Source organism: Cavia porcellus, unplaced genomic scaffold (genome assembly GCF_034190915.1).
Source record: "Cavia porcellus strain 051 isolate PalLab524CR breed Dunkin Hartley unplaced genomic scaffold, mCavPor4.1 scaffold_2, whole genome shotgun sequence".
Taxonomy (NCBI): Eukaryota; Metazoa; Chordata; class Mammalia; order Rodentia; family Caviidae; genus Cavia; species Cavia porcellus.
Genome location: NW_026947485.1, coordinates 131,321,743 through 131,393,831, shown reverse-complemented (window position 1 = coordinate 131,393,831; position 72,089 = coordinate 131,321,743). Strand labels below are relative to the sequence as shown.

Sequence of the window (72,089 nt, the reverse complement as noted above, 5' to 3'; positions counted from 1 at the left end):
TTCTTATTACTTTGTTTTGAAATCTTGTGTCACTTACACTGGTTTGTTTTGATTGGCTTTGTTCTGTTTTATTTTGCTTGGTTTAAAAATAAAAGAAACTGCTCAAAGGGAAAATTTATTGTTTGATCAGTCTAGCACGCCTATATCTGGTATCTTGGGCAGTTATTTGAGGATAACAATATGCACTATAACAACCTTTGTTAAATTCCTATCATCTTGTTTTGAAATCCTATATTGCCATTTTGCTGGTGGTGTTGTTATTGTTGTTGTCATCATCATTTTGCTTTTTCTGTTGTTATTTATTTATTTTGCTTCTTGATTTTTCTGGCTTTGAAAAAAAAAGCAGAATACCCCACTTCTCACTTTCAAACATGAGGTTGGCCACATGGCTTATGTTTGACCAGTGAGAATACTCTAATATCCTAGCTACAGTGACTGGTCAGAGTAAAGATACTGCCAAAGTCTAGCACTTAGAGTTTTTCTTGGGACTAATATTGAATTTTCCTTGGGGACTAATGGAAAGGAAGACCTCTTTTTCTCCAACGATAAACTGGAAAACTATAAAATATCAGTGGTCACAGATTGTTAAAAGTCACATATAGTAGAAGTCTGAAAAAAAATAAGAGCTACCAAGGTACAGAATCGGTAAAGTGGGGAGAGGAAAGAGAGAGAGAGAGAGAGAGAGAGAGAGAGAGAGAGAGAGAGAGAGAAACCAGTAATGTTATTTAAGTCTGTGCCTGTGGTTTAAATACATGAGGCAATAAATTCCCTTTTTCTTGTTTAAGCTCATTTCAGTTACAATATAGCTCTTTTTATTTTGCAATTAAAACAATTTTGATTCATTCAACATACCTTTGTTTTGATAGAACAAATGTTATATAACAAAAGATACTATTTATACTGCAAATTCTTTTTTTTAAATTTTATTTAAAAGGAAAAAGAGAAAAAACAAAACAAAGCAGTGTAAAGGTACAAGTAATACAGAACTACAAAAAAAAAAGTAAGAAATCACCAGTTAATAGATTACATATTATCATCTTCGAGATAGTTGCTCAAGTCACAGTATCAAAGCATACAAAGTGAACATTCAAACAGTGAGACTGCAAACAGTTGTGTTCAATGATCCAACCAAAAACATTAATACGGTCAGCTATTTAACACCCCTAAACACACTTGCTGTTGTATCCTTTAGAGCACTTTTTTTCCCTCTCTTTTTTACAACAAAATTTACACAGGGTTTTTCCCTCTCTTTTTTACAACAAAATTTACACAGGGTTTTATTACTCCTTAATTCTTATTACTTTTTTGCGGGGAGAGAATAAAGTCAAATATGGCAAAACAAAGCTGTCAGTCAAAACCAAGAATAGACATAGTACATGATGTAAGAACAGAGTACAAGGTTATCAACAATGGTTACCATAATGTCTCCTGTTTCCTTAAAAAGAATTGTCTATCTCATTAGGTATTATAAAGTTGAACAAAACAGTAGAGAACAAGACCAATAAAACTTAAGCATTGTAAACATTACAGGACTTCCAAAGGAGACAATAGTCAAACCAGAATGGGCATCTTAGTGAATCTTACTGCCTTCAAAGTAGTTGCCTATACCCTCAAACTTGATACTATCATACAGAATGGAACAGAGTCTAATCAGTCAAAACAAGATAGTGGGAGTATTACAGGACTTCAAAACAAGTCAATAGGAAATCAAAAAAAGTTATTATTATATATCCTGCTAAGTTTTTTAATTTTTCCCCTTAATTAAAAAAACCATAAAAAATAACTAAATAATTTTTTAATGAATAAGGGAGAGATTGAGATAAAAGAGGACATAACAATATAGCAATACAGGTCAAAGCATGACCATTTCAGCAACCTAGTGTTTCACCACCAAATAACCCGACTTAATAGTAGTTACTATAGTGTCTGTCTTTTTCCTTGAAATATTTGAATAAAACTTCATATACTATAGCTTCAAATATTTCCATATCAAGAAGCCCAGAATAAAGCCTTTCTAATTAATAAGTGAAAACTTTATAAGGCTTCAAGGCCACATAATGGGGAATCATGATTACCACATATTTTTATATATTTGAATCATTACTTACATTAGGGAAACTATTCGGTATTCACACATGCGAGATTGATTTATTTCACTTATGAGTATGGTCTCAAGCTGCACCCATTTATTGATAAATATCTCAATGTGATCCTTCTTTATAGCTGAGTAATACTCCATTGTATAGAAATACCAGAAACTGATTCTAGAGAAGGGGACAGGTAATATGGGTAAGATTCATTATAATAGTAAATTTATTCTAAAAATTACTGCATGATGACTTTCAGAAACCACAGGAATATTAGAAGACAGTAAGGATTAGTGCTCAAAAGCTGAGATGGTTAGATATGAGCAATTCAGAAAATGAAAAGATGGTAAATTCCATGATAGACCAAGTTCAGAGCACATTATTAAAAGTTTAGTCTGTAATTAACATGACATAAAAAAATCATTCCAAATGTAAATTGCTGGGTCAGGGATATAGCTTAGCAGCACACTGCCTGCCTGGTAAGCCTGGGGTCATAAATTTCACCCTTGGTACCAAAAAAGAAAAGAAAAAAAAGGAAATTGTTAAATGGCTAACTAATAGTGCAATAATTTTTATCTACTTGTGCAAAAATATTTATTGACAGTAGATATCAAAAATTTGATCAGCACAGGAATTTTGACCTGTTCTCTTTCTGATCTGGGTCTGTTCACCGCTCCTTAGGCAATCTGGTGGTTGCCAAACTTACTGCAGACTCCTGATAGGCATAGTGTACTGTAGCCCCAAACCCCCTCAAGTGATTCTCCCATCTCTGCCTGCTGAGCAGCTGGGACTACAGGGTAAATCACTGGTGATATCAAATTTTGAAAAGATCGTTTTTCATTAACATGTATTGATCAGAAATTACATATAAGCTTTCAAGCATAAAACCCAAGATAAAGCGTAATATTGATAGAAGCACATTTGTATGTCTCAAATTGAAGTTCTCTATCTTCATTTTTAATATATTATTCAAAATGGTTAAAATAATTGTATAATATAAAACAAAAATGGCTTCACCAAGGCCCACAGACTCAGTCCCCAAATTAATCTTAGTGTGCTATATAAATGTTATTAGTTTTCATGTTGGGAAACATGAGTACAGGTAATTTTTCTTTTATATATATTTTGTTACAAACTATCTTCTAGTTTAATTGCAGACTAATCGATTACATGTTTGGCATAATTGGTAGTTGCTACTGTCCATTTCAAAGCAAGCTGCTAAATCTATGTGACAACAAGAAAATGTTAAAAAGAAGTCATGTATTTTTATTTTTATTACAATGTAACACACAATGATTACATTCTTCCTGGGGAGGTGGTGCATATATGTGTATCTTAATTCCTATAATACCACCATCCCCTACCATGAATCTACTCCATCTCCATCTCTTGATATCCTTCCCATTTGCAAAAGACTTGTCACCCTGTATTTTTTATTATCTTAACTTTTATTTTTCTCTTTATAGTTTGGGTTTCTCATATACAACAAACCGTGCAATATTTAAATGTGTGTCTGATGCATTTCAATCAACATTATGATCTAAGGTGCACACTTCTTTTAAAGTATTCTTACCCTGTTGCTCACACTGGCCTCAAACTCCTGAACTCAAGGGATCCTCTGGTTTCAACCTTCCAAGTAGTGGGGACTACAGGAACATGCCACCCTGCCAAGCTCTCACCCCTCTTAATCCGACTTAAAACCTTGGGGGATATTATCGTATAGAGCTAAAGATCTTCTTTTTCTGCACCTGAATGTTTACAAATTCATTTTGCAGTAAGTCATTAAGTACATTATTTGTTGTATGTGCAGGTACATATTTTGTTTCACAGTAATAAAGGATTTAAAGTTTTGGGTTTTCAGGGCCGAAAATTTAAGTCAGTGTTAAAGTGCTTGCCCAGCATATATAAGACCCTGAGTTCAACCCTCAGTATCACAGCTTTTTTCTAAGGCCGAAAAAATGGCACTTTATAGAAACATATAGTCTTACCTTGCTTGTGTTACATGTGCTCTTATTACTCACCAAAAAAGTCTCACACATCATTAGCTTCATTGTTAGGCAATTGAGATCAGTAATGGAGGGCATTAGATCTGTTTAAAAATTCAGACTGGCGAGAGAAAGGCCCTCCCTTTCACAGCTGCTGTGATCCAGGGGAACTACGCTGGAAGGCAGAGAATGGGGCTCCTCCCCTTGCAGCTGCCACAACTAAAGTGGAACATGGGGGAGGCCTGGGGACCAGCAGGATTGCCGGTGATACTGTAGCATCCTGAGTAGGGTGCACAGGATGTGCAGGTGGGACTAGCGGACTAGCAGGCGGAAAAGTCCAAAGCAACAATAACAATATGACCCAAGAGCCAACAGGTGGTGAGTTAGGTGAGTCAGTTTTGTGCATGGGGACAGAGACACATGGAATAGAAGCAAGGAGGTGAGGATGCCCCTTTTCACTTTTGTTTTTCTCAATTTTTTCCATGTTTCTTCTTTTTTCTTATCTTTTTGTTTTGTTTTCTAAATGGCAGGGGAGAACTTCAGCCACAAAAACTATTCCTGTCCCCCAAACCCAGAGACTAAGTTCAGATAATCCCTGTTTACTCCTTAATTCTTTTCCTTCTGTCTTCTTCTTTAGTTTCCTGATGCTTGCATGATCAACTTTTGCCCTCCAACCTTGTTTCTACTTTCTTTTCAGTTATCTTTTTTTCATCTACTATCGTCTAAATTTCTCCACAACAGGGTAAAACCACTTATGAAGAGGAAACATGGTGCACACAAACTTCCCATTTGTGACTAGATCTATTAAATAATTGCAGATTTTGCTCCTAGAGTTTAAAGCACAAAATTAATAGTTAGCATAGGCTGTCCATCTCTAAACTGTGCTTGATGCTGTTGTTAGTGCCAATTATACTTTCTAGCTAGAATTCACATCTGTAGTGATCAGTTATTCTCCTATTTGTAACAATACTAGGAAGCTCTGGGATAATAACATCACCATGGCCCAGCACCAAACAACTGGGGACTGAACCAAACAGATACTAACATCTCACTCTTAATTAACTGGGAAGGTAGGAGCTTAAGACAGAAACAAACGAAAAACTTCCTACACAGAAGATATCCCTGAAGAACAGACATTTCCTATACAGGACTTGCTACTAGTGATACAGGTGCCTACTGCAAAAACTCACAATGATAGAGCCAGATAACAAAATAAAAAAATTTTAAATAGAAGATGGTAAAACACAGAAGTAAAATACAAACTCAGACCTCAAAGCCACATAGAACAAGTTCACGAGAAAACAAGATGGATGAAAATAAAAGGTATGCACCTAAAATTTCTGAAATGACAACAACTGAAGTATAGAAACAAATCCATGAGGCTGTGGAGGAAATCAGATCATAAATAATCTCTCAGGTTAAAAAAGGGATGACAAAAATCATAAGGAATTTCTCAGCAAATCTAGAGATAGATTAAAAACATAGAGAACAACAGGAAAATGAAGGAAGCAGTGAAAGATCAATGTAGGAAAGAAATAGAATGCATGAAACATTCAAACAGATATTCAGGAAATTTAAAATTCTATTGAAAGCTGGCAAAATCACCTGAATTAAACTGAAGATAAACTTTCAGACCTTGAAGACAAGATTGTAGCTAGTGATCATGAAAGGAAAAATCTCTTAAAAATAGCAAGGGATTAAAAAGTAACAATTCAACAACTGCAAGATGATGCAAAGAAAAACAATATAATCATTATAAATGTCAATGAAAAACTAGAAGTCAACACAAATGACATAAAAAGACTATTTGTAAAAACAGAAAATTTCCCAAACATGGGAACACAATCTGTCATACAAATAAGTGATGCATATAAAGCTCAATTAGATGTGCTCAAAATAAATCCACACCAAGGCAAATAATAAGCAAGATCTCAGAAAATCAGTGCAAGAACATAATATTAAAAGTTGTAAGAGAAAATTAACAGATCACCTGCAAAGAAAACCCATGAAAATTATGGAAGACCTCTCAACACAAACTCTCAAGGCCTGAAGAGTTTGGAGTAAAGTATTTCAAGTCTTGAAAGAAAACAAATTCCAAACCAGACTGATGTACCCTGCAAAGCTATTTTTCATAATTGTTGAAGATATAAGATACTTCCATGACAAAGAATAACTAAAGAAATTCATGACCACCAAGTCAACCCTACAAAGAGTACTGGAAGATATTCTAAATAAAGATAAAAATGATCTAAATTCCAAGAACAACAGATAGTACAAAGGAGGGCAAACAATTAAACAGAAGGGAAAGCAGGGAGCCTACAGCTGTAAAATAATGTGACAAAGATAAACCAATATCTATCAGTTATAGCCATCAATGTGAATGGCCTCAATTCACCAAGCAAAGGAAACAAACTGGAAGAGTAGATCAAGAAATATGATCCAACAATGTGCTATATACAAGGAACATATTTAACTCAAAATGGAATGGATAGAGTAAAAGTCAAAGAAGAAAAGGCAATATTCCATGCAATAAGAATCCAGAAAAAAAAGGGCTATTTTGTTTGCATACAATATGAACTTCAAACCAACAATGATAAAACAGGAGATAAAGAAGGTCCCTACATACTTGTAGGGGAAAACTTCAAGAAGAAGAGATAAAAATCATATATATATGCATGAAATATGGGTGCTCCCAACTATATAAAATGAATTATTAATAGACATAAAAATCAAATAAGAAGTAATATAATTTTAACAGTGGACCATAATTTTCCCTCATCATAAAAAGATCAATTAGATAAGAGTCAGTAAGGAAATTTAGACCTGAACCAAACCCATGAAAGATGTTTACCCAGTGATCAGAATACACATCAGAATACACATTCTTCTCAGATGCACATGGGATGTTCTTTAAAATAGACCACATATTACTAGTCCACAGAACATGCTTAAATAAATGCAAATGAATTGAAATTATCCTACACATATGATCTGAACATAGTACAATGAAATTGGAAATTAATGGCAAAAGAAACCCTAAAAACACTATAAACACATGGAAATTAAATAGCATTCTCCTAAACAACCAATGGTTCACAGATGTACTTAAAGAAGAAATTAAACAATACCTACAATTAAATGAAACATAATGGAATAAAACATAATGGAATCTGTGGGATGCAATGAAAACAATCTTAAGAGGGAATTTTATAGCACTGTAGTCTCACAACAGGAAAACAGAGTGGGAACAAATAAACAACCTAATGCTGCACATCAAGCTTCTAGAACAAGAAGAGCAAATCAAGCCCAAAACTCATACAATGGAGAAAATTACAAAGATCAGAGCAAAATTAATGCAACAGAGACTAAGAACCCAAAGAAGCAATGAATCAAAGAGTTGCTTCTTTGAAAGAATAAGCACAGTTGATAAACCTTTAGCCAATCTTAAACAAATTTTAAAAAAAGACTTAAATTCATGCATTGAGGAATGAAAAGGATAAAACCACTACAGAGACTCTGGAAATTCAGAAGCTCATCAATACCTACGTTGAAAATCTTTGCTCTTATAGGATGGAAAAACAGAAGAAATGAACAGATTCCTAGATAAATATGAATTACCAAACCTGAATCGAAAAATTCTGAAGAACCCAATATCAATTAATGAGATTGAATATTTAATTAATTTAATTATTTAATTTAAAACTTACAACAAAGAAAAGCCAAGGACCTGATGAACTTGCAGCTGAATTCTACAAGAAACTTAGAAAAGATTTTATGCCAATGTTTCTCAGAATCTTTAATGAAATTGAAAGGGAAGAAATACTCTACTCTCTAACTCATTCCTGGAGGCAAATATTACCCTGATACCAAAACCAGAGAAAGACTCAACCAAAAAGAAAATTATAGACGAATCTTCCTAATGAAAATAGATGCAAAAATCCTGAATAAGATATTACCAAGAAGAATGTCATAAATTATTAGAAAGATTATGCACCATAACCAAGTGGGATTCATCCCAGGAATACAGAGGTGGTTCAAAACAAGCAAATCAATAAATGTAATACACCGTATCAACAGAGCCAAAGGAAAAAATGACATGATCATCTCAATAGATGCAGAAAAAGCTTTTGACAAAGTCCTACACACATCCATGATAAAAAGAAAAACTCTACAAAAAGTTGAAATACATGATCTTTATCTCAATCTGATAAAAGCCAACTATGATAAACCAACAGCCAACATGATACTAAATAGATGAGAACTGAAAGCCTTCACTCTAAAATCAGGTACAAAGATGTGCATTTTCACTGCTCCTATTCAATATAGTTCTGGAAACCTTAGCCAAAGCAGTTAAATAAGAGACAGAAGTAAAATAATTAAGCATAGGAAAGGAAAATGTTAAATTATCATTATTCAGAGATGACATAATAATTTATCAAGAAGGCCCCAAAAATTCCATCAGAAGATTTCTAGAGCTAATTATCCAATTCACTAGGGAGGCTGGATACAAAACCAGTACTCAAAAATCAAGTGCATTCCTATATAAAAATAACAAACACACAGAGAGAGAAAATAGGGAAACCACACCATTCACAATAGCATCCAAAAAATGAAATATTTAGTAATAAATCTAACAAAGGAAGTAGACGATCCATACATTGAAAATTATGAAGAGGATATCAGAAAATGGAAAGATATCCCTTGCTCACGGATAGTAAAAACTAACATAGTGAAAATGGCTGTACTCCAAAAATTTTTATACTGATTTAATACAATTTCAATCAAAATACATTAACATCCCTCACAGAACTAAAGAAAATATTTGCAAAATTTATTTGGAACTAGAAGAGACCTATAATATCAAAAGCAATCCTGGGCAACAAAGGCAAGGCAGGAGGCATCACAATCCCCAACATTAAATTATACTACAAAGCTACTGGATAAAATCAGCACGGTTCTGCCAAAACAACAGACCTGAAGATCAATGGAACAGAATAAAAATTGCAGGCAGAACTATAAACATATTCAGCCACTTATCTTTGTCAAAGGGGTCAAACATGATCACTGCAAGAAGTCTCTTCAATAAATGGTGATGGAAAAACTGACTTTTTACATTCAAAAAATAAAACTAGACCCATGTCTACCACTAAAATGCATTAAAGTCAAAATGCATCGAAGATCTAAATATTAAAACAGAAACACTAAATCTACTAGAAGAGAAAGTAGAAATCCTGAAGACACAGGGGTAGGCAGAGAGTTCAGGAATAAAACCCAAACTGCATGATTCCAAAGATTCAATAACTGGGATCTCATCTTATTACAAAGCTTTTGCACACCAAAAAAATCACCAACAGAGTGAAAAGACAATCCACAGAATGGGAAATAAATTTAGCCAATCAGCTCTCAGATAAAGGACTTCTATGTAAAATATAAAGAATTTTTAAAAACCCAAATTCAAAGACCCAATCCAAAAATGAGCATTGAAGATAGATGCAAACTTATTAGATGAAGAAATACAAATGGAAAATAAATATATGAAAAAATGTTCAACCTCATTGGTCATTTGAGAGATGCAAATTAAAACAACACTGAGATTCTATTTCACTCCAGAAAGAATGGTTATCATCAAGAAATCAACCAATAACAGATGATAGAGGGTAAAAAGGAACCTTTCCCCACTGTTGATAGGAGTGTAGACTGGTACAGCCACTGTAGAAATCAGTGTAGAGATTCTTCAGAAAACTAAGACCAGAAGGGTCATTCAACCCAGCTAGTTCCCTTCTGAGTACTTTCCCAGAAGAATTAAAAGCATCATATCACAGTGATATATGTACAACAATGCTTACAGCAACATAATTTGCAATAGCAAATTTCTGGAAGCAATCCAAATGCCCATCAATTTAAGAATGGATAAAAATGATGTGATATTTTTATACAGTGGAGTACTACTCAGTCATAAAGAAAGATAAACTTGAGAATTTTACAGATAAATGAATATAACTTGAGACCATACTCATTAATGAAACAAGTCAGACTCAAATATATAAACATTATATTATATCCATTTTGTGGGAAATTGAAAGAGTAAGTAAGGTCTAAAATGTATAATGTATTGTGAAGTGGGAAGAAATTGTTTAAAAGGAAAAATCAAAGTGGTTGGGGGAAAAGGGAAAGAAAGAAAGGGAAAAGGGAGAAAAATGCAAGTTAGTTATAATATTAGTGTCTCTTAGATCATACAAAAGGAAGGTTTGTGCTACTATCATCCGAATGATTTTTTATTCCTATATCTTATACTCTGATTAATGACTTTAAAGGTAATAATATGCAATGTATTAACTATTGTTATTCTCATATTATTTTGTCATGAAATTGTGTTTTACTTTTTTTCCATAAAAAAATAACTCATAGTAGAAACACAATCCTGTCTGATTTCTGGATTATCTTTGTGTTTTATATAAATTACTCAGGTCCAAGAAACTAGTAATACTGATTTAGGGATAATTCATTGGTGTTTCTAATGCACACTGTAAAATATATGGATAGACCTATTTGCCAACTTTTGCATCCCTGGAACACAATACTGGACACCCACTTTTTTTTTTTTTTTTTTGTACCATGGATCAAACTCACAATCTCACACATGCCAGGCCAGTGCTTGTGCTGCTGAGCTAAATCCCCAGCTCCTGGACACCCAAAATTTAAAAAAAAATGAGAGGTTTATGAGTTCAGGGAATTCAGTCCAGTCAGTGGTTGGCTTGCTCCAAGGAATAAACATTATGGCATTAGGGTATGGTGTAACTAAGATGCTTAGTTCATGGTGACCAGGAAGCAATACAATGTAATATTTTGAGACAAGAAAGGATGAGGGACCAGATATAATTTCCAAGGAAAAGCCTCCAAGGCCCACCTAGATACTCCCAGAAGTGTTTACTAATCTCCTGAGTGGCTCCTAAGCCAACTTTGTTGACACAATCAAGTTTAACAACCACAATTGTGAGGATAGATTTAGCCATTGATATGAAAAAGTTAGGATAAATTCTAAATATTTTTATACTCTTATCCTGGACAAAATTCATTTCATCTGCATCTCAGAAGTTGTGTCGAATTAGGCACAACTGATGCCATTTTCAAATACACTGAGTATTTATTGTGTGGATAAGGATATTTTATTCTTTCTGTGAGAATTTAATTTACCCTATTATCAGATTAATGTTTATTTGAGGTTTGTATGTAGCTCCATTTAAGACAAATGTTTCCTTAGCAGGATGCTGACTTTATTGCCCACCCATCGCTAAGCTGTTTTAATGGAACAATAAGAAGAAATGGACAAATACATTCCTGCTCTGGCCATGTCTACTACTATTAACCATTTGCCACAGGTTCCCCTTTGCCTTGCTAGCCCAAAATTAGCATCTGTCTACTGTTAGAATGAAATACCGTGGAGAACTTGAGGCCACAGCTCAGAGTGAGGCATGAAGAATAAAAAGAAGACAACTCACCCATCCATGCACACTCACACGTAGATTTACAGAGCAGACAACAGAGCCATCCATCTGGGCCCACTCCACCACGTCTCATGTGAGCATAACATCATTGCACAGCACTTATCCGCATCAGATGTCTTATTAAATTTGGCATTTGTTTGTGTGTAAAGAGGCTTTATGCTGAAAGATATTACCAGACCAATTCACGTTTCTGCAAACACGAAGGCAAATGAAGAATTAGCACTTGGGAGCCTCACGCTCCACCAAATCCTGTCTCATTGGCTCTTCCTAAACAAGTCCCTTACTTCCTTTCCCCCCCCAACTGTCCTCAAGCCTTCTTTTCCAATCTGCTCCCTCTTCTGTTTCTCTAGACTACATTGCACCCCCCTGCGGTTGAGAGTTTTAAAAAAAAGAGAAGAGAGAGAGAAATCTCAGAAGCAACACACTGGGTCATTTTTTCCCCCTGAAATTTCACTTTTGGGTTTATTTAGACCGACGCGTTCCCGTGGGCAACGCGCAAGTAGTCACCCTCGGGAACCTAACGCACACTCCCTTTGGTCAGTTTCCTACTGCTGTTCAAAGGAGGAGAAAGGAACACGGCAAAAGGCAAGCAGCTGGGAGCCGGCCAACTTCAGAGCGGCGGCGATCTTTGGGGATCTGAAGGGAAGGCAGCTGCTGCCGCGGGGGCGCGCGTCGCTGTCCAGACCTCGGTGCTGAATATTAGATACTGCGGTATCTCTTGCCGAGAAAATACCTCAGGTTCTGAAAAGGTTCCGCCCTGTTTGACTCAACTCATTTCTCTCAGGTAGAGTGGACAGTACAAGCAGATGTTCGCGTGCTCTCCTTCCACGGGAAAGCATTCTTCCAGGAAGACACGTTGTGCCTTTCGTGGAAAAGTAGTGGCGTGGCTTTAGTGCAGCACTCAAGTGAAGCGCTAATGTGGGAATTGTGGAAAATTCAGGGTTAATCAAGCCTGCTATTTCCCTCCTTGAGTCAGTAGAACAGCATGGGGAGCCCACGACAACTTTGTTGATAAATTTAAAAATAATGTTCTGCTTTTAAAAATCATGGGACTGTTTTTTTTTTTTTTTTTTTTTTTTTTTTTTTTTTTTTTTTTATTAAGCATTGTAGTGCTGGTGGTGCCCTGTCTGGACAATTTTAGACACTGTTTTATCGGGGTTTAGCTATAGGATACCAGGAAGTAAACTTACAAACTAAGGTGGTTTGAGTGGTTAGTAACTCATCTTCAACAGTATTGCTTTCAAACTGTCTTGGAAATGGGCTCATTTTCTTAGGTGATTTAGAGCAGAATTTGGGCAGCTCCCCCCATCTCTGATCAGTTTGAAGGATCTGAGAGCTCTGTTTTTCATAGCAGGTTTTGATACCCAAAGGGTGTTATCAGAATCGCCCTCCCCCCACTTTCCACCCGACCCCCAGCCCATGCATACACACGGGATAATAAAATAAATGCAAAGAAAATAGATGGCAGAGAGGGGATGTGTGCCTTTGGCTCTTGGTAGTTACATTCAAATGGGGCACTTCTCTTGGAGAAGTGAAGATGTTTCTCCCAGCTGCAGACAGGGAGCAGAATGAACTGATCCCAGCAAACTGTTTCTTCCTTTCCTTAATCCTTTCGCAGCTTATTTTAGTCTCTTCTCCACCCCGCCGGGAATACCATACAGATCTTAGTCCAGGTAGATCTGACGTCAAGAGATGGCTTTCGTCGATTTGACGTGTAAACACTCATTTCCATTCTGGCTGGGAAGGGCTGGGGCTCCTCTCAGCCGGGAGACCGAGCGCTTCACTGAGCACTCGCCGCCGCCCGGCCTCTGCTCCCGCGCCTCCCAGCTCTTCCAGAGCCACGGGGACCAGGAGTGATTCTGAGCGCGAGGAGGAGAAAGATCGAGGTGGCTGGCTTTCTCCTATATTGCTTCTTTTCTCTCTCTCCTTCCCACTTGTGTATGAGTGAGTGTGCGAGAGCCATGGAGAGGAGAGCCTGGAGTCTGCAGTGCACTGCTTTTGCTCTCTTTTGCGCTTGGTGTGCACTGAACAGTGTAAAAGCCAAGAGGCAGTTTGTCAATGAATGGGCGGCGGAGGTGCCGGGGGGCCTGGAAGCTGCTTCAGCCATCGCGGAGGAGCTGGGCTATGACCTTTTGGGTCAGGTAAGAGTTCATACTTTCAAGAAACTTTCTGGGCTCAAGGGAGATGGTGGGACTGGAGCGTGGTCTCCCAAGGGGGTGCCCCACGTTGCATTCTGCTGTGCTCACTGGGACCAGGAGCGAGGAGCTGCTCCAGCTCTCGCCCCGGGCGTGCTTGAAGAGCGGAGAAGGCTTGCATTATTTACTGTTTGGGCTGGGCGCAGTCAGGCAGAGGATGCCTCTGCAGCTGGGTAGAGCTGCTTGCTGTTGTCCGCTTTCGTGCTGAAATCTGTTCCCGCGCAGTTTGGAAGAAAAATCCTTCCACGCTTGTTCAGGGAACTTGAGATGCACACAAGCTCCCACCAGCCGAGCGTCCCTGGGAGAAGCAGTGCGCTCAGTCTCCGGGGACTCAGGCGGGCTGCGTCAGGAGCCGGCCCTTTTGGTCCTTTCAATATGGCAGCATCAAATCCAAGTCCTGGCGGAGCAGGCTTGGTGATGTTCGCCCGCAGCGTTTGGGGGCGCGCCCGGAGTGTTGGAAGAGCGCCAGCCGCCAGTACGAGCGCATTGGAGGTTGGGGGGCCACAGAGTGGCCTGAGAAGCTGGCGGGCGACAAGGTAGGTGAAAGAGGCGGGAGGATCTCTTTGCTTTTCCGGGCAGCCTCGGGTTTTCACTGGGATCTTGTAAAGTCCAAGCTTCATAACTTTGCTGGGCCAGAACCCCCACAGGGTCCAGTGGCCGAACTAACTATGGGGAAAGGATCTATTTCCTTTGTGTGGCTCATTCGAGTGCGTAATCGTTTCCCTGGAGGTTGCAGCTCACAAGGGAAAGTGCTGCTTGTCCAACTAGGATGGATTAATAGCTGGCTAGAGAGAGAGGCCCCCAAGGCACTGAGAGGGAACCTGCTAGGCTGAGCGATTCCAAGACCCCGGAGGGAGGGGGAGGGGTGACATCTAATCTAGATCTTTCCTTTACTTGATTCAAAATGAAGCCCTCACTCCCAGCCTTGAAAGTTGTTCAGCTTCGCAGCGGGGGTGGAGGGAGTTGTAAAACATTTTGGCGCGTTTTTTTTTTTTTTTTTTCTGGAGGTGGTGATTGAGACACAGCTGAAGTCATGGATGAGTAATCAGCGTGGGCGTTGGCGATTCCATAGATCGAATCCGCTGGGGAAATACGCCTTCTCTGGCTAGAGGCTTAATTCTGCAACTTTGTAAGCCAAACTGCTTTTGAAATGCCAGGCAGGAAAGTCAAAACCCAAATCGACTTTGCAGTGTCTAGTAGCTGACTGACTTCTTGCTTTGTCTTTGCATAACCCTTTCTTTTCTCAGGGCCAGCCTCTGTGTTAGGGCCAAGGAATAACAAGAGAAAAAGAAACTCTCACAAGGAATCCAAAATTTAGAGGAGGCTGGGTTTAGATACAAATCATTGCAAATGAATGCAATTTGTGTAACAGAAGTCCTTGGAGTCTTAATACTGTATTTCTTAACCAAAGAAAAGAAGGAGAAAGGGAATTTGGGAGGAATGAGAGACTGCTCGAAAGAGTAACATTGGCACAGGGTTTAGGAAGAAGAGTCAGAGGTTGCCAGAACAGGATGAGATTGGAGAACGCATTCCAGGCACAGAAAGCAGCTTGTGGGAAAAGGAGATCCGAACAGCTTAGTCTGCTAACTGCATACTAGTGTTGGAAATTTGGAGGGAATCAAAAAAGTGAGTGGCAGATGGAAATACATTGGTGGGTACTACAGGCATCATGGGCATCTTGTTTGTCCTATGGGGAGTGGGAACGAGGATTTAATCTTGTATCCAATGGGCTAAAAAGCATTGGAAAATGCATAGCAGGAAACTGACAGAGAAAGTGAAAAGTAAATTTCTTTTTGTCTCACCTATTAGCCTCAAGCACCTCCAAATGTGAACCACTCTATATGGCAATTAATTTCCAAGAAAAAAATTATGAATTAGAAGTAAAACCCTCCCCCCCCCAAAAAAAAACCCACCCAGTAAGTCAGTATTTTTGAGGAACTTTGTGATGTGGATGGTGAGTCATAAGAATCACTTATAAATAGTGAAAGGAAGCCACCTATATTTATATATGATTTGCAAGTGATGTCTTCTTTACTCATTCTTAAAGTGGAACTACCAAGAAAAGTTTTAAAAATACATTTTAAAAAAATACTGAGAATGCTTTCTTGATGCTACTTATTTCCCTCTTTTATTTAGCATTGATAAAATATACTCATTTAGCATTGCTATTATAAAAGACTATGGCCTCAAGATAAAACTAAAATTAAGGTAGAGACAAGAAGTAAAACATCCAGTTGACAGCATAAACAAATCTGGACACTTGTGATCTTTTCCTATGGCTTCAGATCTCTCTCTCTCCAAATCCAGACACAACTTACAGAAGATCCATTACCTAAGGTTTAATCTTGGAGCTGAACCTAGGCATCTCTATTAAAATTTGTCTAGTGGATGAGAACTCCTAATTTAAAAGAATGGGCTTCTTATGAAATACATTGTTTCTTAGTTTTAAAAATACAGTGCATCTAGGAAATTTGGTGGCTTCAAATTTAGTATCATTTTGTGCAAATAGAAACCAGTTTAAAAATAATGAATATGGTTTTAAAGGGACCAAAATTACCGATAGTTACTCAGAGAGTTATACACACCTTAGAATGGGGTACCTGTTCAAATTTGAAGTGTTTTTCTTGAAAGCCTTGAACTAGTGGAAAATGAAGAGATCATCAATAATAGCTGATAATAATTATCACTATAGATTTAATCATTTGCATTTTATACCACCGATGACTTTATATCTTGATGTGGTACTGGTCATCAGTGTCACCAAAGAGATTTGCTTGCTTTGCAAAAATATTTTCTAATATGATACATTCACTTAGATGGGTTTTTCTTGAGAAGTATCTACCTATATGTTATTTCCACATGCAGAATAACCAAGCCAATTCTATTAAAATGTGTAAAACAGAAGTATCACCTTTGTCCAAGTGTATTGTAAACTCAAGTAATAATATTCTGAGGGTCACCTAAATCTGTGTTAGGGCTTTTCTCATAAAGAGAGAAGCTGACTTCAAGGAACCAGGCATGGGCTTAATAAAAGTTACTTGTCTCTATATTAGTGGCTTTTAACTAATCCATACATATCTGTTAGGGAAAGTGGATTTTTATTTTAGTTTCTTTTTTTTTATACAGATTGGATCACTTGAAAATTACTATTTATTTAAACATAAAAACCATCCCAGAAGGTCTCGGAGAAGTGCCCCACATATCACTAAGAGATTATCTGACGATGATCGTGTAAGTGTTGTGTTTCTTTCTTCACATATTTGCTTTTGTTGATACCTAAAAAAAGCAAAAGTATCTGGAAAATATGATGCTTTTTAAAGCCTAATCATTGTTTTCTACTTCTAATGTATCTAATTTCTTTTCATATGTTTATCATTACATATAGTAATAACAAGATTGCATTAAACAGTTAATGAAAGTTAACTGTATACACAATACATTAGTTATATAACATATTGCATATGTATGTACATAGTGGTTTGGTTTTGAATCTTTAATAGGAAGCTGTAGTACTAATGAGCATTTTGACAATAAAATCAATGGTGTTTTTTGGTGGGGGAGTACTGGGGATTGAACTCGGGACCTTTACACTAAGCCACATCCTCAGACCATTTTATTTTATTTTTAAAATTTTGAAACAGAGTCTTGCTAAGTTTCTAAGTTACCAAGGATAGACTCAAACTTGGAATTCTCTTGTCTCAGCCTCCTAGTGTGCTGGGATTTATAAGCGTGGGCCACCATACCTGGCCTCAGTCATCTTTTGCTACATTCCTGTTATATGCCAAGCACTTCAATATCAATGTAGGATGCCAAGTAAATCTATAACTTTGCTTTTGATAAATTTCAATATAACTAGAAAATATCCTAGCATTTGCACTTCTAGAAATATGTTAGCATTAATTAGAGAGCTCTAAATTCATGTCTTTATGAAGTAAATGTTTCCCTAAGTACACTGCACTGTTGAATCAAATCATTTTGTATCTTTTCACCCTAGTTTGTATATCATTCATGATTAGACAAAGACAGAAAGTATCTAGGGCAAATATAGGTAAACAGAATGGAGACAATTTGAATGTATATTTAATATGCCCATTGATTTTTGAAGTCTCTTCAAGGTCAGTATATGTATTTTAAAAAATGTTGACTACATTGAGATTGTGGAAATTTGCCTTTTCTCAAGACTGAACCATACTGTGAAAAATTTATCCAGTTTGGAGTAATATTTGTGTATGTGGTTTCTGTTGCCTAGGACACCTTGGAGCGTTATAGTGAGAAACACAAAGCATCCTATCAACATCTCAGAGGGCGGGGGAGAATAGGAGACAAAAACATGATGTAACAGTTGAAAGTACATGGAATTCATGAATTCGATAAAATAGTTTACTGTTTTATTTGTTATGCAACTGAGAGAACTTTAAGAATAAGTAAAAGACAAATTAGAAAGATAGCATATGACGGGGATGTGGTCACCAGTATACAATTGTAAAGAATCAACCATATTGACAAAGTTGCTGTGTCAGGACCATGGACAGGGACCCTGTAGCTCTTGCATAAGCATTCTTAGATCTTTGAGCTCAGTTGGGTCTACATGTAGGACAAGTCAGAGACCATGAAGCTTGTTTTAAAAGTTTTCTCACCCAGTAAGATTTTTTCTTTACTCAAACAGATGGCTGATTGTATATAGTCTCTGAAAAGCAGGGCATCTTCCAGCACTCTGGCTAAGCTTATTCCTTGGGCAGGGAAAGAGGTATTTCCTTCTCTGCCTAAATGAGTGCTCAATATTAATAGACAAGCAAGCCACACCTGACCTCCTTGTCATCTGCATAGCAAAAGTTGGACAGAGTACGGAGTACCTAAATATTTTCCTTACTCAAGTTTCCCATGAAAATGAACAGACAGTCCAGTTCCATTCTTTGTCTATCTCTTTGGTGGTTAATTTTGAGGGGAATATCAGGACATTATTTTTAAAAACTAAGCATTTACTTTTCAAAATTATGTTATAAAAATTAGCTTATGTAATCATATGAAAAATAAGCCCCCAAGTAATTTTATTTTAGAAAAAATGCTGGAGTCATTGAAGCTTCAGTGGAAGGTTGAATTAGATGATTTTTAATGTGATTTGCAGCTGAAAAGGATTATTTATAATCAAGTACATGGTGCCCATTCTATACATAATTAGAAGACACCATCAATTTTCTCTATTCCATTTGGCCCGCTCTTCCAGAGATTAGTATGCAATTCTGAATTAATGACATTAATCAGAACACTGTTTTCTACAATTGACTGTTTATCTGATCAGATTGCAGAGTGTCTCTTTTTATGTTCCATTTTAAAAAGCTACTCTTGATTTTCATTTTATTGCTCTTTTTTGATGGGGGATAATATTCTTTCAAATCAGCCCTGTGAAATGGAGCAATAGTCTGTCTTCATAAGCCTGCTAATGAAATCTCCAACTCTAAGTGGCCCTCTTCCACAAAGACTCGTTCCCTGGCAGCCAGTTTCCAAAGACCAACTTACATGATAGGCAGTGTATTCCTAGCATTGAGGCATTTTAAGCCAAAACAATTATACTTTTAAATACAAGTACTTTAAAAATAAATTGTAGTGACTAATTGCTAGTTGTCAAATCCCTCCCAGTGTGTATAATAGGTTTGCATTATATTTTCTAATTAAAAATTCAAGACCATCTTAGTGGATAGTTTTGATCCTTTAGCTGCAAATTATTTTTCAGTTTTTTTAAAATTTCAGATATGACTTCTGGGGGCTCTCACATCAATAGTATTCCCTGTCCTTGCCCTGCACCCTTATGAATTCAACAATGGAAAAACTGTATTTTGGGTAGGAAATAGTTATTTCGCCCAGCAAAATAAGAGCATAGCATTGTTTCCTAATGGTTATAAACATAAAGGAGCCCCTCACTCTCTCAGGGCATTGAATCTAATAGGACTGCATACATAAATGTAGCCCAGGTAATTTTCATGTTGTCAGATCTCTTTGCATAATACATGAGACTGAATTGATGGCATGTGTGCCTGGTCAGTAATGCTCATTCATTACCCCGGAAATGTTCCTCATATTAAATACTCAGGCAGGAGGTTAAATCACAGTGGAGCCAGAGTTGTGAATTTGCAAAGACACAGCCCCATTCCTGGGTAGTGTAACATTTTCAATGTCTATCTTTTTTCTTGTGAAGAAAGAGAAATTCAGCTGTAAGAACACTATAACAGCAGTCTCTGTGATCTCTTAGCTTGTTGACTTACTTGTTCCATGAAAACAGACACATTTTCAGCTATAGGGCACTGGGTCTTTGGTATAAAAACAAAGTGATTGTCCATTTTCTGATGAAAGCAGGCTCAAACCTCTGCTGAAACCACAGTGTAAATAATTTGAGGGAATCATCATTTCACTGACTGCTTCTTCTCTTCTAATGATACATTTTACGGTAATAGGGAAAATGCTCATCCCTAGTGGGCAATCCCATTCTTCTCACTGAGCTGCCAATTTGATACGTGTTCAAACAAAACCACTGCAGAGCAGCCTGAGTTCTGATGACAAGGATACTGGCAATAGATAGAAGGAAATGATGCCACAAAGAGTGCTACTTGGTATGTAAGTGTCTTGTGCTCAAAATCTCTATAGGTCACATGGGCTGAACAACAGTATGAGAAAGAGAGAAGCAAACGCTCAGTTCTACGAGACTCAGCACTAAATCTCTTCAATGATCCAATGTGGAATCAGCAGTGGTACTTGGTAAATATCTGGGGAAGGACCATGTGGGATCTGGGCCTGGTATCTTATACCATTACATTATCTGCACAATTACAGATCTCTGTCTCTGTCTCTGTCTCTCTGGTTCTGTCTCTGTTTCTGTCTCTGTCTCTCTCTCTCTCTCTCTCTCTCTCTCTCTCTCTCTCTCTCCTTCCCTCCTTTCTATTTCTCATTCTACGGAGTGCAGTAATGTATTATTTGGCGATTAGGACTGGTGGAACTTTCTTGATTTGGATTTTTTTTTTTTTTTTGGCTTAAGTGAGGATGCCTGAAATAGATCTTCCCCTATTATAAAGAGAGGTCTTGTTAGTTGTTTTGTTTTGCTTTTGGTCATGTGTCCTTTTACTTCTTAGGCTTATCTGAGATAAATGCAAAAGAATCTTACCAGTTTAAAAGTTCCAAAAGCAGCACTCTTGGTAAAAAGCACTGTTCTTTAAATTTATTCTTGAGAACTTTCTAAATCATTCAGAGTACAGTAAACATAGGTATATGAATCCTGGATGACAATCTCATGTGTTACAGGAAACAATTTCTGAACAAAGCTAAAGCAAGTCATACAAAGGAAATGTATTTGCAAATGTCTAGACCTGCAAGCTACACTATATTTAAGATATTTAACAAATCTTTGTGGGTGTGTGGGCACAGAGCCAAGTAATTGTATGTGTTGTTGCTGGCCTGTTTCTGTTTTAGTGTTAAAACTCTCCAGTAGTAACACATGTTATTAAAAGGATTTGTTACTGATAAATTTAATAAAAATAATAAAAATTTGATAAAAGATAAATTATCATGACATCCAGAAGCAAAGGCTTAAACAGTTTCATTGCATAATGGATAGATAAGGAGACCAGTTTTCATCCAAAAAGATCGATTCCTCTTGCCTTTACTTCAACTAAGCAAAAGTTACTTGCTTATTGCAGCTGATAACATTTATCTGCTAACACTTGTTGAACAAATACTGTGTGCCAAATACTATTGCAAGTGTTCATTATGAATTAACTCATCTAATCTTCATTGGATGGGACAGTCATGCATGTACCCACTGTGGTTCAAACCCATAGGAATATATTAACAATCACACTTTAAAACTGTTCTGTGGTTAACATAGAGACCTTGCTGTCCAGCTTTGGCCAACAATTCATATGTGGTTTTAACCTCCTATGATTCGACTTCACATCACCCACTGCCCACCTTTTTATGAGGAACATCAGGAAGGCACAGGACATTCACTTGTAGTTTCAACTGTTGTTAATTCTAAATTTCTCTTTGACCCCTTCAGTAGTTTCCTGACACCCTACTACATCTCCTATATGCTTGGAAATGTACCTATGTCTGTGTTTCCTGGCCGCCCAGCTCTTCTCCAGACAGTCCCACACTAACTATATCAGAAAAATTATTTGGAAAGAAAAACTCAGTCTCCTCTCTTAGATACTCCCTAAATGATCCATACAAAGAAATAGGCAATGGATTGCAATTCCTCTGAGAGGAAGCTGAACTGACAGGTCTTTCTTTGTTTCTACACCACAGCCACTGTACCAGCTACGCAATGAATTGCCATAAAACCACAAAAGGACAGGATTCAGAAAGCTTTCAGGATATTTGAACACATACATGGTGGTTTCCCAGAAGGTGGCTGAAACCCAGACAGCATGAAAGTTACACACACTTTCCTCACTTATAAAAATTTTCATCTGCATTCTGTGGACTATATCACATAATAAAAAGTAAACATTAAAAGTCAAAGTTCTTGGAAGACCACAGTCACGTCAGCATTCCGGGTTCTGATTTTTCCTCTAGGAGAAAGCTATAAAACAACCCTAAATGACTGTGCATCCGAAGATGTAATGAGTGCTCCACATAGCAACAGAGGCAGAGGACATTGGGGGAGACGAAAACACAGAGTACCAAATGACACTTAAGTAGAAGAAGAGCTGGAGCATGCTATCATAAATGAAAGAAACTTAGAGACAAACTTCTTTTAATCCATGTAGTTCAAAGACAAGAGGCCTAGAATGATTCATCTTTTCAAGTAATTTTCCATTGGGACAATTGGGAGACGAGCAGGACTCTATGATTCATTTTGCCCTATCCTTTGGTTTGTTTTTCATTCGACCTAATTGCCTTCTTCTAAGTACTACACTGATCCAAGAGGAGAAAAACAGGGGGCTAACAACTGGAGTTTGAATTTTCATTGTGTATCAATTAAATCATGGTTTGACTAATGCTTGTTTTGTCTTTCATTACCAGCAAGATACCAGGATGACGGCAATTTTGCCCAAGCTGGATCTTCATGTGATACCTGTTTGGCAAAAGGGCATTACAGGCAAAGGAGTTGTTCTCACTGTACTGGATGACGGTTTGGAGTGGAATCACACAGACATTTATGCCAATTATGTAAGTGAGCTGTCTTAGGACTGTGACTTATGGAGCTGTCAATGTAGACATGCAGAACTTTTCATCCTTTTGAGGGGGATTCTGCTTCAATGTCAGTCTGCTGTGGGGACAGCAGGCCAATGCTTTATTCCTGTTGTTACCCTCCTATCAGCCCATATGAACTTGTTTAGCACAAGTGGGTGTAGGTCTGAATGAGGTTAAGGGTTATACAAACTCAGGAGTGTTGGGAAAGTTGGGAGAGTGGTTACTCACATGAATTAAATTATTAAAAGACATTTGGATTTCGAACCACTTGGTGTCTGGGACAATGAAACAATCAAATCAAACCTGACGTGTGAGGTCATTTTCACAGTCTTCTTCTCACATCTTTCATGTCACTGTCCCTGACATTGTGAAATTGCGTAAATGTGATTCCTTTCATGCAAATTCAAAGTAAACACCACTCAGTGGAAAAATGCCAAACTGCAAAAGGAAAAATTTACTAGAAGTGGGAAAATAAATCTTGAAAACTGTACTTAATTGTTTGTGAGGCTCATAATGTAACATGAGCTCCATGATTTATCTTGGGTCTTTATATCAGGGTAGTGAGTATTTCCTCGATAAGATTCTCCCTTATCTTTCTCTCACCCTTTTTACCCAAACAACATTCCCTTGCCATAACTCAAAGTTGAAGAGTAGAGAAAAATTAAAGGAAAAAAAAAAAAGATGTAAAGAGACTAATACAGGGCAGAAATCATAACTAATTGAGAGATATGGAAAATTATGAAATTAGCTGAAGTGGTGATAGACCTATGTGGGAGATGTTTTAAGTGTAGCAATTTGTTCAGAAAATGGAATAGGATCTGGAAGCGTGGCAGTAATTTCAAGTACATTCTCTTTTATTAAATTACATTTTTTAGTATATCTGAGGAGTTCTATCCTGTAGCTACTTCTTTGCACTTAGAATTGCAAGAGATAAGTGCCAGAAGACCAGTAGTTAGCACCATAGTTTTAGATAAGTTATCGAACTTCTCAGAGCCTCACTTAATCTCATTTGAGAAGTGAGGTGTTTGAACCCAGAAAACCGTGGATGTTTTGCTGATTATTTTGTTGTGTTCATCTTTGCTACCTGCTTTTTGGGTACAACAAATATTCAGTGACCAGACCAAAAGCTCAGACATGTAAGTTTCTGAGCTATCTACTAGGAATCTACTAGGATGGAACAGGCAGTAATAAAAAGTGGTAAGGGTACTGCTTTTTATGATGCTACTCTGTTATGTTTGTTGTTTCTTTAGGATCCAGAGGCTAGCTATGACTTTAATGATAATGATCATGATCCGTTTCCCCGATATGATCCCACAAATGAGAACAAGTGAGTAAATGTAAATTTTGTAAACATAAAGTTCTTTAAAATGTTGTTGCCTCATTTGAGAGAATTGCACAATAAATTTGTGTAATTTCACCTCTCAGAGAATGTTGGTGCATACCACAGTGTTTCAATGCCTTTAAAACAGGAACAAAAGTTTTGTTTCTAGATTATCTTCAGATTATAGTCTCATATTTTGCAAAATAAGCTTCTTAAATAATTAAATTATCATTTCAGGGGTTACTGACTACTTGTAGCTTTTGAAAGAATATTTGGGCCATAAAAAGTATAAACTTTCAGTCCTCACCAATTCCTCCATGACTCTTATATTATTTGCAACATACTTGATATTAGCCATGAAAAGAAATATATATATATAGTGGACAACTCCCACAACTTTCTGTGGTGGTCACAACTACATTCACCAGTTTCCCCAAAAGTATGTGACCAAATACCACACAAAAGAAATCCAGCTAAGACCCGGCTTCCAAGTCCAACATAACCTCCAGGGCTTTGAAGTGCAGCGTCATGCTCCAGTTTGTGACAGGTGTGAGGACAAGGGAGGAGAAAGGGGACATCTATTTCTTAGAACAACATCTTCCCATTGCAGTCATAAGGAATAACAGAAGCCAAGGCCCAGGCCTTCCAAGGAAAGTGATCAAACAGAGACTTAACCTTCTCTCCCAGCTACAAAAAACTTCATGCTCCAGGCACATGGGCTCAAAGTGTCCATGCTCAAATGAGAACTCATCTTCGTTCATACTGACATTTATCCTAAATTCCAGGAGACATTCAGATTTCCTGTTCATTTTCCCCAACCTAGAGAAAGTGCACCAAAACAGATAAAATTCAAGGTCAAAACCAGGGGTTTTTGCTATCAATAGGGATGGAATGAGTGAAGCACCTAAAAAGCTGTAGATAGATGTTACAGGAAGCTAAAGTGCTTCCTTTTTCTATCTCCATGGCTGTCTCTTGGACTGTTAACCAACTTAGGTCACTCACCTTTCTCTCTGTATCTCTCCTTCCATGGGGCTGGTACAGTAATATTGGCTTAACCTTGTTCCTTTCTTTGGATGGTGCCTCTCCAAAAGGGAGCCACACAGACTTGACCCCAACTTCTGTGTGTATATTTTTTCCTTAAATGAGAAGAGAGCCATAGAAGAGCTACTTCTTTCCTTCCCATGTACATCTTCAAGAGTTTGAGTAAAGAGGCTAACCACACTACTCCTTAGAGGTTAGAACATTCAGTAACAGAATAGTAGGAATTCCTGGGGAGGCACTTTTGGAGCACAGTGGGAGTGTGTTGGGTGATAACAGGGACAAACTTAGAGCTGTATTTCTGGGTCAGCATAGTGTATGTCCAGTAAGAGCATCTACTTGTTTGGAGCACATCTCTGTAATGTCAGCCTCACTGGTAGTTGTGGCTTTGCCAATTACCAGTAGAAAGAGTGATGTGAGGTAGACCACTTGCTTCTCTCTGTCTCTCCTATGTTTTGGGGGTTGTTTTGGTTTGGTTTGGCTTGGTTTGGTTTTTCTTCTATAAGTGGAGTGATAAGATATTTGCTCCTTACATTTCTGAAAGGAGCTTCCTGAGGAAATGGGACAGTAAGATTGGGATACCCTTCTTCAAATGGTATGAGGACAACAACTTTTATTCTACCACTTATTAAAACTGAGAGAGATCTTTTGTAGCCAGGAGGTGCAGCAGAGGAGGCTGGAGACAGCAGCCTCTTTCTTAGGTTTTGCAGCTCCTTCTTCAACAGATCCTGAATCTAGCTCCTGGATTCACAGTGTGTGATAACTTGTGCTGTGGCCACATTAGCATATGAACACTTGGTAAAATAACACTCTCTGGAAATTCACTGGTCTTGAGAAGGAAGATTTACCTTTGCATTACTATAACAAATATAAGATAAACTTTTAAAAAAGGAAAAGTTTATTTCGGCTCACAATTTTAAAGCTATTAGTCCATGGTGAGTAAGCCGTGTTGCTTTTGCACCTTGGCAAGGCAGCTCATCTTGGTTGGGGTGTGTCTCTACAGCAGGATGTTCACTTCGTGGTGGCAGGAAGTAAAGAGAGGAAGAGATTCCTTTCAGGGCCCCTTCAAGGACACTCCCTCAGCCCCTCAAAACTTCCCGTAGAGCACACTGCTTAAAGAGTCCATCATCTCCCCACAGCACCAAGCTGGAGATCAAGCCTTAACACATGAGCTTTGAGGAGGGTCTGGATCCAGAATCTGGCGAGTTTTCTCTATTAGCTGTTCCCCAAAGGGAGAAATCCTACAGTACAGCATTGATAATCACAACATTTTCCTCTTTCCAAGCAACTCCCAGAGGCTCCATATAGTGATGATTATTTTGTGGCTGAAAATTCTGAGCTTCCAGAGTTTTGCCGGCTGTGGTTTTCTCTATACATAGGGCTGTAATGGTGAAATGTCCAGAGCTTTCAGTGTTTCAAACAGCCCATTGTGGCATGCATGCCATAGGCTCACCATCATTTGCATAGGGTAGTATAAAATGGCCCAGCAGTTAAGAGAAACTCAAGTCAGAATGAGAGAAAATGTTAGGTCTTCCACTTAATAGTTTAGTTCTCTTGAACAAATTATTTAGTTTCTTTGTGCTCAGATTTTAACATCTTTAAAAGGGAATTACTACCTAATTTGATTATTAAGGGATTTCACATGGTTTAGTATTTAGATTTCTTGGACACTGCCTGGCACACAAAAAATGTTAAATATTGTTGATGATGAGGCTGGCAGTGATAGTGATGTTGATGACAGTGATGATGATCAAGGTTTCTCATTTAGCACCTGAAGCAGTGAGAAATCAGCATGACTTGCTGATACGAACCTAAGCAAAGGCACATAAGTTTTCTGAGCTGGTTTACAATCTGTTATTCAGAAATGACACAATGAGCCACTTCTAGAGTCCTCCTATCAACCAGGTATCAGCATCAACGTGATTATCATTTATCAGAAGATATAATAAAAAATAGAGTTGACTTTCTAGCATGTTGTCAGACATAAATTCCTTAGATTTGCAAAATGAATGGCCCCATTTTGTCAGTGTTGGTAGCAATTGGAGACCTATTATCTCCCAATTCCAAGGGCATTATTTCTTCAAACTATCTCTATTGCCTCAGATTTTTATCAACATGTAAATGAGACTAATAGAAACCACAATGAATGTTTCTCTGCAAATCAAAAGAAGAATCACTAAATAATACAATCAAAAAAGTGCAGGTAACTCTTTTTTTTTATGTTGGCACAAATTGTATTCAGTATTTCAATACCAATTACAGATTATTTTTCTAGATAATAACACATGTGACAAGGATATTTAACCAAAATAATAGTAGTCTTTAAACTAGTTCGTAGAATTAAAAAAAAAAAAAACAATTTGTTTACTACCATTGTCCAAAGTTGATAGAAGGCTCTTTTACTGTCTAATTTAGAAAAGAAAAAACTGCGGGTCTGTGTAGAATGACATAGACACACTTTGATAAGATCCTCTCCTCCTCTCTGTGTGAAGGTGGGTAGTGAGGACTGGAGGAGGAAAAGAATTCAGCCCTGTGTGTACCATGACCCTACTGCTTCTTCTTCTTTTTTTTTTTTTTTTTTTTTTTTTTTTACCGGTACCAGGGATCGAACTCATGACCACAAGCTTGCAAGGCAGGCACTTATGCCACTGAGCTAAATCCCCAGCCCCCAACCCCTGACCCTACTGCTTCTTTCACTGTTATATCATGTGAAGATAAAAAATAGATAGTGCATGTCACATCATTTTTGGACAGGGACACAATGTTAGGGATGTTTGTCAACAGGTTGGCTCTGTTGGCTTAAGCAAGGGCCCAGCGGTGAATTTTTTTCCTTTTCTGAGCCCTATTTTTTATCATGTATAAATTGAAAAGCAAGCAGTGGTGACTTTTGGAAACACATTTCTCAGAGGATAATAACTGAAATTTTCCTTCTACAAAAGCAAAGAGTTAATCTACCAACAAAGCAGGCATAACTTTCTCCATGTGAAGATGTACACATTTTTCTCAGTTAATGGTCAATATGATTGTAGTTGCCAGTAAAAGAATCTTAACTCACAGATTAAGTGAAATAGAGACTGAAATTATTTCTGATCCAATAGTGCAAAGTCCAGATTAAAATCATGTGTCCCCTGAGTACCAACCAATCTGTTTTCTAGTGCTGTTTGCTATAATTAGCTTCATTCTCCATAGAGTCTGATTGGCAGCAAGATCCATATAGATCATCTGAAACTTAAGATTTAAAGAGTCCCAAGAAAGGACATAGTTCTCTACCCCAGAATCAGCAGCAGTCCTTGAAAACCATCTGAGTAGACGGCTTCCTAGGTAAGAGTCAGGGAGAGTGGCTTTCTCAAAGTGAAAAACGCAAGTACAGAAGAAACAGCATATATCTCCACATCAGGAAAACCCTGAATTAAAGAAAATTATGTGATTCTGGCTTAGAATTCCTGTCCACTGTTAGTAGCATTCAGTGGTAGGAGACCAAGAAATCATCTTTGCGATTTCATAATAAAAGATAAGTTAGAGTAACTTTGGATGGCTCAGTCAATTTGGGTATTTTATATCCCTGGCCAGGTTTAATTAATAGATGGCCAGCGTAGCACTGTCTAACAGTAGCTGGCTTGTACTGCTGCTCAGATGGAATCCTTTCTGCCCCGTGTGTCAGTGTATTTGGTCACTGGCTCCCCCAGACTACCAGTAGCCTTCACAATACTCCTAGTTTTTCCCACATTGGGATAAATCCATGAAATGGGTTCACATTAACACGTTCTTGACTTACTGGACCTTATGAGTGATGCTGATGGTGGGAAAAGAGCAGTATGTACAGAATTCAGAACTGGTGCTTTAGCGATAGGCGTTAATGTGTTTTAGGGAAGAATCCTACCTCCCCCCACCAAGTACTCTAAAATATTTACCTGACTACAAAACTAATCCTAAACAGGTTTCTGGATTCAATCAGAGTTACAGGAGCACACTGTTTTTCAATTAGTCCATAGTGTCCTGAGAAAATTTCAAACTCCTCTTTAATACTAGAAAATCCTCACATATCTTAATGTGATGTATAGTTAAACGAGAGAAGGAAGATTTACAAAAGGGTTCTGTTCTATCATATTTTGCAGCGTAATCTAACCTGAGGTACTAACCCAAAGTCATTAGGGAAGAAAGTAAGGAAACATTTCACTACCAAAACAGTAAGAAGGAGAAGCCATGTCTGTGATTTTTTCCTGAGTGTCAGAGTTCTCTGAATACAATTAAGAGCTGCCACACACCAGGTTCCTAAATACATGTGAGACACAGTTCTGAGTGCTTTGCACAGGTAGCCCACGGAATCTTCACAAAATTTAGAAGGTAAGGAATGAATCTAATGTCACATGGCTAGTTAAGAGTAGAAGCCAGAATTTCCACTCACATACTTTAGTTATCTTTGTTCTTCATCAAAAACTAACTTTTGTTTAATGCTAAAAGTAAGAAAACCAGTTCCAAAACCAACAAAAAGGTAATATATCATACACCATGGGTTCATATGCAAAACAAATGTTGGTCCCTATTAATGTGCTATAATTAATTCTTTTTAATCCACAGACATGGGACCAGATGCGCAGGAGAAATTGCCATGCAAGCAAATAATCGCAAATGTGGGGTTGGCGTGGCATACAATTCCAAAGTCGGAGGTAAAGCAGAGGGTTGTTCCTGTACTTTGGCCCTTTAATTTGAGGCTTGTATCACCCATGTAGGTGGAGGAGGGGATTTTCAACAACCTGAGGGAGAAATTAGTTCCATGCAGTTTGCTGCAGGGCTTAAGTGTGGTTTGTGAACCAATCAATGGATCTGAACTACGAGAAAACAGATAACCCGACAGCATTTGAACAAATTCTAATTTTTTCTATGTTCTGATGTAGGAGGGACTGTTCCTGAATGCTTCTAAGGGAACAGAAGGAGGATGTTAATTTAGGTAGACTTTCCCTGCCTCTCAATTCAGTAGTTCTTCATTTGTTAGCAAAGAACAGCTTTTAAAAAGTTCCCACAAGGTAATCAAGGACATTTTAATTAAAAAAATTACAAGATGTACAGCAAATCAATAGGGACTGTTGAAACACAGCAGATATTATCACTTTACTACCCAAGAAAGTAGAGAGAGAAATCTGGCCACAGAGAGAGCCACTTCCGGCCAAGGGGGTTCAGGGGAGAGTACCTCATCCTTTGCTCACCTTACCCTCCTGATGGCATCTTTGTGTGCTTCAGGGAGAAGAAAGGGGTCTAACGGCACAGTCATGTTCCAATGATAAAGGGCACAGGGTGGCTTGGCAGGGGCTGATAGAAGGGCAGGAATTGTTTCCCCTCTTCATATTTTTTCTACCTCAGACTCTCACAGTTGTACGATAAATTTGAGTTTAGTTTGGTTTTGAGAAAATACTACCACAAAAAGGTTATTTAAGGAGCAATTCAATTACAGCAAAGCCTCTGCATGTTTTACATGAATGTACTTTGAATTGGAAAACAAATGAATATGTGTGCTAGCAACACTGGTACAGCAGACTCTTCGATTACCAGCACTTTTGTGTATGTGTGTGGTACTGGGCATTGAACCCTGCACCTTTGCACTAAGATACAACCCTGCCCTTTTTAATTTTTTACTCTGAGACAAGGCCTTGCTAAATTGTCCACGCCAGGCCCAAATGTGAGCTCCTCTTGCTTCAGCCTTAAGAGTGCTGGGATTACAGGCCTGCACCAGCAGGTTCAGTTTATGCCTTGTTCTTTATTCCTTGGATACCATCATATTCAAACTGCTGTGGTAATTTAAAGAAAGTGAAGATGGAAACACAAATTATGTAAACAACTAGAAAAAGACTTCACTTCTGAAATTTTAATGAATTCAGCAGCTAAAGTTTATGACAGGTTTTCAGTTTTTGGAGGAAGAATCAAAAGTACGTTTCTTAAGGTAACAAGAGCTGGTTCATAGTGTAGACCTGAAATACAAAGCCTCTGATGCTCAGCCTACCGATGTACTTTGTTATTCTGTGATGTTCTAGCCCCAGTCTGAACAATAATTTCCATTCATGGGTACCTATTGTATATCACTCACCTTCCAATACATCATAGGCAACATATCCTGCAGTTAACAGGATATATTCAGGGGCCAGTTTTTTAGGGTTCAAATTCAGGATCCCACTTCTAAGCTATGTGGTTTTGCACAAGCCATGGGTGTCTCTAGCCTCTGCCTCTCTACCTGTGACGTGTGCCCACATCACAGTGCCCACCTTGCATGGAGGATAAGTTCACATATGTAATGCCTGTGGGATGTGCCTGCACATGAAATATCTTCAGTGCCGTGGAAACTGTCATAACCATCTAGTTGAAGAGAGTGAAGTGCAGAGAGATTTTGTATCTTGCTTACAATCCCAACAGCTATTAAAAAGTAGAGCTGGGATTTTTCCCTTCTAAACTCACTTTTAAGCTTCTCTCTCTCTCTCTCTCTCTCTCTGTCTCTCTCTCTCTCTCTCTCAGCATTTATATGTTTTACTGAACATGCTGATTACACCTTCTCTTATCTTTGCCCCATGAGTGAAAGATAGTGTGAAAGTCTAAGGCCGTACACTATTGTATTATTAGCCAGAAGCTAGGAATAACCAGGTAGCTGCCTGTACTGTCCAAATTGCTTTTCTCCTCCTGGCTCTTGAATTCATGAGCCTGATGCTGAGTGACAGCCTGTTGGAAAGCACGAAAGGCTACTGCATCTGCCTTCTCCTGATGAAAAATGATTTCCCCTCAAGGAGTGAAATCCATGCAATGTTTTCATCCTGAGATGATTTAGAAGAAAAGGAAGACACCCTAAAAATGTTCCTTAACAAATACATAAAAGAATGGCCCCTGGGTTATTCTTAATCAGTGCTTAGAAACAAGGGTTCTTCCCTATTTGTTAGTTTCCTGTTGTGAGCAGATCTTTTCAAACAGCAGTGTTTACACTGCACCGCCCTTTTCACAGCACAGAGCAAGCCACAGCTAGTCATGGTACCATCATCACCACGAACAGGGGCACTGAGGGACAGCTGCCGGATAGGTAAGCCACAGGAAAGCTGTTCTGTCATTTTGTTGGGGCAGTGGAGAGAGGGAACACATTTGTCACTGGCAGCACCATGGCCACTTCTTGTCCAAGGACGCTACTCCCTCTCATCCTCAGGGATATTACTGGGATCCAAGCCTTGAGTGGGACAAAAATTCACAGCTGCCCTAGTACATACTATTATCTCTACAAGGCAGACGAGAAAGTTTATAAGGGCACTGATTGTGCTGTTAGTAGCCAGTCACAGGCATTGGGGACATCCAGTGTCACATTTTTTTTGACTCTAGGAGTCCCTTAAAAATATACGTATTAAACTGTTTGCTTTTCTGTGTACACACTGACATCAGCCTTCCTATTTGTTTCTTTTTCATTTTGCTGTCCAGGCATAAGGATGTTGGATGGCATAGTGACGGATGCTATTGAGGCCAGTTCCATTGGATTCAACCCTGGACACGTGGATATTTACAGTGCAAGCTGGGGCCCTAATGATGATGGGAAAACTGTGGAGGGGCCTGGCAGACTAGCCCAGAAGGCTTTTGAATATGGTGTCAAACAGGTGAGATGCTTAACACCCACCTGAGATGAAATTCAGCCATTAGAATGGGAGATGAAAGGAAGAATGTTTATGTTACATGGAAAAAAAATGCTGCAAATTTCTTGGCAAAGCCACTCAGCATTTTAAATGCACTCAGGGAGCCAAATCATTCTACAGATGATGGAAATTCAAGGTTAAGAGAGTCTTTCTGTTTGAGTCTAACACTGAAGGGAGACTCACTGCTTTCAGGATATAGCTTAAAATATATCTGCATGTTCTTTATTTTCCACTTGCTTTGGGGTTTTTTTACTATGTAAAATATTGCCCTGACTTCTTCCCATTGCTCTGGAAATCCATTATTTTTTAATTTTAGTTTTATTAGTATAAGTTTAGGATTAATACAATGATTACATTCATCATGAGGAGTTGGTGCATGGACACAACACGTCTTAATTCCTTTTACATCTCCTTCTAATCCCCTCTCTCCAGCTCTTGGTCCCCTTCCCATCTGTGAAAGATCTATCTCCCTGTGTCTTATGGGCAGTTTTGCTCTTTAGTTTATTTATATATTGGGTTTCTTATGTAAGACAAAACCATCTGACGAGGCTTGTGAATACAGCAGTGAACCCTCCTCTATTTTGCACATGACTGGAGAATACTGCTGCCTCGGTTGTTGCTCAGACACTAGTGTTTATTGCAGCCTTGCACAGATTCCAAGGCCTTGCCCTCCACAGGATGAGATGAAAATAGAGACTTTAGAGAGCACAAATTGAAAAATCATAGAAAGGATGGCCTTGACGAGTTTCATTCAATTGAAGAGTCCTGTTTAATGCAGCTGCAAGGCAGCTCTGAATAATGCCTGATTTTGTCATTCTATCAGCCAGCAAGAAGATCCAAGCAGAAAGAAAGAGGAAGTTCAAAGATTCAAGGATAGTGACATATGCCAAGAGAACAGTGAAAAAAATTATGAGTAAGTGCTAGAGGCGAGATTATGAATTTGCATAATAAAGAAAAGAAAAGGAAAGAAAGAAAGAAAGAAAGAAAGAAAGAAAGAAAGAAAGAAAGAAAGATGCTTTCTCAGCCCCACCCCAGAGAGAGCTCAGATGAGGATGCTGGCAGCAGGCTGCTTGGCAGACCATGTTTGAAATATACAGTCTCCCAAGATTCCCAGTGTTGAAGCTGGAGGACACAGAGCTGAAAATAGATCCCTAATAACTGTCTGTGAGCTCATGCTTGTGTTTGTTGGGGATTTGTTGTGGCTTAACAGGACTGTAGTAGATGATAACTGACAGTATACATTTTGGCTTTTTCTTTAGGGAAGACAAGGAAAGGGCTCCATCTTCGTCTGGGCTTCTGGGAATGGGGGACGTCAGGGCGATAACTGTGACTGTGATGGCTACACGGACAGCATCTACACCATCTCCATCAGCAGTGCTTCCCAGCAAGGCCTGTCGCCCTGGTATGCTGAGAAGTGCTCCTCCACCCTGGCCACCTCTTACAGCAGCGGGGATTACACCGACCAGCGAATCGTACGTCGCTTTTGTGTCTTTCTGCCTAGCTAGAAGAGCATTCCTTGCACTTACAATGACCCTCCTAACTGACCTTTGGTGGGACTGACTTGCTTCCGTGTGATGTCTCTGTTGGAGAGACTCGGGCTAATTCATTGAAAGCCTAGCATAGATAGGGAAGCTTTGCCTATAGGCACAATGATGCTTCTGCCATGGCGATCTTCCCTTGCTGTCATTTTAAAACTCAGCTCTGAGAAGTCACCAAACCTGTCATTACACACAGCCGAGATTCCAAATGTCTTTCCTGCTTGTCTGATGCCTCCCGGGAAACAGTCTAAAAGGACATTTCAGGGTTGTAGGCTTTATCACCCTTGTACTTGCTTATACTTTAGTAGCAGGGATATACTCTGACTTGCCCTTTAGCAAATGATAAAAATACAGAATCTACACGAGCAGTCTCTCCTAAAAACAGACAACCTGCAAGAAAATAACAGCCTCACTTTCCCCTGAGATGAACTCCTCTGTGTAGAATAAGCAGCTCAGGAATGCTCTAAGCTCAAAGAGCTCTTCCAACCTACGCTTGCCTGTGCCTGCATTTCCCTGACTCAGACAGCCAGGGGCAATTATTGGATTTCCCTTCAAGGGCATGATGATGAAGGCCCATTCGGAGACTTTGAGAACAAAAAGAGGCACTTTTAACTTAAAAATTTAAACCTTCAAATTTAACATTGGGCAGAGAAAGAACCAACCAACTAAGGTATGTAGCTCCTAATCTCAATGCAATAGTAGGTCATGATTCAGTTAGACTGTGGGTGAACCCCATAATAATTACCTTGGAATATGTTCACAATTCCCATTAATGGCATCTCAACAGAATTATCAGCATTAGTGTCTTTCAGGGAGGATGGCTATTTTGTAACTGATTTTGCATTGTAGTCTGGGCAGTAAGCTACGTGGTTTTCACTTAAAAATGCTGGCCTCTTTCCTATGCCGTATCTTCCATTACTTGCATAATAGACACTGACATTCTACCCAGGAGCTGTTCACGGCAGACATTCTCTATAGACTTTCACTGGGGCATCAGACATCTGCCCCTCTTATCATCAAAGCTCTTGGCTGTTGCCATCACTCTGGGTGTTCCCAGCTGTCTTTTGAAAATGGCCTGTTAAACAGTTTAGACTCTCATAGACAGCCCATCTTCTGGGCTACTTTGCACAGAAGCAGCCAAGAATTTTCCATGCATCTTTGTAAAGCCCTCCCTAGGTAAACCAACCCTAGGGAAGAGAGACAGCTGGTGGGTTCTATTTGAGAAAGTCGCAGTAGTGCAGCTTTCTCCTTACACAACCTCTCTCTCAGCACAGTCATCTCCGGGGGCTTATTTGCGTCAACAGGTAAAAACTGCAACCTCGCTTCCTCAGCACTCTGAGGAGCAGAGACACCATAGCTTATAAAATCCAGCAACTCCAAGTAGGAAGCCAAAGGAAGTGATAATGAAACAAATCATTTTTTTACACCTTCCTCCCACACATTGAAATCTCTAGCTCAGAACTAGTGCTGAAGCCTAACTGAATATCTTGTTAGTAATCCTTTGGCCCAACTCATTGTTCAGTAGCAGAACTGAAGTCCTCCAAGCAGACTGATGGGAAATCATCTGAGTTTCTTCCTTTCATGTTAGCAGCCTCCTCATTACCCTAAAGTTAGCCTGCACAATTCCTTCCATGAGAAAATACTGTGTAAAAATACCTTCACAGGTGGGATCTCACATAAGCCTCAGGGAATATGAGTCAGGGAATGTAAATCTCACTCTACAGATGGGTAAACCAAAGGACATGCACATGAGACACATCTAAAGAATAACTACTCTAGAATTTAGACCCAAAACTAAGACCAGTACCCTTTTTCTGTGAAAAACCTATCATTTTCATCAAAGTGCAGTTGTAGACTCTAACTCATAGGCATCAAATCTAGATAACAGAAAGTCCAAAGTATACACGAAGTGAATTTTAAACAAGTGGTTCAGGTGACTAAGATCAGGATGGCTTCATCCTACTGAAGAGACAACCAAATGTCAAAATGAAGGCTAATGGGAATTTAGAATGAGGCAGAATTTCTAAATATGCTGGACCAAACACAATGGACCTGATGATTAAGGGGCCAGCATGATTCACAGTGATTTCTTTTTTACAGACTGCAGTTTGTTTGGGAGTCTCAGAAGAGAAAATATTCATAGTGGGAGTATTTCATCCCCAGAAAAGGCATCTTGGTGCCAGAATTATAGACAAGTTGCATAGAGAGAAAAGTGATCTAAAATATCAGCAGATGGCAAACATCCGCTTGTGGTTTAGGGAGGAAGTAGGGAATGGAATCAGCTGGGCTTTCTGGTCATAGTAGATGCAGACCTTGGTACGGTTACCCCCATCATTCATCATGTGTCCCTCCCCTCTCTCCCCCTGCCATCCAGACAAGTGCAGACCTGCACAATGACTGCACGGAGACCCACACGGGCACTTCGGCGTCTGCACCCCTGGCTGCTGGCATCTTCGCTCTGGCCCTGGAAGCAAAGTAAGGCCCTGAAAGCTTCTGATCACCTTGACAGAGGCTGCTCATCCCTCTTAGGACATATTTTGTTTCCTGAATATGTGGTTATAGGAGAAATTTTGGAAAACTTAAAAAAAAAAGGAATATAAGTTCTATTCCTGCTACATAGAGAAAACCATTGTTAGCCTCTTGATGTAGGTCTATACACACATATCTTAGAAAATGGAGAGCTTAAGACGCATGTTGTTTTGTAATTTTTTAAAAATCCAGTCTATCATATTAAATGTACTCTCTGATATTTTCTGATATTTAAGTTAATGGTCCTTGACCTTTAAAAGCTGACAGTTTTTCCCCTGTCTTCTTCCTATTCCGCTGTAAGACTCTCTTCCCATATGTTATCCAAATAATTTTCTGTAGGTGGTATTATGAATGGCAAGCTCATAAAATATCCTCTATGCAAATATATAAGCCTAGTCCTGGAGCTAATACAGGCATATCAGGAGACATGAGACTTGAAATCAAGCTTTTGCCTTTTCATAGATTCCATAGCATAACTGTAAATTTTATTTAAAATATCTGATCATCCTTAGGTAAACATTTTTGCCAATAAACATTGATTATCATCTCTGATAATTTTTTCAAGATAAACAGTCAGAATTGGAATATTTAGGCCAAAAAACTGGCATGCTTTAATGATTTTGATGCATGTTGACAAGTTGCTGCCTTGAAAGTCTATACCATTTTATAGTCTAAGTGAAAGTGCCAGTTTCTAAACCCTTGCCAGAATTGATCTTACCTATTTAAGCATTTGTGTTTTCATAGGTAAAAATGGTATCTCATTTTAATATATATTTTATTTTATTACTAATGAAGCTCAATATTTTATATCCTTTGGGCATTCGCCTTCTGAGATTGCCTCTTTCCTGCTTTGATTTTATTTTATGATTTTGGTTCTAAAAACCTATTAATACTTTACTAGTTTGATATTTGACTTTTAATTTTGTTTGTAAGTAATTTTAGTGTAATGAAGTCAATATATATTTACATAGGTTTGGTATTCTGTTTCTTTAAGACAGCTTTCTTTGTTTTTATGCTCAGAAAAAAATTCCATAACCCAAAATTAGATGAACATTTATTTATATTTTTTATTATGGTTGTTTTGCCATGTATAAATTCTAAATCCTCTCAGTACTTTTTTCATGAATGGTGTTAAAAAGGATTTGACATTTTTCCCCTGACAATAGTTACCCCATCATTCAATCCTTAACACAGAAGGGAAAATCTAATCATCACTTACTATACATTCACAGAGCTTTATTTGCCCTCATTCCTGCTTTATTGCGTTAAATAGTATATCAGTTGGTTTTTTTCTGTTGCTGGACATAATGTCTGACACTCAAATCATAACAGAGGAAAGGTTATTTTGTTCATGGTTATTAGCTTGTGATTGCCTGGTTCCAAGGCAGACACATCATGGCAGAACGACATGGTGTAACAAAGTTGTGTAGTTTGCAGAGGCTCGATAGAAGAGCCAGAGAAGAATGCCAGAAAGGAATGAGTATATTACTTAAGTCAGTACCTCCATGACTCCCACACCAAGACTCACCAAGAGCATGCTCTACTGATCTAGTTATTTCCTCATCCAGATGAGGGTGAATGGTCACAATCCACCCCTTGTCAACTTCACCCCCAAATACATATCCTTACACCATTCTTAATCAGTAAATAAAAACAATAATGAGATTATAGTTCCATGTAACATAATACAATTATCCTATGGACATCTGGAAATGAAATAATCCCTTCCAAAAAGTTTCAGCAGTTCTAGAATTTTTCAAAAGTCCAAATCTCTTCTGAGACTCAAGGGAAACTCTCACATGTGAATCTCTATAAAATAAAATAAATCATGTAATCTCAAGGTACAGTGACACAGGTTAAACATTCTTTTTCCAAAAGGGAAAAGTAGGGAGACAGAAAAGAATTGTACCAAGGCAAGAGTGAAAATTAGCAAGTAATAAATTCTGTAGTTCCATGTCCAGCATCTGGGGCATGTGGTGATAAAATATGTTCCAAAGGGCCTTGTTGGTACCACTCCTATGCTCTTTGTGCCCCACACAAGGCCTCTCTTTTGACTGATTCTTAGCTTCATTTTCTAGAGCTGTCCTCAGCTGACATTATACATTCCTGAAATTTCTGACTTCCTTGAGTTTTCACTACATGTTCTGCTTTACTCCCATAGCTCCACACTATCTTCTCAAGGATTCTTTGCCTGGCTTCTCAGGTCTTCCTTTGAAACCTGAATGGATACATTCCTCACCCCATAACTCTTGCATTCTGTATGCCAGTAAAACTAGCATCACATGGGCAATACCAAGGCCTCCTGTAAGTAGAAACAGTAGCCAGGCCCCCTTGGACCATGGTTGCAGAGACTTCTAAGTACCTAGATGGCTGAGCATCATGAAATAAGAGGTCCCAAAGATTCCTTTCTCAAATGAAAGGTTAATCCCTTTGCACCAGTAAGTCTACAATGGCTGAGATCCTGCTGATTCCTGGGATGATCTCAAGGCATCTTTCTTCTTGTCTCTGTACAAGGTACATGCTTCTGTTTTTAATGGCATTTGTCTCTTTAGCAGTCACATCTTCTCTGGACCCAACTTTACACAGGGTTCCTTCTGGGCCAAAATTTGAGTTCGTTAACTTTTCTGTTGTGTCTTTTGTCCCCAAATCTCTCTATAAATGTAATTAAAAGCAGGCAGCAGTCCTTGAGCCACAGCCTGAATGTTGGGCTTCCTTGATATTTGTTCTGCCAGATTAATCATTACACAGTCTTTAATCTCAGTGTAAAGTCTTAGGACATGGAAAAAATACAGAAAAATTTTATATCAGAGAGTAAGATACATGGCCTCTTGTTCAATGGAATCAGTGGAATCAATGGAATTCAGTGGTATCAATGGAATCAATGGAGTCATTGATTCCAAATGAAACTTCCAGAGCCTGGCCTTTCATGTCCACCTTTCTGTCAACATCCTGGTCTTCTGAGCCCTGGCCATAATTTCTCATCAAATTTTGTTTACACCATTATAGGGCTTCTCTAGCCCACTTCTTGAACCTTTCCAAACTCCTCCCATAAGCTGGTTCCAAAGGCTTCTAAACCAGATGGTCAAGCATAGTCACAGCAACAACCTTACTTCTCTGGTACAAATAATTGATAGCAAATCTTGTAAGTCACTATGAATGTGTCTAATAAGGAGTCTGTGCTAGACGTAGGTTTATAGTCTCTAGTGAGAATACAGTCATCCCCTCATATCCTGTTCACAGAAGTAGAAGAGTTTGGCCTTTGTTATACCTAGAGAAGCCATGAAGTTTCCAAACCTTTGCCCAGAACAGCCCAGCATAGCACTAGAAACGTTTAGACTATGGAGATGTTGTGTAGTCTCTGGGTATCTCAGCAATGAGATGGCCATATAAGCAAGACAGCTTTCCAAGGCTCTTATACAGAGTTTACCTACTTGAAAATGGGAAGATGTTTTATTAATGGAAGAATCAAATCTGGGTGTTCAATCAGAAATCAATCTTGGCACCAACAGAAAAACTATGCCAGAACCTGAATATACTTGTAATAGCATGATAAGCTAAAACTGTCATCAGCAAATACAAACTAACTTCAAAGAGATATTCAAGTAAGAAATTTTGTAAGGAACACCTAGCTTCAAGTTCTAAATATATCACTAGCTGTGTGACTTATGGCAGTTAGTTCATTTGTAGGTGTTCAGTCTTATCTACAAAATGAAAGGGTCAAATCACACCATTTTTCTTAAAATACTTCTCTTCATAAGATTCTCAGATCTGAAACTGAAGACAAGGGCATATAAAAAAGCCCAACATGAGCTGTTGGGTTGGTAGTGAGGGGGCTTGTCTAGAAGAAAATGTGAAACGAGCTTACAATATTTATAATGTCAGGACATAGACTCTTAGCCATGAGAAGCTACTAAAAGAAATCTACCTTTAAAATTTTGAGTATAGAATCTTTCTTCCATACTCAGTAGAATGATGCAAAATATGACTAGCCAGGCCTAATCCTGTTTGTTTGGTAACCAATATAGTAAAAATATCCATCTAGCTGAACAGATATGATTTTACTTTTGCAGATAAACTGGAATATTAAAAGTGGGTTGTGATTTCTCAAACATAAAGCCTTCTTTTTGTATACAAGTGGGAAATGACCTAAGAATTATGTAGTCTTATTAATCTCATTAGTCTTTGATGAACTCACCCTAAATCTCTGTAACTATGAAATACATGGGTGGTTTTCAAGTGGTCCATAAATCTCTTTGCAACTCAATGCAGAATTGCTTAAAAATATGTGTATGGAATTACTTTGAAGAATGGTTTATAAGTTCCCCAGGTTCTGACAATGTTCATAACTTAAGAGACAATGTCTATTATCGTCCAAAAAATTATGAGAATTTAATTCCCTTCATTTTGATTTCATTCATTAGTAAGATGGACATTTATATCCTTTCTACCAAAGTATATTGATATGTCTGTTCTCAGTTGAATGATTTTCTGAACTCTGTTCAACTGCTTATATGTAGACTATATTGTATCACAGTATCTGAATGCCAGCATTTCTAAAAGTGAGATCAAGCCTCATCCCTACATACTCAAGATTGAAAAAATCATTTAAACATGTGTAATTCCCCCAAAGAATACTATTACATGACTTTCAAAGAATAACTATATACAACTTAACAGAAAAAGAGCTCTTCATTGTATTTGTCAGGAATAGTGACAATCAACATACATCAAGTTCTTACCATAGGCCAGAACTTATGCTAACCTTTTACATTGATTCACTTTTATACTTTCTTACAACATAGAAATTATTAATTGCATTTTATAAATAAAGAAATTGAGGTATTGAGAAATAAAACTGAAAACTCAGAGAGATTTAAACTCGGATCTGATCCCAAATATGTGCTATCAGCACCCACAATATATTGTCTCCCATAACCCTGCTGGGGAGAGAAATGCTGGATCAAAACTTCTTATCCTATCAATCAGAGGACAATTAAGATGACCTAGGCTGATGTAAATTAATTTGCATTTGTGAATTCTTACTGTTTTCTGTCAAAACTAGACTATGTAGCTAGGAGAAATGGGAAAAGGAACTAGAAAGAGAAAGAATAATTTCTTGCTAAAATATGTACAGGATAATACTTTTGTTTCCTAGAACACTGTTTCTTGAATGCCAGCAACATAGTAATCACCTGTGACATTTATTTCACATGTGGATTTCCAGTTCATATTGCTAGCAACTGAGATTCTGATGTTTCAAATACATGACCCAGTAATCTCCATCTCTAGCAAGCATCCTAGGCAGTTTTAATGTGCCTGCTTATGGCAGGATCAACGGCTATAAAGAACTACTTCCTTCAAACTCATCCAGTTGCGATTGTAAGGATGCCATTAGGGTATTTAATAGGCAAATCCTGGAGCTAAAAATACTAAGAGAGAAATTCCTTGCATAAATGGCTGTGGCACCATCATTAATATGCAGTGACTGTAGCTAAGAAAGCTGGCAGACAGTAGACTCAGTCTTCATAGACTATTCAAAAGAACCAGAATGATTTTTAATAGGGGAAAAAAATTCTGAAGTGAATCATTGAATCTCTTTATGCCTTCGGCAGTATTATACTGGAACCAATCTTAGGTTATTTATTAAAATCTAAACATAGAGAAATGGACTTTCAATATTGCATGAAGCCTTTGCAAAACAAAACATAACAATAAAAAATCCCTGTAGGTGGTGAAAAATTATGAAGTCCAAGTTAGAAAATCTTCAACATCTGGCCTCATCTATGTGTACTTCAAGATTGAACAAAGGAACCAGTAAGAATTTTCACTATTGAAATTTGTCTTTAGACTACCTTACTTATATCTCTTCTAACTAGAAGCAGTGATTAATTTCAATGTTTAATTCCATAGCCCTTATTTTCTGTAAACATATCTTTGATTAGCAACATAATGTGGTTTTTTAAAAAGTAATTATCGTGGCTGCTATTATACACTAATTAACGAAAGAAGGCTTTCAGGAATGATTTATACTATTGTTAACATCTCCTTTTCATTTATGAAGCACAAGCACACAAATGAAAATAACTCTTTTAGGAACCTAGGTGTAATTTTTCTAGTTGCATGACAATGAAGCTAAAATATTTTTCAAAAACTAGATGAAAGAGAATTTTGTTGGGGTTGTAGCTCAGTAGGTGAGTGCTTGTCTATCATTCACAAGATTCAAAATTCAATTCCCAGTAGCAGAGAGAGAGAGAGAGAGAGAGAGAGAGAGAGAGATCGAGACCTGAAGAGGCCTCTATCCAAGGACTGAAATACATCTAAGAACTTCATTCATAGGGCTGGAGAAGTACAGAGGCAAACAGCAGAATCACACACAAGTTTTTACCAGGATCCTAACTCCTGATTGTTTAGGAATGCACAATTCCTCTTTCTTGCCACCAGGGGACTGTGTAACCAGTGCATTATGGGCTCAGGGGATACAGCAGGATATTGAGGTGAATCCACCTGATGATTACTCTGCACGCTTGCAGTTAGATATTAAAAACATGAAGGGGAGTCCTGTGCACATTATTTATTAAACCATGGATCTTAAAGACAAGAGAAAGCTTGATCTCTTACTACAATTTAAAGACTAATAGCAATGTTTTAAAATTATATTCAGCCTATTTAAGAAAAGCACGTTCAAATACCAGCCAACCACTGCTTTGCTTGTGCCCTTGAGCCTAGAATTCTTCTGGGTGACTGGTATACAAAAGGCAACAAGTTAAATAAAGACCTGACACCTTCTCTTGACTGAATTCTATCTATAGAGATGGACACTAACAAAACACAAAAAATTGAGATCTTAAAGTGATCAAAGAAGGCCTCATCATACAGTAGATCCAACAATTCCTTAAATCTCCAGTGTATCTAAAGTGGTGCTTAATTGATCTTACTGAAACTTCTAATGTTATCATTTTCTTGCTCCAAAATCATCAGTAATTTTCCATGCCTAATGGACAAAGTACAGACTCCTTCTGTGATGTTCAAGGGTCTCATCACTTCAGCATTGTCTCTTCCCTACTCCAGCAGACCACTTTGTCATCTGTCTCCACCTTGTCCTGTCCAGGCTCCTGCTTTGGCCCCACTTGCCTCTTATTCTCTTCTTTAGTGCCACTTTTTCCAAATCTTCCAGACCTTCACAGTTTAGCTCAAATCCTTGTTTCTAACAAAACCTTCCTACATCTTTCCATTCCATAGAAATTCTTTCTCTAAACTCTCACAATACAGTAAGTTATGAATTCAAAATCCAATGTATTATGTCTATAAAAAGACAGACATTTTCACTGGAGCTTCTTAAGGACAAGAACTAGCTGATACAGAGTCATCCATGATTTCTACCAGCAATTGGTTTTAGGACTCTCCATAGATACAAAATCAATAGAACCCCCTTACATAAAATGGCATAGTACTTTGCATAAAACCTAGATACATCCTCTTGGGCACTTTAGATCATCTCTAGATTATTTAGAATGCCTAAAAGAATGTAAATCCTATGGATATTGCTATAAACTGTATTGTTATGGATAATAAAAAGTTTGTATGTGTTCAGTATGTATGCATCTGTTTTTTTCTGCATGTTTTTGATCCATTGGTCACATCTTCAGATGCAGAGTACACAGCTCTACAGCTGACTGTAGAAAGAAAAAAGTTAAAATGCACTTTGGAATAAGTAGCTAGCCATGTCTTTAAAATATGATTCTTCCTAGAAAAATTCAAGACCTCATCTGTGGAAAAGGCTAAGACTTCATGGATAGCATAAAATTTTGGTCTAGTTAAATACAAACAATTAGAAATCAGGGACAAAGTTTTATACTTCTACAATGTATTAAGATATTTCACAGTATGGGTGAAAGTTTCAGGATGGTACCTTAAGCTCTAAATAAAACAACACCTCAATAGTCCTTGTAACTACAAAAGACATTTTATCATCCCTGAATAGAAGTGCTTATTTTTAGCACTTGATTTTGCAAGGAAACTTCATTTTATCCCTGATAGATACTTTGGCTCACTTTTCCTTCAGCCCAAACCTCACATGGAGAGACATGCAGCACTTGGTTGTCTGGACCTCAGAGTATGACCCACTGGCCAATAACCCTGGATGGAAAAAAAATGGAGCAGGCTTGATGGTGAATAGCCGATTTGGATTTGGCTTGCTAAATGCCAAAGCTCTCGTGGACTTAGCTGATCCTAGGACCTGGACCAGTGTACCGGAGAAGAAAGAATGCGTGGTAAAAGACAATGACTTCGAGCCCAGGTACTTACCTTACATCCAGGACTTTTTAACAAATGTATGCCCTACAATGTTTGTTATACCAGCTAATTGTCTTCTCACCTACCACAGTAAAGGGACATGAAACTGATAGATGGCTCCCAATGGAGAATTATTAAGAGCCCACAGATTTATGTCATGTTAGCATATTTGGGTTTTCTTCTTGTTGATCACCTCCCACATTGCATTAAGCTTAAGATGCACCATTGCTTTATACACCACTAATAAAAAAATTGCCAAACTACAACCAATCAAAAATCAGTTTCAAGGCTTATTCAAATTTAACCTAGTTTTAAAAAGTGCATCTTTGGGTTGATAAAGTAGAATGTGCTGGCTAGTATAAAGTCTGTTTCCAAAATAGATTTGCCTCATGCGACAGTGCTATGTGATTCATATTTCTTCTCCATGAAGGATCCTTGCTCATGCTTCTTTTATTTAGAACATATATATGTTCTTATGACTTATCATATCTAGTCACAAAAGCAGAGTCTGCTCAGAATGCTTCATTGTTTCTATCAAGAAAATAATAATAATAATACCAAAAGCCAAATGAGAGGCTGGAGAGCATGCCTATGGAAGTCTTTATAGATAAAATCATGTTTTTGTTAACAGTGCTTTAGATATTGTAGTAATAAAGCTTGCTTGAATTTGGTTCCACAGCAAGTAGTATTGTACTTAAGTGTTTGTGTTCCCTATTACTTTATGCATTTAATTATTTCATAGCTAGTCTTGAATTGAGTTTCACATATAACAAATGCCAAGCTGAATATTAGGTCAAGACTAATGGGTACTCCTACGCATTATGCGCATGAAAGACAGGGCACACTATTTAATGCTGACTGTTTCATGTATTTAGAGCCCTGAAAGCTAATGGAGAAGTTATCATTGAAATTCCAACAAGAGCTTGTGAAGGACAAGAAAACTCTATCAAGTCCCTGGAGCATGTGCAATTTGAAGCAACAATTGAGTATTCCCGTAGAGGGGACCTTCATGTCACACTCACTTCTGCTGCTGGTAAACTTAAAAGCATTTCTTCTAAAATTTCAAGTGTAAATCAATGGTATTTTTGTTTGTGTGGAGTTTTGTTTTTGTAGAACTAATTTTCCTAATATGCATTTTCAAGTCTAAAAACTACACTCATTTTTCTTGGTGTTAAATTTCTTCTGCACTACTCACCCTTAAATAAGCAAAAAAATGTGGCCTATTCTAATAATTCCAGCTAATAAAATGTTATGAAGTCATCCATTTTCAAACAATGTTTCAGGTTACTGACATCATTTATTTCTTTTAGGGAATATGTTTGCAAAAGTTACTTTGATAATTCACAAAATTTAAAGATATATCTGAAACATGCCAAGAATCAGTTGAAAAATAGACATTCTAATACATAAAAGAAGGTGGTAACTAATAAAATTCCCATCATGCTGTGAATAAGTCTATATGATGTGTGGATATATGTCCTTTTCCTGAAATAGCTCTAACTCAGATACACTAAGAACTGATGAGTCATAAATCACAGTCCAACCAGGAAAAGTTATCCCAATGCTGTTTCATTTTTGGTAGGACCCAGCTGACCAAATTTAACTTCTAGAAGTGATAAATGAGCAAATATGAGCTACTTCTGTGAATCCCTTCTAGGATATGAACTCCTGAAGGGTTAGAGCAGATGCCATCTAGGTGTCTTGTAATTGGCCTGAAATATAATGTTTTTTCTTTACTTAATCTTTTACTTTGATTGAAATATTATTTATTGATCTGGATTTGAAAATTTAGAGTTACTTTAAATATTAGTTTTTATATGACAATTGTTTGTTAAATTAATATATCTTTATTTGTATGATTAACTATTAAATCAGTTAACTAAATAACAAGTTGATTTTTATGTGCACATTAGATTATAAGCTCAAGTTCTTAAATTTGTAAGATTCCTTTTTATATTTCAAAATGACAGTGCCACTAAAATACACTTTAGATCTTTAACTCTTATTTGAATCAATTTATAAAGGTAGTTCTTAGAGTTCTCCTTATTCAAATAAACTACAATCAAAATTTTAAAGGAAATTATTACATGAAGGCAATGTGCTAGGTATCGTGGATAAAAACAGTTTTTCCTTGTGAATCTTGCCATCCTGACCTTCTCCTGGCAAATCAGAAGCATCAGTCTGATAACTTTCATTCTACGATATGCCCTTCTATGTGAGCTACTAGGAAACTGATTACCTTGTGTTTTTGCATGAAAATAGGAACCAACACTGTACTGTTGGCTGAAAGGGAACGGGACACATCTCCTAATGGCTTTAAGAATTGGGACTTTATGTCTGTTCACACGTGGGGAGAGAATCCTGTAGGCACCTGGACTTTGAGAATTGCAGATATGGTAAGTTTGAATGTGAAGATGAGGAAAACACACTTCAAACACTTTGGAGCATTTCTATTTTTTTTTTTTTTTTGTCTTTTTCATTTTTATTGGTACCAGGGATCGAACTCACAACTGCCTGCTTGCAAGGCAGGCGCTTATGCCGCTGAACTAAAGCGCCAGCCCCTGGAGCACTTTTTAAGATTGATATCATCATTAAGTAAGACTGTACAGAAGTTGACCACTGGTTAGTATAAGTAAAGTGCAGTGTTTGAAGCCCTTCCCATTTGGATGCATAGATAATAATTTAAAAAGATTGAGCACCAGGCATACTCTAAGAGAGCAGAAAAGATATGATGATGTCTTGTTTTTCTTGTTGCTAAGACAAAATACACAACACCCAAAGATAAGGGAGAAAGGCTTATTGCAGCTCATAGTTAGTAAAGGTTTCAGTTCATAGTGGACTGCCTCAGTGTCAGGGTGACACAGCACAGGAGCATCACAGAGGAGAAACAGCTCATGGCAGGCAGAAGGCCCTGAAACAGCAGAGTAGTGGAGAGGTAGCAGCAACCTTGTTTACTCCTTTCTGTCCTTATATCCTGTCCAGGCTATCCACTCTAAGGGCAGATGGCACTCACACCTGGAGTGGGACACTCCCTGGCATCACACCATGAATCAATTCTAGCATCACATCCTTGATTCCAGCATCACTCACCCTAGATCCAGACCCACCTATGACCACATGAGGCTTTGTGGGGACATCTGAATATAAGCCACAACAATTGATAAACAATATGACAGACTATGAGGCAAATTCAGGAGCTCTCATGTCTCAGGCCAACTAGCTACATGATTTATGAAGAGAATCAACCATGTTCATGAAAATCGTAAAATACTTTACCATGACAGTTTGCTGGAATTGCATGAAAACCTTCTTAATATTATTCCACAGTAGCTATTGAGAAAAAGCATCATGTTAGGCAAGATATCTTACATAATATGACTTTTTCTGCATCTTCAGTCATAAAAATACTGAAAATATTTTTCATTTTGCTCTTTTGAGTTGATATGATGTTCAAAAAACTTTGGATCTTCAACCATTTCAAATTTAAGATTTTTTGACTCAGAATATTCAACTGGTGAAGCCTATGCAAATATTCCAAAATCTGAAAAAAAAATCAGCAATCCACAACATTTATGGTCTTAAGCATTTCAGATAAAGAACACACAACTTGTACTAACACTATTTGACATCTTCCTGTAAGTTGAACAGTCACCAAAATGCAAGAGTGTATGACAAAAAACCAAATATAGCTAAATTATTTATTTTGCATAATGTTTCCATTTTCTATAGGCAAGAATATAAATGAATGTCATGTCAGCTCTGAGGTCTTCTGAAATAAACTGCAATAAGTATCAGTAGTATAAATTTCCATTCCTACATTTTTTAAAAAAATTATATTAATTTCTAAAATGTTGAACAATATAAATTGTATAGTGATTGTTACTTGTCATTGACAACAGCTTTCTTTAAAGCATTGCTAAAGTTATGGTTTAGAAATTAAAGTTATAAAAAGTTCTATTCTCATAACAAAAGAAAATAATATTCTCAGTAGTTGGTCTTGTTCTGGAACTTGTCCTCAATTTTTAAACCTATTTCACCATTAGGAAACTAAGGAAATATGGTTACTAGGATGGGACTATTTTATATCATCTGTAAAATCTGATTTTATACATTTAGATTTGATTTAGATACCTGGAATTTCAAGTACAATGAGCTTTTTAAAAATATACCAATATGAAAAGATTTACAATGAGTACTCTGATTTTTATAGTTAAAAGCTTGATTATGAGCAATTAATCAGTTTTAAAATCATCAAAATTATAAACTTTTATAGCAACCTTTATAGAAGAATAAATTTGATGGTTCTTTGGAAATAGAGATCTGAATATGGAATGATATGGCCCCAAAATAAGATTTGTAGCATAAAACCATTTTTTTCTTTTTAAAATAAATTTGCTTATATTCAAAACACACACTAAAAATACATACTTGTTTATTCACTAGTCTGGAAGAGTGCAAAACGAAGGGAGAATTGTGAACTGGAAGCTGATTTTGCATGGGACCTCCTCTCAGCCAGAGCACATGAAACAGCCTCGCGTGTACACGTCCTACAACACCGTACAGAATGACAGAAGAGGGGTGGAGAAGATGGCGGATGCAAGCGAGGTCAGTGCACCCCACGCTTGGCATGTTCTCTTCTGCACTCCAGTAGGCAATGCAATGGGCAAAGCCGTGAACCTTGTTTTTAGGCAAGGAATGGGTCAGATATATATAGGGTGGAAAGGAGAAGTAATAAGAAGCTGTTTATTTCCCTAGAGAACTTATGTTTCTTATCTAGAATTTAGTAGGAATTCAAAAATTTTCCAATATGAATCTTAACCACTTATGACAGCAAATTATAAATAAAGCTGTCTTTGTGCATAATCACACATCACTAACATTTGTACTGCCCTTAGTTTTTAAATGATTTCCATTCTCTCATTTCCATCTATAATCTTTATATCCCAGGAAGACTAGACCTTAGTATGTCCATTTAGCAGAAAGAAAACCAAGCCCCAGGTATCCAAAACACATGGGCTTGTTTTTACTGATTCCTGTTTAGTCAATGATGCTTAACTAACACATCCTTATTGTACCTAAGAGAGCAATGGAATCACATATTCTCTTGGTTTAAAAGGAGTCATTGGCACTCAGCCTCTGAAAGCTTCTTATTTCTCCCTTATCAGCTGGTGGGAAGAAGTCACATTTTCTTTATTTCAGTATCCCCTAGCACCTGGCACAATTCCTCAGATATAATAGGTAAATTTTCAGAGTTTGTAGAATGACCTGCTTCAAATAGATCCAGATCAGTGCTGGACATTTTAGAAGATCTATAGACACAGTATATACTAAAAAATTAATAAACTAATGGTGTGAAGGTCTCAGCTTGAATTCTGGTCATAAATAAGCTCTACCAATTAGCTTCCTGCCAGGATGTGAATCCCAAGGCCTCTTCTTTTTAGTCCCTAGAACTGAAAAGGGGACTTTATAAGGATTTCTCCTCTAAGAGTCCTTAAAGATATTAACAAGACCTTTCCATTGTTAAAACATGAAATGTCCTCATATCTGTGAGTTTCACATCCTCAGATTTAACCCCCTACTGGTCAAAAATATTTGAAAAACAATTGTATCTGTTCTGCACTATACACAGTTGCTTTTCTTGTCTTCTATTCCCTAAATAACACAGTGACATTTACCTTCTAATAGATATAATAGGTAATCCAGAAATGATTAATGTATATAGGAGGATGTCCATAGGTGCTATGCCAATACTATGCCATTTTTTTGTAAAGGACCTGAGCATACACAGATTTTGATACCTGACGAAGATCTAGGCAATGAGTGTACTTCTGAAGTGACTGATTAAGGGCCACTTGTCTGATCTGCCCAGTTCCCTCCTCCCAGGCACACTACCAGAGTCTCTTTCCCACTCCCTCCTTATAACTGGGTAACTCCTGACAGAGCAGGAGAGGAAGCTCTAGAAAGCTGCTCCTGCTCTGCGTCAGCTGGTTGATGCCTTATACATGAGCTGGTAAATATTTAATATCATCTTCTCAAGGTTGATTCTATGATACCAGGACAGCAAATGAAAGAAACCAACACATCCTGAGCACTATTTATGTCATTTCATACATTCATGAAAATGGCCAGAAATGGAGGTATTCTGATCCGATTTTACAAGTTCAGTACAAGGAGATTTAAATGGTTTCCAAGGGTACATCAATAAAGGGAAAAATGAGGGTTGAAACTTGATTCTGTGTGGTTCCAAGCCTTGTGCTATTTCTGCTCCCTAAATGTCCTCTCAAGGGAACACTCAGTAGGCTTGTGCTAGGGCTGTGGCTATCTTGCTTGACTAAATATTGAGCTTTCTCTGCTTTGTTGGTGTTATTCTGTGTTTTAGGAGCAGCCTACAGAGCAGAACCTGAATGAGAACCCCCTGATTTCTAAAAGCCCCAGCAGCAGCAGCAGCAGTGTGGGGGACAGACGGGAAGAGCAGGCAGAGGAGGCCCCTTCCGAGGCTATGCTGCGACTCCTACAAAGTGCTTTCAGCAAAAACTCACTTCCAAAGCAATCACCAAAGAAGACTCCAAGTGCAAAGCTCAACATTCCTTATGAAAATTTCTATAAAGCCCTGGAAAAGCTGAACAAACCTTCTCAGCTGAAAGACTCAGAGGACACTCTGTATCACGACTATGTGGATGTTTTCTATAACACAAAACCTTACAAGCACAGAGATGACAGGCTGCTGCAAGCTCTGGTGGACATTCTGAATGAAGAAAACTAAAGCAAGTATGTGGTCCCAAGTTGGAAATATTCATGCATCTGGCTTCCCTCTTAGATTTTGCTTGTGTCTCAGTGATTGTTCTGTTATTGATTCTATGCTTATAATATCCTTTGTGGTACTTTTCCTTTTTCTCCCCAAACTATACATTTGAAGGGGATGAGCTCAAATAGGAAATTCAACTTCTAGAATCAACCATAGTTCTTTTAAAATATGTCTTCCCTGCCTGTGCAAGTGAAGTGTTTTGCTTTTTCTGGAGTTAACATGTGACCCTGTGCCACACTAGAATACTTCCTTGAGTCTGCCTGAGTCATTTCATACAAAAGGGGCAACCTGGGAGAGCCATCAGTGTGAAAAAAGTAATCTTCAAAGATGAGGGATGTTTTACCACATAATTCTTTGAATTTTGATCCCAAGGAAGCATTGGCAAAGTGTTTAAAGTGTTCACAATTAGGCCCATATTCTAACACTTAGGTCTTCTTACTTCACAGTACTGTTCATTATGAGAGTGACAATCTAGTCATTTTGCAGAAAAAGCTGGATCTTGTAGATCCAGAAACAAGCCTTGAATTTTTGTTATCTGGTGAGGAGCATTCTAGCACATTCCTGTGTGTTCAGTGTGCCATGCAGACCTCTGTGGATCTCAGGTGGCTGTGATGCATGCTGTCCCCATCTTCTGGAGGTTCTTCTACCTGTCTCCTTCCTCAGCTGCAAACTCAGTACTGACAACTAATTCATGCTGTTTTCTCAGTAAATTCGTACTCCTAATTTGTTTAATAATAATAGGTGACCATTTCTAACATGAAGAATCAGTGGAAAAACAGGAAAATATCTATAATGGGGAGAACCAGAGAGAAGTTTTGCTTATTAAAAAAAAATGATGTTCACTAGAACAGATTAGCCTGGATCTTTGAAACTGGGTGTTCACTTCTGGACACTGAAAGATCTTTTTCCATCCAGTCAATGGTATACAAATTCTCACCAAATTGCTTCTATTCTTTGAATCATAAGACATAGACTGGCAGCCCATACACCTCATTTATTCCTCTGAAAGCTTTTATCTGGCATGCAGAATGTTCCAAAAATATGAGATATTGTTGAAAATAGGGATGTTTGTATAAACCTGGATATTTAGACAAATCTACAGTCAAAGCAACAGTTGGCTAAATCTGAATAGCAACTGCCCAGTTGGGAATAAAGGTCAGCTCTCTCTGGCCTGCTCCACACTACTTACAAGGGCCACCTTGCTCCTTACTGGTTAACATCAAGGTTTTTGATTTTGCCCATTTTTATATTAAATATGTTCAAAGTATAAATGAAATAGGAAATAAAAAACAAAAGCAATCCACAGCTTCTTTCAGACAAGCTCTACCATTACAAGTTTGCTATGATCTAATTAAGTTACAGTCACAGACAAAAAGCTTGTTACTTTATACCTTGTAGGAAGCATCTCTGAAATTCAGTTTGACATATTCATTCAACCTCATCTCACATGAGCATTCATTTCCTCTATTAATTAACTGCCAACCTCTTAGCCTCCCTTTCTCGGTGTGCTCTCAAAGGTGGCAGTCACGTGAAACACTGGAAGTCATCCACTGAGCTGCTGTTTGCAGATCTTCCACACAGTTTGAACATCATAAAAACACCCGGGACACTGAAGTAGTTCAGGAGGGTAACTCATTTCCTTTGACTTGAATTTATATCCAGCAAGGCCATTTCCAGAGCACTGTCCATGGCTAGAGAATGTTCTTCTAAAAGACTGATAGTATTGCTTTGTTTTTGGATGTTTCACATGTTGTTTAGAAATAAGGTCTTTAGTAGGTATTAAAACTGAAAAGAGCCTGAGAGTTATGAGATGCAGCTTCAATCACAAAAATAAGCAAATAAATAAATAGAAGATTAAGAGCTAGAGCCATCATTGTGTGCTAACAAAAGAGGGAGTGAGAACTCTTCCTTTCCCCATTCATAATCTAATGTGAAATGTATGACACTTCCTTTTGATCACCCCTAACAGTAGCCTTTCCTGGTTAAAACACCAACCAACTCATTGGGTAATAGCCAAAGGTTCAATCTAGAGAAGCTTTAATATTTAGATAAAATCATGTTTGAATGTTTCCAACCTGGAGTATATTGTTCAGACATAAAATATTTTTGTCAGTCTTTCTTAGTGCCTGTGTGGATTTCTGTGAAAATGTCAAAGAGGCAACTTCTATATTTCCCTTGGAATTTTAAGCTATATTTTCTTTACAGGTATTTATAATGTACCAGTGCTTTTAACAGAATTTTAAAAGGCATAATAAATTATATTAAAGAATTGAAAGTTTTCCTGAGAATAAGAACGTTTCATCCAATAAACTATTTTCAAAAGGCATGTTCCTCTGTCAGTGAAACAAGAATAATATGTATATGTTGTAATTGTAAGTGACACTTATCTAATATCCTAATACCATGTATAACTGAGTTTGAGACGTAGCATTTTTAAGGGGACTCTCATATTACACACTTGATGTATTATTAACCAAAATATGTACAATATGCTTATAAATCAGAAGAATAAATGGTTTCTCACAAGGTCAAAAAGAAGAAAGCTCATGTTTCCAACAGAAACAAGATTGTCCTGTCTTACTATGTTTCCCAAATGGGCTATAAAAATGCTGAAAGTTACACTAAAAAGTTTATTAATTCTTTTTTCAGAAAATAGGTTGTATAGGAGGTGAATGAAGCATCTACTTGAACAAGACATGTTCTGTCTTCCCTGGCTAGCCCAAGTTTTTACTTTTTTTGACAACACACAAAGTTGTATGATGATCATTACTGAAAGGTTGAGGGGAAAAATCACTAAACTAAATAGACTCACCACGTGTAAGAGATGTAATTTGCAGTGTTTCACTAACCATGACTTGGCTTAGAAGTCAGGGAAAGGCATTCTTGCATTAAACCCTTCTCAGAAGTCTCCTCTACAAAATGCCTATTCCCAACATCGATCTCCTGTTCACGTGCCTGCTCTTACGTTTCAGAAGTCAGTCCTGGAACTTACACCCTTCACCTCAGAATCTGACATTTCTACCCACAAAGAATGGTGTTTCCCCAGAATTCTCTCCTTTCTCCAAAGATACAGTTGACTACTCAGTTGAACTAGAATAGATTTTTGAGAATGCCAGGAGATTGCTCTAAATGGATTTTGTCCTCCATGAATAGATATCATGACAGCTTCCCATCAGAATGGGTTTGAGATAGTCTATCTTCCATTTATTTATTTATTATATTTATGAATCAGGAGTGTTGGCACATGACCGTAATCCCAGTACTCTAGGGTGTGGAGGCAGGAAGATCACATGATTGAACCCAGCTTGGGGTACTTAGTGAGACCCTGTCTCAAAATAAAGAAAACTAAAAATTGCCTAGGATGTAGTTCAGTGTGAAAGCTATATATTTTCAATTGAATCTGAATATATATTAGTAAAAAGAATATTGCCGGTAACCTCCCATAACTAACCCTTTTCATTTTAAAGAAACATCCCATCACTCTTGCCATTTTCTGAAGCAATTCTAGAAGTTCTTTATTATGAGTATCTTTAATTGCATGGTCTTGGCTTCTTTAAGGTCTTAAATTAATTCAAAACATTTACCTTTCATGGTGACTTGATTTTGGGAAAGAGCCAACAGTCACATGGTGTTGTAGTCAGCAGTTGTGCAGAGAACAATTAGAATCAGGACATGGAGTTTATAATATTGTTTTATTATGGTCACCCAGAGTTAACACAAGAAAGTGCAGTAAATATATCTACAACACTAAAGACATAGAATATTTAGCCAAGGTCCTGAATCCCACAGCAATGTCCCACATGAGTTCAGATGAAGACCCAGAGCTCATGACAGTGTCTCCCATGTGTCCAACTGGAGGTCTAGAACCCACAAGAAGGATTCATGCCAGTCTCCTTTATGGATCTATGCTAGGAAGGCCCAAAGGTCAGTAGTGGAAGCTAGAAAGTCTATGCCAGCAGGGTGATGGAGCTGTGCTGGTAGGTTGAGGGTTCTACGCTAGAGCTGAGAAGTCACACTCACAACAAAGACCAGCACTGTCCTGAAAAGCACCACAGCCATACTCAGTGACACGGAGGCCCTGACCTCTGACGATAAGCACAATCAAGTACATGCCAGGAAGCCAGTGTGATGAGTTCATCCTGGAGACCAAGCAGCACACGTCTTCCTCTCCGTAGCCAGGAAGCAATGCACGATGTAAGGACTAGAACTTCTCTAGGAGAGACAATGGCTCAAACAGCAACACGTAGGAGAACCCACAATGCCTCAACACACCTACCTTCTTCATGTCTAGTTAAGCTGGCAACTTTCCTCAGGTGGAACATCTGCGCTCAGCACCATGGTGATTTAATCCCACTGGCGGTAAGCTGACCACCAGTTTTTAATCCATAACACATAGTGACTGGTGAAGATCTGGTGAAGCAAGGACACACTGGATGGCATGTGACAGCCAAATCAACAGTATTTGTTGATTTTTGATCACACCTCAGAAAGACCTGAAAGAAGACTTCAAGAACTGCTTTAAGAAGTGCTGAGAATTATAGGACATGTGTGTTCAAGGCAGAGGGGAATATTTTGAGTAGAATGAATACAATATATCTCTTATGTAATAAATATTTTTAATTTAAATTCCTGCTGTATAGTCTGACCATATCTTACATATAGACAGTATCATGTTTTGATATACATACAAAAATGATGATTATATCCCAGCAAATTAACTTATCCTTGTCAAGTGGCACATGCCTGTAATCCCAGCACTGAAGCTGAAGTAGGGGATTGCTGTGAGTTTGAGGCTAGTCTGGGTTTATAGCAAGATCCTGACTCTAATAAATAAATAACATATCCTCCCTTTCACTTAGTTTCCTCCTCCATCTTTATAATAAGCACCGTAAACTCTTTCCCTTAGGCTATGTAAAAGATGTGCAGATTTATTCATTCTACATAATTGTAACTTTGTTTACATTGAACTACATTTTCCCATTTTGTCTCCTTTTTCTTTTTACTTCTGATCTACATTCTTAATTTTTTAAAAGTTCCACGAATACATGAGATAGAGCAGAATTCTTCCTTTTATAGGTGGTCTTCTAATTTCATCTATGTTGTTGCAAATGGCAGGGTATCATTCTCTTGTTTTTAAGTCTAAGTAATATTTCATTTCATATATTTACATGTAAGCCAGGACTTATGGGTGCTGACACAGATTGGCTTGGCTCTTGCTTTGCATTGGTCTAGTACTATAGGAAGAGTTACTGCAGGAGCTACTGCCCTTTCAGCCTGATTTCCAGAACAAATTCAGATGGAGTAGATCAAAACCAAATCAACATTCCTCAACCAAGCACAGCCCAGCAAACTCATGAGTGTAGGCTAACTAAGCTGAACTTGTCATCTGGGACAACTTGTGAGTATGAGAATAAAGGCTTGCTATAAGCTATAAGCCATGCGGTCTTGTGATAGCCAAAGTAGCCAAGAAAATGTCTATTTATTCATCCTATCACTAATACCTCTCCTTTTCAATGGCATCTACTATAGCTAAAAGTTCCAGAATAACTAAATCTTTGGTGTATGAGAAGTATCATGAGACCAAAGAAAGAGGAACATACAGTCTAGGGTTGCGCAGAAAACATCTAATTGGGTCACTTACTGAGCAAGTGTTATGGTCTGGGTGGGAGCAAAGGTGAATCACTGCAACTTGCCACAGAAATTGGGGTACATAGGGATTAAGACAAAAGTGAATTTATCCTCACTGGAATGCTCCTGCTTTAACTTAACCTAATATCAAAAGGTCAGACACATCCCTGAACACAGGGTCCAGTTGTAAAGCTTTGCATTCTGCTTTTATGGTTTTTTCTATTTGTAGTATGCTGGGAAACTATGTAGGAACAATCAACAAGGACAATTGTGGCAGTTGCAACTCAAGATAGCCATACACTGAAGCCATACACCGGAGAGTGACAAAAAAGAAGAAATCCATTAAAATTGTATAGATTTTATACTGATCCCACAACCAAATACAGAACCTGCCCAAGCACCATAATTCTTATTTTTTAAAGACTTGTCTTAGCTACATTTCTCCTGAAATCAGTATCTCATATAGTGATTTGTGTATAACAAACTTATTTGGAGGGAATTGGAAAGAACGGAAGTGACTCACACATATCTGCTAAGAACAGGAAATGGTGATCAGTGGCCACTGGTAGAAATGCAGAACATCCAGAAGTCTGGAATGCATACTTCAGATGTACTGGTATTGGTAAAAGACAACTATGCCTCTCCCCATAGCCCTATTCCTACCCAGTGTCCTGTCATTTCTATTCTCCCAGAATCTTGATGGAATCCTAGGCTGAGGGGAGCAAACACACTTGTCAGAGATAAAGCTCTCACCATTTACTAGCAAGGCAACTCTTAAAAGAAACAAAATTCTGGTATTAAAAAAATTTTTCCTACCAAAGATTTTAGTTTTGCATTTTTATACACTGTGTGATGTTATGCACAGCTGTGTTGTAAGCATTAGTCTATCATCAGTATATGGACAAAGAGGTGACTGTAGTCATTACATGTTTGTCATTCTCATGACATGCCCCAGGAAGGCAGAGACCACTTTCCTGGTTTCTATACTGGATCTCTGTCACATGTGCAACTTTCAATCAATTTTCCTGCAACACCACCAACACTTTTTCCCTCCTCCGCACGTGCACACAGTGGGTATCTTCTTTGAATGTTTACCTGGAAAAAAGCCCACAGCTCAAATGGAATTCTGTTCTTAGAAAGGAGTAGAGGAAACATTCTCAAATTTGTACCTGCATGTCTTTCACACTTATTTCTTTCATTTCCTTATCCCTGTACCTGACAGTTCCAGAGGAAAGTGATTTACACACTTAGATAGATTTTAATGTGAAGAGAGCAGCTTTTAGGCTTGGTTCGGCCTAAATTCTTTACAGTTTTTGCTTGCAAAGCTGCCTTACTTTTGTAGGCCCACCACAACCCTGTCCTCAGACTCATTCTTGGGAAGAGGAGTGTTCTTCTTACCTCATACACAGCTTCCAGTTTACACTCATTTTCACACACATGAGAATCACTTGAACATTCCACTGTAGCGTGCATACCGCTGGTCTGTTTGGTTGACAAAGTTCTTCTAGGTAGTATAAGTTTTGAATCAAAAATGTTAAGAAAGATTCATAACAAAATTGCATGATTTGATTCAAGTTCTCTTGACAGAGAAAGGCAGAAGGAAGAAATCTCATTTGTGAGATTTCATCATACTCCCAGGCATCATACCAGCCACTAGAAGGCAGATCAAACCCATCAGGCTTACCTGTGTATCATTTCCATGTGGATGGTCATCACCTGGTTTGCACAAACAGACCTCATCTTTGCTCACTCTTTACAAGTACTTACTAAGCTTTCATGGCATGAATGAATGGACCTGAACCTGTCACTATCGGTTTATGATGCCCTTTTCCTTAAGGAAATAAAAAAAAAAAAAAACACTACAAGCTTTAGTCTTCTCAGTTAGTTGGATTTCAAATTTCAAATACTGTTCTAGTTAAAATACAAAAATGTCTTCTTAAAAGCAGCAATACAAGGTAATGAGAGGTGTAGACTCTTGAATCAATTGTTGATAAATCTACCTCCAGGCTCTGTTACATCGTATGGTACCCTTGAGCACATTACTCCACCCTTCTGGTTTTTATTTCCTTATCTATAACAATGACATCTACCTCTTGTACGTTAGCAGTTAGGGTCAGATAAGATAATGCAAAGAAATAATGTAATAAAGTTCCGGTACTAAGTAAATATTCAATAAATGTTAGGTTTTTTATTACTAGTACAATTGTAACTCTTACCATTGTGTTGTGAAAAGAAAGTGGACTTCAGAACCAAACAGATTTGAATTTGTAGTGCTTATCTACAAGTCCAATGGAAGGAAAATGATCAAATTAAAAGAGAAGACAGAGATTCTCTAAAATACTTCTATGTTGTGTTGTCTTGGAAACAGTTATTACAGTGTGAACCAAAGGCCGTAGTGGAGACTATTCAATCACAGCCAGGGCAGATCACACTGCACTGACAAGGGGGTGCTGCTCAAAATGACACCTGAGACTCAAAAAGCAGCACCCCAACAGCAAGAAAAGTCAGAGACAGAAGATGGAGAGAAAGAGGATAGTGAAGTAAATCATTTATAGAATTTCATCTTATGTTTAATGATATTTTTTTCAAATAAACCAGAGTACTCATTTGCAAATACAAGAATGTTATAAACCACTAAGGATTGCTGATACTAACGGTGTAAAATTAGTTTTTAAGTATATTCACTGCTGTACATTGATTAAATTCTCATCAGAATTATAAAGGAAATAAGTGATTTTTCTTATTTTGGAGATTAGAAATTTGAGGCATTTAGAGGTAGTTTGATTAGTACAAAATCACACAGATAGTAAGGAATAGAGTTGAAATTTTAACCTGACAATAATTTCAGTCCAAACGATGCCCTAACACCAACAAAACACAAAGGTTACACATTTTACAAGATCTTTATACTATGAGAGTCAAATGAGAGCTGTGTGCCTTATACTATTATTTTTTGCTACTATTTGAAATAACAATAGATATAGCATTTATTAATTTTTTACTCTATGGTAAGCATATGCCTTCTAGATTTTTACAGTGATTATTTAATAAACCTGAAAATAAGGTCTGTTATTTCTAATGCTTGTACTTGCAAGTAAAATATTTTTACATGGATGGAAAATGAGAAAGATTAAGTCACTTGCCCAAAGTCGTACTTCTAAGCAAGGCTTTTACAAACGGTCTACCAGGCCCTGTCTTTTCACTGTTTCACACTGATTCATGTTTTAGCTTTATTTCCCAGTTTTACCTTAAAAAGTAACCACATTGCATTGGCGTTTAGACTTTATACTGCTTGTTTACCTCAAAATTTGGAAATTACAGTTAATTTAAAAGTGAGAGAAACAGTTTCCTATGTTAATCATCACTTCTTGAGCTATCTTGAAATACAACAAATTTATTAGAAGAGTAGCAGATTGATTCAAAAGCTCGGGCTTCCTCAGGATCAAGAATCAATCCCATATGAGTTTGCATATAGTCTACACACAGGGCTGCCAAAACATATTGAGTACCAGGACACGGACCCTGTGATGTTCTACTATGCTGGACCATTCTATTTCTTACCCCTTTCCTTGCCATTCCTGCCTTGATACTATTCCATGTTTTGTTTTGTTTTTTAATTTCCAAAAGTGTATTCTTCAGCATGTTGATCAGTCGTAAGCACATGATATGCTGATGAGTTTTCAAAGGATTCTTTGGTCCCATATATTTATGGGGAAACATAAGGTTTTGTTTTGTGTTGTGTTGTGTTTTAGACTTCTGTTAAGTCAATTTCACACACTGGCAGGTACAATGATTCTTTCAGATGAGGGTGCACTCATTCCCCAAAACTTCCCAAACAGAATCTATTTTTCTTGGAGTGTCTGTCAGGATCAGTATTCTCTCAACTCACTTGAAGATAAACTGTCTTCCAACCACCTCCGGTTAATAATTTCCCCAGTGGATTCTGGGTTATGAAGAGTAAGGTTTACAACTATCACATCCTTGATCATTTCTGGGAACTGACAGCTCATGCCTTCTCCCACCTCAGTAAAAAGGTGCCCATTGTCAGGAAGGCTCAGAGTCCACCTGACGTGACACAAGGGAAGAGCTGGAAACTCATCCTCCTGAGGGAGACAGCTCACATAAGTCATAGCTGACAGGGAGTAACACAAAAGAGAACTGGAACCATCTTCTTGCAGTAGATAGCTCAGATGAAGGAATCTATTCTGTCACTTTTCTCCATAGTAGACAGAGTGACCACTGTCCCAACTTGTTAACAACTGCCTCAGGTTTTCCCTGTTGTCCCAGCATAATTATCATTTCATCAGCATCTTATTGGATAACAATTATATCTTGTCACTACAGCACAGGCGTGGATTGGCTTCTCAACCTGGAGATGACAATACACTTCTTAAGATGTTTTGTTCACACTATATTCATTGACTCTCATAATTGGAAGGGATAAATTATTTTTCTACTTAGCTTCCTATACCTGAAGGGGATACTGGGAGAATTCTTGGATAAATGCTGCTCCTTAATAAAGAGATGCAGGGAAAGAAGAACTTCTTTTTCCAGACCTACTATGTCTGTATGGAGTCCCTGGGACTTTCACAGTCACCTAGGGGCCTGCCTGTGTACAGCATCTGTTTCTGAAATACCTCCCAATTCCATAAGCCACACATCCCCTAAGATTCACATCTGCCTCCTCGTCCCCTCATTCTACATTACAAAGTCTGTGAACTCTCTCTTACGAATTTCTTTTTAAGTTTACCCACTCCTCCATCTTCAATACCCCCATTCTGATTCACACTGACATCTTCCACATTACTACTGAAAAAAGTCTCTTTGTATGTACTGATACTTTCTAATTTTGTATATAACATCAATCTTTTCTTGAAAACCCATTGTGCTTAAGACCAAAATGCTTACTCAGTGTCAGAACCCCTGGAAAATATGTCCCTGTCATCAAGTCACCACACTGTCCTACTCACTGTCTGAGTAAAACACAGGGACCTTCTTCCAACCATGTAATGATTCAAGTTATTCCTGGGGACATGTTATTGTCAGAAATGTTTTGTCCATTTTTTTCTAACTTACCTTTCAGAGCTCAGTTTACAAAGTCCTTCTTTGAGGAAGCCTTTCTGACCTCTATACCACAGTAAGTCAGAGCCCCTAGTATATGCTCCTATATAGCATTAATCACAAGGAGGACCACAGGCACAATTCATTGTTTAATGTCCATCTCCTGGGTGGAATGTAAGTTCCACTAGTATCCCTCATGGTAACAACTACATCCCCCAGATAAACACAATACTTTGTACAAAAAGGTAGATCATCAACAAATACTTACAAAATGTTTTTGAACATTTGGTTTATCTGCAAGGCCATTACATGCTTATTAAAAACTTGAAAGCTTAATTTATTGCTCTTAAGAAGCACGAATCAGCAGTGTTAGCATTTCTTCCTTGGGAGGAAAGGTAAGTCCTAGCTCTGATCAAGGGGCAAGCTGAGACGGGTTTTCATTCCAATTCTGTGACTTACTACCTGGGTGACCCTGGAGGAATAACTCTTTCTTTGTAAATTTCGATTTCTCAGCTTCAAAATGGACAGAATAATCATACTTACTTCATAGATTTGGTTATTTGATTTTTTGGTACATATTTATTAAACACCTTCAACATGTCAAACATACTGACAGGAGCCAGACACAGAAAAATATGGACACGCAAGGACATGGTCTTCACCTCCTTTTTCATAAGCACCATTTTCTCCAGCCCTACCATATATCTGATGTGGTCATTGTTTAATGTGTATTGAATGAATTAATATGAATATTCTTTCATTGATTTAATGTGCAGAGGACATGAAAGAACCAAAGAGTAGAAGTAAAAAACAATTGGTACCCGTACAGTCACTAGGTATAGGCAGACTGTAAGTCCTATATGTGGATTGTTGCAACCAATGACAAAGATCTATTTACTATTATCTCCTTTTTATAGGAGTGAAATTATAATACCAGTACATGAAACAACTTAGTCAAAATCACATAGTTAGAAAATGTCAAAAATGCATGAGTACAGAAAACTTCACAGCAGTGACCACACCCTTATATTTTATCAAGCTCTAGTTGAGAATCCAGAGTCCTAGGGAGAGAGGAAATGAGGAAGAAATTCAAAGTTTGGAAGGGGAAATATCAGTATCACAAAAGCAGCAGGGAAATATCTTTCTCTGGCTATTTTCATCCAGCTATTTAGTTATCTATGAATACTTCCTATGGTTTTTCCCCCTTCCCATTTTTAATGTGCTATGTCAAGTAAGAGCAGACATATATAAGTCAGGCTGCACAGTTTTACTCAATTTTACATGATGCGTTATCAGTCAAAGCAACAAATCATAAGAATGACATATAATTGTATATTTTTGTATATTTGGATATCTTTGAAATACACTTGAAACCAAATTGTAGTCTGCTGATTTTTCCTTAGCCTGATTTCAAAGTAGCCTGATGAATCATACCATAAAAATAGAGAAAGAAGACATATGTCTAATGTATTAAATGCAAGGAAGCCAGACAAAAGACTAGTATCTGAGATCAAAAAGCATATGTGACACAGCAAAATAAACAATTTCCCTCACTATCACATGTTGGTATAAGGTCACCATGGGGGCTATAGAAGTAGAGGTCTCCTGTGAGTGACCCCATATTATGGTTTGTGTCCCAATGTCCCCCACCCCCGCAAAGCCTCATACAGTCATGGGAGCAGGTTCCTAGAATTTGTGATTGACTTATGGTCCAGTGCTGGGATTATGAATGTGAGTGCTACACTAACCCTGGCGAGGGGTGGGGGGGTGGCCTACATACAATGTAAGAGACAGAAAGAGTCTTCTTACATGCTCCTCCCTCTTTGCTATTATTGCTTTTTTTGTCTTCTGCCAATGTGAGCAGTAGTCCCTCTGCCATAGGCCACCTTATGTTTGAGCCAGCTGACTATGGACTGAAACCTCCATAAACTGTGAGTTAAACACATCTTTCCTACCTTAATTTTGAGCTTCAGATATTTTGTATTATTTTGTCTCATCAATGAGAGAAAAGTAACAAACACAGAATTTAGTACCAGAGAAGTGGGGTCGGTTCTGTGACTGTACCTGACCATGTGGTTCAAAAGTCTTAGGCAATGGTTTGTGGGAAGAGTTTGGGAAGGTTTGGAGATGTCACTTGAAAGAGTAGAGCTGGAAAACCATAAGCCATTCTTTATAGGAGGTTCTGGTCAGAGTTCAGAAGACCATGAGGCTGATAGAAATGCTGCCAGTAAAGACCAGATTTCTGAAGTTTCTGCTGGGAAGAAGGACTGCATGGGTTGTTGAACTCCAGGCAATGTATGTTATGGCTTGGCTGAAAGTCTGTCTGTCTTTTCCTCATGTCCAGAGATTTTGCCTGAAATTATAATTAAATGCAGTAGCAAGACTAATCTTGCTGAAAAAACTTCAAGAAAGTCAAATGTTGAGGTGGTGGCATGGTTATTATTGGGGGCTTTTAGCTAGATCTATGTTGTGAATCAATAGCAAAGAGTCCAACAGGATGATTTAAAATGTTGTGAGACTTATTAGGAAAAACTCTAATAAAGCTATGGACTGCAAAGATGGAGCTGAGAAGATCTCAATCACTGAGAAGGGACAGGAGAATATAAAAGATGGCATGAGGGCATCACAAGAAACAGCAAGATTGAATACCTTGCAGCCCTAATACTGCAAAAGTGAAAGACTTTGTTTGAGGAGAAAGTCACAGAGCACCACATTCCAGGATGGCAGCAGCCACACTATGTTTCAGAATGGTGGCAGTATCTGCACCAGGTTCCAGAATGGCAGAAACATAGAGAATTTATTTCTCATTATCAGATTCAGAGAACCCAGTGATCCAGGCACTCAATATTTATAGTCAGTAGAGAAGAAAGCCTGGCTACTGCTCCAGCTGGCAGCAGACCTTGGCATCATCCCTGGGCCACTGGTTTTAGGTGCACGCAAAATGCAAAATTTCTGAAGTTAAGAAGGCTTCCAACCAGCTTTCAGAAGAAAACTTTGGAGCCCAGGAAGTGTGCTCCTGAGAAAGCAGTATGTGAAGCTGTGAGGATGAAGCCAAAGGTGCAGTGGAAACCACAGAAGGTTAGGGAAGCAATGCACTTGGATTTGTCTGAGGAGAGCTGCAAGGAAGGAACAGAGCAGGCCTGAGAGAGAAGCCACGAGAGCTACAACCACCAGAAATGCCACAGGGGCAGACTCACACAAGTTTTTTGAAACTCATAACTTACCGCAGATTGCTTTGGATGTTCCACATGGAACTACAGGATTTAATGTTCACCCTGCTGAATTATAGACTTGGTTTGGCCCCAATCCTTTGTATTCCCAATTGTACCTTTTGAAATAGGAATGTTTATCTTGTGCCATTGTATGTTGGAAGTGTTCTACTTTCTTTTCATTTGTACAGGGGCTCACAGCTAAGAGTTTTCCTTAAATGTTAGAGCAGTCTTTGGGCTTGGATTTTTCACCAAGGCCGAAACTGTTAGGATTTTGGCAATTATTGGTGATGAACTAAATGTCTTTTGCATAAAGGATGTGCATGAGTCTTTGGAGGGCCAAGGGTGGAATGGTATGGTTTGTGTCTAGATGTCCCCCTACAGCCTCATGCAGTCACAGGATCAAGCTTTTAGAATTTGTGATTGACTCATGGTCCAATGCTGGGATTATGAGTGCAAGCGCTATAGCCACCCTCGGGTGGGCAGCATATATAGAATATAAAGGACAGAAAGAGTCTTCTCACATGCTCCTCCTTCTTAGCTCTCCTTGCTTTTGCTGTCTTCTGCCACCATGAACAATAGTCGCTCTGCCTTAGGCCACCCTACCTTGGAGCCAGCTGATTATAGACTGAAACCCACAAGTGTGAGCTAAACAAACTTTTCCTTCCTTAATTTTGTGCATCAGATACTATTCCTCAGCAACAAGAGTAAAAGTAACCAACACACCCCACCTCTGATGGCCTTGCTCTCACTCCGGGTAGAAATGCATGAGTGAAGCTAAGCTGACTTAAAACTGACCATCCCTCCAGCACACAATGAGGAACTCAGAGAATGAAAGTGTGAAGCAGAGGTTTACTTAAAATATTGCAAAGCTGAGAACAAAGATGTCCAGCAACAGTTTGCCAGGGAAAGCCTGAAAGTGAGTTTCTCAGGATGGTGTCCTTGCTCTGCCCATTTTTATAGGGTTTAAAGCCTATCAGAGTTTTAGTCTTTGTTTCTGGGGTGAACTTATTGCTAGGAAGGGCTAAAGTTTTTGGAATTTTAGGGGATTTCATTGTTTGAAAGTAGGTCTCTAAGTATAATTCTCCTACATTTGTAAAGATTTCACAAAGGGCAATTTCCAAGCCAGGTGGTCATTTCTACAGTTGCCTGACACATCAGCCATGCCACATCAGCCATGCCATGTGTCTCTGCCCGTTGCCTTTTTCACTGTCCTTATACCACCCCCGACTCATCATCTTACTGCCAGAGCATGAGGGGTCTTGCCTTTACCCCTTGGAGAGTTGACTTTGATTGATTAGATATTGCGTATACTGCTAGGGGTTTGGTCTTGTGGGCTAACAGGAGTTGAGGTGAGCAAGGTAGTCTGCATGAGGAGGGGCAGGGTCATCTGATGAGGCAGCTGTCAGACACAACTTTCAGCTGTAAACACAATGCTGCGTGAGAACTTCTGTTTCTCATAACCACATAGAGCCTGCATTTTCTACCTTCTAAAAAGAGCTGAGGTCTTTTAACCTTCCCAAAGGGTCCCTTTCAACCATACGTCAGAAACCAAGCCATGTCCAAGAACATATAAGCAAAGTACTGAAGAGGATTCTGAAAGCTTTCTCTTTGTTACTTCTCTTAGTCAATTATTTAAATAACTTATTGGTTTTAACACCCCATTTTACATTCAAATCAGGAAGTTGTGAGTGACCTCATGAGATTCATACACAAAATTTATCAAATATAATGTATTAGGGTAACAGTTCTTTAACTGTCTGAACTCAGCTTCCCTGTACACTCCATCTCACAATGCCTCAAAGAGATTGATATATGTGGGTTGCCTGTATTTAAATTAGCTATAGTTAAAATTAAAATTGAAAAAATAAATATCTATTGACTCATTCCAAAATTGTAATCATAAGCCCATTGCATTTGAACATAAATAAAATGTTTTTGTGAAAATAACTGTTTCCAAAATAAATTCTTAGTGAGAAGATGACATCATTTTATATTTTGCAAATCTCATTAACGTGACTTAGAAAAAATTGGATTAAGTTACCTACTTTAACATTTATCTTGCCGTAACATTTTCTTTGGCTGACATATAAGAAGAAAACATAGTTTATCACATGCAGCACATAAACACATAAACTATCTGTTTGTCTGTCTATCTGTCTGTCTATATCTGACAAAGGAAGAAATACAGAAATGTTTTGATACTGCAGCATATTCACATAGTTTCTTTAAAAAGACAATGTATAATCTGAAACTATATCAACAGATATTTTAGTTTTTCAATTGATAACATATAATGTACTCTCTTAAATAAAATTCATTGTTCTATTTTAAACTTTGAGTAGAGCTTTTATCCATGCATCATTTTGTGACAGCGTGTATTGTTATTTGAACTATATTGACTCACTGAGTTATGCAGAAGTTCCAAATGCGTCTGCATTCATCATACAATATTTTAAAATCACATTAGTTTATGTCACCACACATTTCATAAGAAAAGTCTTTTAAGTATTGAGAAATTGTCAAATTCATAGTGGTACTAAAATTTTCAATATTTTATATCACTTGAAAGTTCAAATTTTATAACTGATAACAAATACTGAATGGATTATTTTTTTCTTTAAATGGCAGACTCATTTTATTCATTTTCAAGAAAATGTTTGCTAATTACTTGTCAGAATAACTTGATAATTTGATATGCATAAAGGGGTTATACTGCACATTGATGCAACTGACACATTCACATTTGTCACCCAATCTAAAAGCACATATTAAAGGCTCAATTTTAGTGTTCACTACTTCACCAAGAGTTTTAAGTTATCTTCCTTTTTTAAAACTATCAGTATATTATACTAAAAGCTACAGTGACTCCTACTAAATCTTGGTGTCACTGCCTTTGTTCTTGCTCAGATATCACCATAGCTTTTACACCACTTGTGCAAATATAAAAAGTGAAGAAGGGAAATCACGTAGAATTATTAGGAAACCAGTTTGGGCTTTGTGGACATACTTCCAAGGATGTCCTTAGGACTCCCAAGGGTAGAGAGCTATACATAAGAGTTGCTGTGTTAGAGAAGTCTCAGAACTAATTGATATTGTTCCCTTTAGCCCATATGATTTAGGTCAAAACCAAGAGAGGGAACATTGAAACAGAAATACCTTAGTGCTATTCAAACACTACAATGTTCAACGTTAAGTTAGGCTGCTCTGTATCTGATTTGCCCCACCCTGGTACTCATGTGCGACTCCAACTGTAGGTAAAGCCAATGCAGCCTAAAATACTACTACTCCATGCAGGTGCACCTCTGCCGTTTAATGAAAACATCACAAGGGTTGACTGAGAAGAGTTGTGCAAATACAAATACAGTGGGTGGGAGAAAGAATATTAACTTCCAAATAACTTCAACATGCCTATGAACATGGCACACTCTACCTTACTGTGGTTCTTCTGTTAACTCACAATCTTTTCACCTGGGGAACTGAGTTTTAAGACAGTGGCTGTGGTAGCAGATCTTTGGTCCTAAACTACTTCTTTTCTAGTTTCCTTATAAATTAAACTTTACCTACTTATTTCTCTCCATGGACCATGACAATTTCTTCCCACTGAGCTATTTCAGTGTGAGTTGTAGGTAATTGCGAAACTGTCTCTAACATTAAGAAACACAGGCAATGGTAAATGTATATTTGTAATTCATCAGAATTTAATGTTTAAAAATTATATACTTCATCATTTTATTGTTGCAGCTATTTCTGCTATGTTTCCCTGTAAGCTATGCAAATGTAAGAACTTGGAAGAATTTAATAGCACATCTTTTACTTGAAAAATGATTCACAGATGCTCTGTTTACTCTGGCCTAGGTATTTGGCAACTTCTCTGGCTCATTAATACACCCTCATTTCAAATGAAATATATATTTATATCAACATATACATTCAACTATATACAAATATCAATGGATATATTCAAATATATATTTATTTACTTATTCCAGAAATATAGGTGAAGGAAAATTGAATCTCATTAGTATTTTTAATGCAACTTATATCTTGTAATACTTTTCTAATTTTTAAAGACTAAAGTCAAGATTAAGGAAGGTATGATGAAACAGACTTATGTACTATTAATGAAACCATGCACTAGTTTGGAGAACTCATTAAAGTTTCTAATTTTTGACCCTATAATCCCTTTCTGAGAGAATATTCTAAGAAAGTAGAAATTCAAGGAAAAATTGAAAAAGTTTAACTGAAGAATGCATAAATAAATTATAATACATAAGACTGTTTCACCATACCCTCCTTAATCTTGACTTTAGTCTGGATGTCCCCTCAAAGCCTCATGCAATCATAGAGGCTGACTTACAGAGTTTGTGAATGGCTCACGGTCCAATGCTGGGACTGTGGGTGTGAGTGTTATACCCCAGTGTGTGTGGTCTGCATACAATACAAGGGACAGAAAGAGTCTTCTTTCTATGCTCCTCTCCTTTTGCTCTTGTTGCTTGTTCTGCTTTCCACTGCCATGAACTGTTGCCCTCTGCCTTGTACCACTCTGCCTTGAAGTCAGCTGACAGCTCTACAAACTACGAGCTATAATATAAAGCTTTATTTCATTAACTTTGGGTGTCAGGGATTTTGTCTCAGCCATGGAAGAAAAGAACCAAAACACTCAGCTAATCTCTTTTATGTAAAGCCAATCAATTGTAGATGTTATGACAGTTCCAAAATATATTCATTGCAACAAGTTTTTATTAAATTAGTGAGTATTACAGTGTAACTAAACTGACTAGTAAATTTTTCTATGTCAGGGGTCTTTGCTTTGCTTGGTTTTTGCATTTCTAATTTTTCTTTAACCAGTCTATAAAATAAACAAACTCATAAGAGTAAATGCTTGTGCATGGTTAGAATGAACTACATCAAAAAGCAAATGAATTCTTCCACAATATTGATTCAAGACAACTCAGTGTCTTCATGCTATTTTATACATTTTTGAAAATTCCCAAGATTTCTCCCTTTAGTGTCTTTTCTTATACAACTATAGGGAAAGCCGAAGGAAAATTTTTTTGTGTGTAAGCAAGAAAAGGCTCCTGAGAACCTCTGAGTCTCTTATGATCACTTCTGTGCCTGCATTTCCAATGCCTTTCTTATCCATTGTAGCTGAAGTTTACGTTCCTCCTCACTTCCTTCATTCTGCTCAGGACCGTTTGTTGCAAATCACAGGATAATTCCTAATTTAAGCAAATAGAATTCAGTAGTATCTTAGAAACTTTATTTGAATTTCAAGGAAAGCCAGAGAGTAAGACTTAAAATGCTAAGTGGCTAGGAATAAAGTGCATGGAATGTGCATACCTACAGAGAGATGCATTAGGAAAACACTCCTGTCCGCTGCCCCTTAATTATCCCAGCTCAGACCTGGGACTGGGTTCCAGATGTACCACCACTGAGACCCTCGCACCACCAGGATCTACCTGCCACACACTTGCCAGAATATTGAATTCTCGGCAGCCACCTCCTGCTGTTGCTCCCAATCTCCTCATTATCTTGTAGGGGTAAGAACTGAGGCCACATGCTTACAGCAAAAGAGCTGGGTACAGTATTTTTTAAAATATATTTTATAAGGAAGGATTCAAAATAAACTGTAAGACAGAGTACTTTTAAAAGATTTTTAGCAGATACGAGTACATATGGTAGCCATCAATAAATGGTCTACTCAGTGATATAAATGGTGTAAACCACAAAGAAAGCTCTGGGAAGAGTTTTCTTTTCTGTTTCTACCTTTCTTTCCTTGAATCAGAAATTATTTAAGTCCAGGATGATGCTTCCTATTACACCTTCTGTATGAAAAAAAAAATAGAGCAAATATTTATTGTTACATAAAGTTTTCTTTTTTTTTTTCATTTTCCAAAGGACTAGCTTGTATTCAGAAACGGGGCCTCAATTATGGTCCTAAATGTGTCCTGCAGTTTTTGCATTTGTCATCGCAGCAAGAAAGAGATAAAGAAAGGGGGAAACATTTTGAATTAAGAAAAAACTGCTTTTGGACTGGAAAACATATGGTTCAGGCAGACAT

General features: G+C 37.8%; 1 protein-coding gene across 2 annotated transcripts; it reads left to right on the top strand.

The window, feature by feature from the left end:
- The first annotated feature begins 13,122 nt into the window (after window positions 1-13,122).
- On the top strand, window positions 13,123-54,669 carry Pcsk1 (proprotein convertase subtilisin/kexin type 1). 2 transcript variants are annotated; one of them, XM_003479433.5, is made up of 14 exons: window positions 13,123-13,718; window positions 16,899-17,003; window positions 20,412-20,522; window positions 22,785-22,931; window positions 24,206-24,282; window positions 29,893-29,981; window positions 32,755-32,927; window positions 34,223-34,435; window positions 36,876-36,976; window positions 45,093-45,326; window positions 46,198-46,355; window positions 47,585-47,718; window positions 49,766-49,927; window positions 51,702-54,669. In XM_003479433.5, exons 1-14 carry the CDS (start codon window positions 13,518-13,520, stop codon window positions 52,083-52,085), a joined length of 2,289 nt encoding a protein of 762 aa, XP_003479481.2. In that variant the 5' UTR covers window positions 13,123-13,517; the 3' UTR covers window positions 52,086-54,669. The 2 variants fall into 2 exon arrangements, with proteins under 2 accessions (XP_003479481.2, XP_063101453.1); XM_063245383.1 differs by lacking the exon at window positions 13,123-13,718 and adding an exon at window positions 14,780-14,901.
- Window positions 54,670-72,089: the final 17,420 nt, after the last annotated feature.

Excerpts from the sequence above, each read along its gene's own strand:
- Pcsk1 (XM_003479433.5), top strand. The coding sequence starts at position 13,518 with ATGAGTGAGTGTGCGAGAGCCATGGAGAGGAGAGCCTGGAGTCTGCAG. Across the intron at positions 17,004-20,411 it reads GATTATCTGACGATGATCGT|GTCACATGGGCTGAACAACA; the intron begins GTAAGTGTTGTG and ends AAATCTCTATAG. Across the intron at positions 45,327-46,197 it reads GACAATGACTTCGAGCCCAG|AGCCCTGAAAGCTAATGGAG; the intron begins GTACTTACCTTA and ends TCATGTATTTAG.